Below are 62,321 nucleotides of genomic sequence, written 5' to 3' on the forward strand. Positions count from 1 at the left end.
TTAGGTTTTTTTCGGTAAAGTCACGTAGGTAAGAAAATAATAGAAATACAATAATAATAAGACGTAACATAAGACGTAACATTAAATGGATGTAAATGCACCATGCACATCAGCCATAACACACGAATAATTGACTGCGTTACATTCATAACAAACAAACAAAAAACCCTCAAGAATGCCTTTTGACATACAACGGCCGTCTCAACATCTCGCCCAGTGGCTACGCTCCCGTTTGTTCCCCTTGCCGGGCACGCGCCTCTGATGGTGACAGAGAGGTCCTTGTGCTGCTGCTGCTGGTGGTGCTGTTGCCTCCTCCATCTCCGTCAGAGGTCGCGTGCCTCAAAGCTGCGGCTCATCAAGTCACGGCACTCGTGTCGCACAATTGCAGGAAGCGAGTTGCGTTCAAATTTCGAAGAGAACCATTGTAATGCTTTCTGTATAATATATATAAAAATATATACGAGAGCAAAAAGAAGAGAGAGAGAGATGAGATTCGGAGTACAAGGCTGCGTTTTACACCGATGAATAGCCAGGGCAATTGTCCATCGTCCTATTAAGTTCCAAGCGACTTGTTCAATGCCATCATCTCTGTGACTCACGGAGCGCATGACGGCGTAATTAGCCGTCACCCTCGTGAGCGCTTCGCTCGGAGAGCTTTCAAACAATCCCTTACTTATTATCACGGGCACGTAAACTACTACTGCTACTACGACACTTGTGTGTGTTATAGTGAGAGACAACGCTATGGATTGTTTGAAGGCGTTCTGATAACGAGCTCATGGAATTTGGGCCAAGACAAGAGAACGACTCTGAAATTTCACAGTTTGAGTGCCCTCCCAAGCCACGGTTGGCTACTACGTACGGTGCGAAAGAAGTTCAACATACTTACAATGCAACATGTGTTCCTTCGTCATCGCGGGCTCACGAGCACATACTCCCATACATATGCAACTCATGTACAAAGACAAAGATCCCCCCGTGTGGCCCTGATATACTGTTGGGGCAAGTGCTGTTTGCGAGTAGCGCCCATTAACGCCGGCAAGGCACACGAGGGAGTGGGTGCCCGCCTTGGTCTCGCCAGTGCTGATGTGTACAACAACAACAACCGCGATTCGCCACTAAGTGGCGGTGACGTCACCACGACGCTTGTGCCAGGCTATGTGCACCTTGAGGCCACGTGAAGTGTCGAACGCCCGCTGGCAGGAGGTCACGGGGCAGACCCAGCAGGTGCCACGGGTCGACTGACTGAGATGACTGGTTGATGCATGATTTGTACACACGCTGCACCAGGTACTCATTTAAGTCGAATTAAGGGAGGCCCAGGACTGGTTCAAATATTCGCCACTGTTGTTGGTCGTGAGCGCGAATTGAACTCGGATCACCGGGGTCGTAGCGCAGTGTGCTGCGCACTACACTACCATAACTCGTGTACAAAGACAAAGATACACAAACGTGTACAGCACACGTATGAATAAATGCATACATACATAGATAGAGACATACTGAATAACACATATACATGCATACGAGGGCCGGAACGATTCCAACCCTGGGCGACTCGTTTAATCGTTTCCACGAAAACAGACAATGATAGTCTTTAATGTACCTGTTGTTATTACTGTTGGCCAATTTTATTGCTGACGATTTTTTTTACTATGTTTCATTGCACTATTAATTATGGAAATCAATAATGCAAAACAAAATAATGTTGCTTGGATGTTGTTAGTGTCTCCCGGCCCCCGCCTTGTCTGGATTGAGAGGTGAGTACAGCCCTGGTGTGTGCGGCTGTTTCTCTCTAGCCACTCTTACACCGCATGTTTGTATTTTAAACTTCTTGCGCACCGTACGTAGTACATCGTGGCAATGTGTCTCTCTCGTCTGCATTTAATATGTTTGGCTTTTTATACCGCACTGGGCACTATTCCCTCTTTGCACTGTCTCATTTTTAACTTCCTTTTCATCTCGTTCATGGTGCTTTATTTTTACTATTTGTATTATACTTCTTCATACCGCCTCGTCTAATAGTAAAGGATTTTTTGCAATTTAGTCGTGACTTTACTCCTCCGGTACGGTCATATATGAAGCTATATTTCAGCTTGCTCAGTGACCATACATCTTCGTGTCTGTGTAAGAGAGAGAGAGAGAAAGGCTCATAAATTCTGCATTTTACCCGAGTATGATAAGCCATGAAATATGACAATGAATTATTCTTCCTTGACCTTAGAACAGGGTTGCAGATCTGGACAGCATCTTGCTCTCAAAGTCCCGAGTCAGGCAACGCTGGGGAATAATCACCCCCTTAAGTAGTACTGATGTAATTTAATACCCAGGGCATGCCACACGACCCTCGGAAAACTTTGACAAATGACGTTTGAAAGTGTCCATGAACACCACGTGGTACAACTCGAATCCCTTCACTCTGCAGAGACCGCTTCACATTTACACAATGATCGTGACATTCTGCCAAAGCAGTTTATTTGAACTAAATTGTGCGCGGTTCATTATAATTCTGCAAATACTGTATCTTTTGTCAGGAAGGGTTTTTTTTGTTGGCATTATGTAAATGGAAGGTTTGTGTGAATGTCATCGCGGTGGCAGACGAGAGAGAGAGAGAAGAAGGAGGAGGAAGGGAGAAAAGAGAATATTTATTTTAGACTTTACAAAAGGCTTTCAATAAGACACAGAGAGCGGGATATTCATGCAAAGGATCAACGTGCATTTGCTTTCTACCGTGCCAGTGGAACACGTAAAAGAGAAATGTGTTTAAAGCAGGCGGAGTATTACGGCTGTTAAACGTGGCAGGATTTTTAGTTCGTGACAAGGGGCCCGTGTAGAGCTGCTGCTGTGGAGCCCCAATAAACAATTCACTGGCCCTTTTGTCATTCCCACCGTTCGTGCAGCTCTCGAGTGTGCAGGCGGTGCAACTGCACTGGGCACCCACGGGCCCACAGGAGCCCAGGCACGAGGCTATGAAGAGGCGGAACATTCGAGAGGGGGCCCCATTTCATGCCAACTACGCAATGCTACGGATATTCCTGTTTCGGTATAGGACTTTCCGCGCCGTGTCAGTCATGAGGACTGCTTGACCATACTTCACCAATGTACGTTGGTCACTGCAGGATAGTGAATGGGGAGTGGCTAAGATCAGTTCAAATATCACTGGATGTTAGCTTTGATCAGGCATCTAACTCAGGTTGCTGGGTTCGTAACGTGAGTGTAATCATCTGTGCACCGCTCCTCTCTGCAGTGCATTGCATTTAATTATTTAAATGTTTAAAAAAATTGGTTAATTTTAATCCCTGTCTAATTTTACTGACGATGCGAATGATTTTTTTTTATCTTCAGTGGCTCTTTCAGAAGTGCCAGCAATGGACAGTTTGAAAACGGGGAAAAAGCTGACGAAGGTGAATGTCACAACATCTGTGCTTTATTTTTGTTACTAATATACAACGAGAGCGCACGACCACCTGCATCATTTAAATGAAGTTGCCTTGGGGCAGAAACGCATTGCTAGAAGGGAGTATAGCCGGTGGTCAAGACGAATGATGGAGTGACACAGTCAAAGAAAGAGACATTCCCAAGTGAATATCATTTCAACGTGAGACCTTGAGGGACGGCAATGGCTGGAAGAGGCCTCCATTCAGCAGTGGATAGATCATGGCTGATGATGATGAAGATCTTCTTGGTTCTTTCGGTAAAGTCACGTAGAAGGAAAATAATAAAATAATAAAAATTAAACATCATAAAATAATTCTCACGACGTTTCGGCCACAACGCAAGCAGCCGTCTTCAGGTGGAGAACAGGTCTGTCTGAATGGCACGCCCCAGGCTCTGTCTCCTCGACAGACCTGTTCTCCACCTGAAGACGGCTGCTTGCGTTGTGGCCGAAACGTCGTGAGAATTATTTTATGATGTTTTATTTTTATTATTTTATTACTTCCCATCTACGTGACATTACCGAAAGAACCAAGAAGATGAATCCCTGCAGTCACGAAAGCTTTAAATCGAGATGATGAAGATGTAAACCTTTTCTGTTATCGACAACCATTACTTTTTGTATAACGACACATGATTTAACATTTTTCCAACTGGGGAATACTGCAACAACAGCGCTCATTGAAGAATTTGAGCCTTGAGCATTTTCGAGTCAATGCGATAGCACAATGCTCGACCCAGTGGCTCATAAGCGGACTAAGTCTGCTCTTGGTGGAATCCGCAAGGCCAACTGATCGAATGCAGTACCCTGCATTGGCACAGTGACTTTGTTTGAAGGCATAGGTCACCGTGTTAGAGATTGCCCCATGGTGGTTGTGGGGGGTTTGGAATAAAATGGATTTCAAGGACATTAGTTGACGGTTCACTAGAAACGTCTGGACAGCCAAGGTAGCAGTTACCACAGCAAATTTAATTCCGTGAAGCGTGACTTAAAATTCAAGGTTTCCAAACCGAAATCAAGATCAAAATCACAGAACGTGCACCGCAGCTCCCTGCAGCGCGTTCGCTTGGCGTCTTCTCGCACACGAAGCTTTACTCTGAGCTTCGATTAAAAAAAAACACAAAGAGGTTTTTTTTTGTTAAGAAAAATACAAATAGGACAAAACCGGCAGTGTTCCCGTGAATTGAAATCCGAGTTTCACAGAGGCGCGAGAAAGTGAAGTCTCTGCATGGCAGTTAAAAAGCTTGGGGAGGCAAATTCATATTTCCTTAAAACCTTAAACCTTTTTCATTCGAAGTTACAATCACGAGGATATTCAATCGGACGCACAACCGGTCGGATTGCGGGGGCACGTTCTAATTTAACGGGAGAGTGGAAAAAAGTAGCAGGAAGGAATTTAAGAGGTCGTTATATTCTTAAGTGTGAAGTCTGGCTCAGAGTTGTGTGTTAGTTCATCTGAAGGGCTATTTTAAAGAGCAGTTGGGGAGTATGTTGGTAAATAAATTGTTAAAATGTGTATCGCTTCGGAAGGCGGATGTTGGAGGAAAGGCTCACATTGTTAAACCTTAAAGCAGCAGGGAGAGAGACGACTTCATGACAGGATGAGTCGGACGAGGCAGCACAAACCTCATCATGTTTATAAAATACAATACTAGTTGGATTCATATTGTAGCGTCGAACTGTGCCCAATTCTCAAGACGGTGGACGGAAAATCAGTGGGTGCAGTTACTTTGTCGGGGCAGTGAGTCTTAAACAGAAGAAGAAAATTAACAATCTACTGTCCAAGTCTTTTCCTGTGTTTGTCTTTATACGTCGCTCTCCCCATGATTAGTTTTTAGAATTTCACAAATAATATCGTGGTTTACGCTTTACGTGCACATTCCAGAGCGTGTGCGGTGTTGTTGTTGTTGTTGTCACTTAATGCACATTATCAAAGGGTGTTGTTCAACGTTGACTAAAAGCTACATTGGCTTACGCCCTCGAGTTTACGGTTTTTAATATCAATGGAGATGCAACACAAGGCAGCACAGTACCCCAACTATCACACGGGGGGACATTAGGCCACTTGTCCCGTTGGCTCGCGCATGGATGAAAAGGGTGGTCCTCTGGATGACCACCCTTCGCTATAATGAACCGCTGTGTTTCAGTGTCATGACCAAATAAATCATAAAACAATGACGGATATTTTGCTCCGAAACTTGAAAAGGTTACTCAGATGTGTTTTTCTCCCCATTGCAATGTGAATGAGTAATCGTGTACAATAAACACAACTATCATCGGCATCAAAACGTCCCAAGTGGGCGATGATAATCGCCATTGAGCGCTACATTCTCTTTTAAACAGTGCTCTGTAAAGGAAGCAGGCCCGTTTCACCTCAACCGTTAAGTTTGTTTGACATCGACTGTCATCTGTCACTGGGACCTGTTTGGCCGGGACAGCGCAGATTGAGGGCATGCTGCTGGAAAGGCGCCTGGGATTGGGTCGACAGCCAAGAAGCAAGCAGATGGTACCTTCCCGTGCTCACTCATACTCACTCAGGTATATAACAAACACACAAAGACAAAGATCCCCCCATATAGCCTCAACAGACTGTTGGGGCAAGTGCTGTTAGCGAGCACCTATGAAGGCTGCCACGACACACGAGGGGGTGGGTGGCCAGCACCACGCCCGGGCCACCTCAGTCTCCTAAGTAGCGATGTTTACACATCGCACCAGGTTCTTATTTGAGGATAAGTCGACCTAAGGGAGGACCAGGACCAGTTCGGATAATCGTCACTGGTGTTGGCCGTGAGCGGGATTCGAATTCGGGTCGCCCGCACACGGAGACAGACTCACTCACGGACATACAGAGACATTCGCACCGAGAGACACTCCTTCACTCACACTCGCTCACACACACACATTTACATTCCGTCAATGAACCATCAGGGCACAAGTCGAGTCTAGAATGCGCACCGGGTTTTACGAACGCCACAAACGCTGGGGACATCCACAAATCAAGAACCCGGACACCCCCCCCCCCCCGCTGACTTCTTAAAGAAAGAAAAAGTTAAAAAAAATAAACCTGGATACAAAATAAATGCTTCCAAGGCAGCAGAGCCCCCCTCGGTGATTGGTAAATCAAAGCTCATTGTGCAAGCTACAGGTATCTTCAAGGCTATCTCCGCACGATCGTTTGTGGAGGCATGCGGATGTGGCCACGATTGGATCCGCAGCTGGGGTTTGTGTGTGTGTTTTTGAGGGGGGAGGGAGGGAAGGGAGCTGCAATGCCAACACCCCACCACCGTTCCATCATATGGGCTCCATAACTCATGCACTCAAACAGGAACACGTGCAACAAACAAGCACAGAGTGGTGCGTTTAATACGTAAACACCGTGACTCAACAGAGAGCACCGTCATTGAGAATTGTGTCCACAATGTTGTTGTTAATGTAGTGTGTCAATACACAGGCAGATGTCTGTGTGTGTGGGGGACGATTATCTGAACCAGTCCTGGGCCTCCCCGAGGTCGACTCAGCTTTAATTGAGTACCTAGTGCGATGTGTAAAAACATTGCTACTAGGGAGACAAAAGCGGCCGGGGGTGGTGCTGGCCACCCACCCCCTCGTGTGCCATTTCGGTCTTCATAGGTGCTGTTCACTAACAGCACTTGCCCCAACAGTCTGTTAAGGCTATACAGATTATGTTTGTCTTTGTTGTATTTTAGGAACTAATACTGGCCATTTCATTTAGAGTACAGATAGGGGGTGGCCGGGTGGCTCACAGGTCAGAGCTGAGCTCCTAGGATCGAATCCAAGCGTCCACCGGTGAATAAACTGGGTTTTCAAGTGTAGTGAATTGATGGGCTCAGCCTGATCACCGTCATCATCATCATCATCACATTCAATGTGGTTTTGCATTTGATTTAGCTGAACTCCAGTTTTGGGAATTAAAATATCGGTTTGCTTGTAAAGCGACGAACATGATTTTTAGTGGAAGAGCTGGTGGGAACGCGATCTCCCCTCCCTACTGTGTGGATCAAAGGTCACCTGAAGGAACCTCAGGAGTTAGCGCTGTGATATTTGGTTCTGCGGGCCATCGTGAAATACGAAGCGGTTGGTTACACTGCTCTGCGAGAAATCCAAAAGCACACTTGGTCTGGTGACGTGACGCCTAGAGCACAGTCGAGATAAAATTGGGTAAACGTAGAAACTAAAACGTGAAAATATACACATGCCCATGCCTAGACCCCACTCTCACATATCAATAATAAAAAACAACAACTTGCATTGTGTAATGCGCCTATAATGTAACACACGGGAGAGACGGAGCAAGGGAAAGAGATAAGGGATACATAATTCAGGCCGTCTGAAGTCTCCACGCCAATCCACATCTGCCTGGCACTCAGCGATCATCTTCTGTCCTAAGAAAACAACTAGAATTTCAGTTTAACGTATAGGCTTTCGCCACCAATATCATTCATAATATAGGGGCTTTTTTGTTAGATCGCGTAAATATAAATGTGAAGCTAGTTGGAATTACTGGCGAAACGTCGTACTCAGATTATAAATGTTGTGGATTTGCTCTCCAACACACCGGTGTGCTGTACTAGTGACGAATTGGCATGTTCTGTTTGCGTAACAAACCTTACTAATTGGCTGTGTCGGGTGGTGGTGGGTTTAACGACACATTTCTATATTTACGCGATCTAACAAAAAAACCCCCTAAAATTTCACATTCAGGCGTCCAAGCCGGATAACCGCGTCAGGAGCAGCGGAATAGTGTATCGCTGTGATGATGTCTCCTTCGTATTTGTGGATCGGGATAAGAGAGGGCAATTGAGAGGACGAGTCGGAGAGCGGTCGGAGAGCCGGGCATGAAAGGAGTGAGCGGGTTGTGTGCGGAAGGGCGCGGCACGTCACGTTGCCCTCACTCCAGCCCCCAAGACTGAGCACACAAAGGCAACACACGAGGGCAGGCTTTCATATCCCGAGGCCTTTATAATTCCGCGGGAGCAACAGCAACAACAAAAACCCACACAACTCCGCATGAACGTCTTACACGTGGCGGCAGGAGAGAGGGGAGCACTTGAAGGCACATGTGTCCACTGTGACTGACCTGCGTGTGGCCATTTGTGAAAAGTGTCCTCCGCTCGATACAACAAGACCAGTGATGAGGCCAATGGCACTGTGGGGTACACGTGGTGTGTACATGCTCGTGGTAAAAGTGGTGCCCTTTGGTAGCGGTGGAATGACGCATAGATGAATCGCTTAATGTAGATCCTTAAGCTTAAGATACATGCATTAAATCACGCGAAACATGATAACAACATCACGGTGAAATTTCGATTTAAATCTTTCGTGACTGCAGGGATTCATCTTCTTGGTTCTTTCGGAAAAGGCACGTAGAAGGGAAGTAATAAAATAATAATAATAAAAATAATAAAATAATTCTCACAACGCAAGCAGCCGTCCTCAGGTGAAGACCAGGTCTGTCGGGGAGACAGCGTCTGAATGGTTCAGACGCTGTCTCCTCGACAGACCTTGTCTTCACCTGAGGACGGCTGCTTGCGTTGTGGCCGAAACGTCGTGAGAATTATTTTATTATGTTTTATTTGTATTATTTTATTACTTCCCTTCTACGTGACTTTACCGAAAGAACCAAGAAGATGAACAACACGGTGGTGCAATGGTTCGCAATATGTGCTTATGATCCTAGTGACCTGAGTTCGATTCCCTGCAACGTCAGTTGGTGAGTGACATTGAAATGGTCCTGGGCACCCCGTAAGCCACCCGCATTCACATGAGTGGTGAAGTATGGTCAAACAATCCCCATGACTGACATGGCATGGAGAGGCCTTCATCAGGCACTGCATTAAATCTGAAGGGAACATTTACGAGTGAAATAAGCTGTGGTCTGCTAAATTGCTTTACTTCTGGTGAACTGTTCTTTTTCACATGAAACATATCAGTGACAAAATATGGAGAATACATAGCATAACACATATACACACTCGTGAAGCACTACATGAGTGCATGTCGACAGTGATCCAGTAACCAATGCTTAGTCCGATGTAAGAAATGTTACCAACCCAAGTTTGTTAAAATCGCCACTGCATTCACAAGTACGTTTAAAAGTTCAAGCCGGATTTTGTAGCAATTTGATATTTTAATTCATCCCTTTTGTATCCTATTCTATTTCAACACTTCATACCAAAAACATTTAAAAATAAGAAAAATACTGTATAGACTACAGAGTATACATAAAACGAGCACAAAACCTCAACATCTGCACACAAACACAGATCATTGATCTGCCCTGCCAAATGAATAAAGGAATTCAACTTCAGTGAAATTAATCCCATCTGGGAACCATAACTCAAAGCACCGCGGTCTCCCTGGGGGTGAATGCCAGTGGCAGGATCAGAGACACACGGGGACGCGAGCTGACAATGGCAGACGGTGTTTGTGTCAGTACTGCAAAGGAGGGGAGAGAATCGGAGAGATCACAGGCTGCCCACACTCCAAACCGAGCGGCTTTATTTTTTTACAGATTAAATGTGTGGGCTCAATTTGCAAGTGTAAACTGGTTCGTGTTTAAAAACATTTAAAACCATAGTGAGCACATGAGTCAGTAGAGACAACACGTTTAACGATCCGATAGGCACGCAGCATACCATCTTCAACCTCTCCATTCAACCTCAAGAAATGAATGAAAGTTTATTGGAAGGGGGCTGGCTTTTTAACATTTTTTATAAACCATATATATCTGAACAACAGCATGTTCATGTCAATTTCGATCACGGCGTTTAATGTGCGTGTGCACGCATGCAGGAGCGGAAACGATGCTTTTAAAAATCAACAACCGCATGCCGCGCAACATGCGCTCGAAACTTGTGACATTTACAGCCGAACGTTCTGGTGCCGGGGGGATGCCCTTGATGTGTAACCACAGGTGCACAATGCCACGGGAGGCCATCTGGGAAAGCCAGCGGTGCCCCCGTCTCTGCGTGTCGCGCAGCAAGAGCGGCAGCGGCCAGAGGCACAGAAGGCAGGAAGCCTCGTTCGCGTGCAACCGTGAAAGCAAAACCCCTGGTGGGGGGTTGGAGGGGCGTAGCAGCTGACACCTCCGTGGCGTGGAGTGTCAAATAACAGTGGCAGGAAACGACACTTGGCGAGGAATATGCGCGACGTTCTTACTTGACGAGGGAAATGTCCAAGTGTCGTGGATAACTTTAGTTGAAGGAAAACGGCAATGCCATCACGCCGTGTATATTGCACAAATAAATACAGCTTACAAGAAACACCCTTTGTCAATTGTTTGTTGGATGAAGGGGTCTCCAGGACAGTCATGCGGGTTGCTTGACCATACTTTGCCACGCTGGCCAATGCGGGTTGGTAAAGGGGTGAGATCAGCAACGGTTCAGATCTAATTTGTCATTCAGTTAATACAAACAATATCCACATCTGCAATGTATTGATAAACACAAGCATTCAAGCACTGTGGGTCCAATTAGGTTCTCTTCCGCATTCTAGCCTGTGGTTGAATTATTCTGGTCTTTAAGAATGTCTTGAAATAATTAAATGTATTTCATCAATTGGAACGTGGCTTAGTTTCAGAGAATAATAAAAAAAATAGTAATTTAAGTAAAAAAATTCTTACAAATGCACTACTGCGGCCATTTGGAAGGCATTTGAAACCACCGAAAATTACATCCAACGATGAAATCGGATGCCTCTGTCGTCATTTTAGTGAAGCTCCCGGTGACAATGAGTTTGAGCTAACGCGGGCGCATCTCATCATCTGACAACCACGTAGTACGGTAACTGTCGGCTTACACGGCGCGACGGGCGGCAGACAGCGAAAGCAAAAGTGCAATCTTCGTAAAAAAACACACAACGTTCATTCAAATAATTTCCACACAACTTCGCCAAAGGCAGCGTCCATTTGAGCACTCGATCCGCTTGGCTGTTCGCCTCGCGACCACGCTGTCGTTTTAAAGGTCCCATTTGATTAAATTGCTTGCCCTCTCCCCCGTTTTTTTCCCCCTGCATCTTCTCAAATCACCCGTGCGTGGTCATTTCCTCTTGATGTTGTAAAGCCTTGCCATATGGACAGCGACAGCACGCATCCCGGGCAGGCTGCTGATCCACTCTCAAATCACCATTTCACACTCGTTTATTTTGCATATTTCTGGAAGTATTTTTTTTACTTAACTTGGTTGATCAAGTTACACAAGGACAGCTCGGCAGCGCTAATGCATAAACAGTTACCCACCCTTCGCTGCTTAGTAGGTTATGCCCTCTTCTTGGTTCTTATTTTATTACTTCCCTTCTACGTGACTTTAACGAAAGAACCAAGAAGATGAATCCCTGCAGTCACGAAAGCTTTAAATCGAAGGTTATGCCCTGTTGCGCTGCACAGCTCTCTGATGCGTTTACAGAACTAAAACCCCTTTTCGTGACGACGATCGCTTGTGCTGCGATCGAAACGTCGTAGTTTTTTGTTACTTTCTTTGAACCTATCTACGTGACTTTTACCGAAAGACCCAAAGAATAGGAACTAAATCAGTTCCTGCATAAGCTCCCAGCAAACGGGGCGAAACGTCAGACACTCAGCGCAGCCCAAAAAACACAATAAAGTGCTTCCCACTTTTGGATTTGGATTGGAACATGTAGGACCCGAGGGTAAATGATTTGCTATATTGGCTCACAGTGGCCAGGCTGTAGGGTTTTATAGGATGTATGTGTGCTTGGACTAACAGATGTGGGCAATCTGCCATTAATGGCCCTCTGGGGACAGCGCGCGGCTTGACGACTCTCCGGCAGCAATGGGTCTCGAACTCCCGAACCCCTTGACTATCTCGAGAGGCATCACGTCGTCACCCAGGGAGTCATAACGTGATAAGAGGCCAATTCGTTTTGCGGCACTTTTCAGCTTCCAAACTAATCTAATGCAAAGAGATGATGTTGACTGAGCGACTGGTTAAAATATAATCATATTGTAGAATGGCTAGAAAGCTGATATGGGTCTATGCTTAAAAACTAGAAAGTTGCAAATAACCACATGTTCTAATTTGGTCATCAATTGGAGTGTGCTTTATTTTTTGTCATCAAGCGTCGATTGGTTTAATTCATAGTGCGGGCTCAGCCTAAGGCGATATATTGCTTTAAGTCGCGTGCTACACACCGACGAAACGACACGATCGCCGTCAATGCACCAAGCAAGCCGCCTCTCTTGGAGCGCGACGTCAAAGCCAAGAGTGAACGCGGCTGCGAGTAGCTGCACGGTGGAAGGCGACCACCCCAACACCGCCGACCCAGCTCGTTTGTGACATTCGACCTGAGCGGCAACGCGTCTCTGGGCGTGCACATTTAGAGCGGCTCCCGGCCAGCCGTGAGCGCTGCTATTGAGCGCCGTTCGGACCTCGGACTTTTGCGCGCGGGCGGCTCTGGACGCGTGGACTCACACAGGGGTCGAGAGGCACCCGCGTGGACACACACACACAAGCGAGGCGCAACGCACCGTGTGCGTGCGTGTGTGTGTCCACGCGGGCGGCTTTCGACGCGTGGACTTGCATCCCACTGGGATTGTTGCACACAGCATTGATGTACGGTGCTTTTTCTGGAAGACTTTGCTGTTTTTTTCCTGGATTTTTCTGTTGCGCGTAGTCACTTTAAGATGTTTCTTGTTCGTGTTTTTGTTTGTTTCGGTTGCACCCGAGTCAAGAGCCGAGTGGCTCACAGGGCTGTACCTAATACATGAACTGAACTGAACACGCGCGGTACAACTGGCAGCGCCTCGCTTGTTTCCCCTGCTCGCTCCTTCAGCGCTCGAGTTGCGTGGACAGATTGAGCCAAGCCCAAATGCTTGTGCTTCTGAACCCCCCCGCCGACCCCATTCATTGCAAGTCTCGGTGAGGGATCACCCCACCCACCCACCCACTCCTCCCCCGCCCTTCTGCACCACCTCAACGTCCGTGTGAAAAGCCCTCCGTGAGCATTATTACGCACGGCTTGGCAGCCTCCACCCTCTGCCCGGAGCGCTAAGGGAAGGGACATCCTGCTGTTTCTGAGAAGGGGTGAGGAGTAAGGCTACAGCGGCACTGTGGAACGGGGGTAGGGGGGGGGTCCTTAGTGGTTACATTAAACGGAGGGTCCAATAAAAAGTAAGCCCCCCCCCACCTCCACAGCTTTCGTCACGGATAAGAGGAGTACGACTGCACTCGTTTCTTTATTCTCTAGGTTGTAAGATGCTCCACAAAGTAAGACGCTAAAAACGTGTGCGTCAAAAAAACGTTACCGAAATCTGGTCTCACACACACAGGCACGCCTACCATATTATTCTTCGGATATCCGAAGAATCGGGTATATTAGATCTACGTGACCACTGGCTCAGTGTTCAGCCGCCCGTTCGTGTACTCAGGTGTTTGTAAAGGTTCGCTAATCGGCATCATCAGCACATACGGCGCTTTTTTTGGGGGGGGGGAAGGGAGAAAAACGCGGACTCAAAAAACAACACCACGGATTTTTTTGTCCCAAAATGTTGTCGGTGTATTCGCCCCCCCCCCCCGCCGTACGTGGTGGTGGTGGTGGTGGTGTGCGCTCGTCCACGACACCCAACAGCTGTCCACCGCTGGCAAGGAGTGCGAGTGGCGAGTTCACCCCTGGGGGTTGTGTGAGCGGTACGTACCGCCTGTCCTGGCAATTCAACGTGTCACTTGGCAGCGCGTAGCCCTATAATTTGGGGGCAATTTAACCATCTCCTCTATAACCGGTATTTCCTTTAAACGCCTTACAACACCTGATAACGTTTTCTTAGACGGATACTGCATCACAAGAGCAGTTTCAGTGCATTATCCCCGATCTGTTAAACATGAAGGTGTGCCGCTTTAGTGTTGTTTAAAGTATATATATATAAAATCTAGCTGCTTGAAGTGAGTTGATTACCATTAAAACACAATCAAGTAGCACAATTGTATCAGAACAATGCGCACGCGTATGCAAACATCGACATCTGGCTGTGTTATTAGATGTTTGCGATATCTTGCAGAGTAGGTGGGTCCTTGAACTACACGGCAAGGGACACGTCCCTAGGCTCTGATTAAAGTGACGGACGTGGGCCAAGGCACTTTGAGAGGAATGCGTTTCTCCTTAAACGTTAACGTGAAGATGTCCTCCAAGCTCGCACTACGAGAGCTCATCTTTTGTCATGCAATTTGTTTCTGGAGTGCATTGCTTTCCACCACCACCCCCCTCACCTCCCACCACCGCCACCACCTCCGTACACCTCCCCCTTCTTTTGGAGTGACGGTCATAAAACTTCAGGATGGGTCTTGTTCTTCTTTTGTCTTGCAGGAGGGGAGGTGGGGGTGCTTGTCGTCCCGGTGGGGTCCCTTTGATTACAGCTGGCGAGAGCCCCCCCTGGGAAAACCAGCGGAGCACGGACGCCGGTTTATAGCCTCCACAGACCACCCCGCCTCCCAGCAACCGCTGTAAAAATTACGTGTAATTAACAGTTTTCACGGGAAGGGGATCACAGCACCTGCGGGCACGGCCTGTGGCCCCAAAAAAAAATGCCCTCCGACCACTCCTCCTCTCTTTGACCGGCCCCGCTTGCTTGCACAAAACACTTTGATGTGGTGCAATGACCCCGTGCAACTCCTATATCAACACCATGAATCAGGAATGTGTCTCAAGCCAAGATAAGCAGAATGTCACGTTAAATATTTGATGTTAAACCATACCTTTCTGCAAAAGTGGAAGCTAAGGTCACCTCTGTACGGTATTTTTTCCTGCACATTTACTGGGCGTGGACCTTGGAAAGGGGAACATTTCCTTCAGCAAAAACACAATTTTCACGCCGCAAAGGGAGGAACGTGATTCTAAAAATAAATGGCATTGCATGAAATGCATTCATAATTAAAGCACGCCACACACTGTCAGAAATCTAACAGGATTGTACCAAATCTCAGGTGACTCAGGGGTAAAGAGAGCAGTTCGCGATCGGAAGGTTGCGAGTTTAAACTCTGGTTGGGATTATGCCTCAGCCCAACATCCGTGGGTTACTATAATAAGTACCATTTTGTGCTGTAGTCAACAGTATTTGTTCTATTGACAACCACGCTCCTGCCATATTAATGTGGAATTTCCACTATTAACTTGGGACTGTAAATAGATGAGCACCACACAACGCTCAATTGAGTAGGAATTAACTTTCGACTAATACTGTATAACGACTAAAGCTTATTCTCAACGAGGACTACTGCGAGTAAACTCTGGAGACGAACTCACTCAGAGGGTTTCATATTCGTATTGTATCGTTTGTGGTTACTGCCACAAATCGACATCAGAAGCAAAACTAGGAGGCTCTTAACAAAGCATCCACATCAACCACACGATCGCACGGGTACAGGATCCCTTTGTAGATGCTTCTCGCCGCGTATTATTAATGTGCACAGGAAGCAAGCAAGCCCTAATGAGGGGCTGATGGAAAAGCACTTCCAGGTGAGACTGCAGGTTTTACGGGGATACATATGCAGGTCTACGCCGACAACTGATGGGGTAAACTTAAAGCATTCCACGGCGAAATCCGCCCCTTAATATTTCTTGCGGACAGCTTCACGATTACTGTGCGCGCTTGCTCCGAGAGCGACATCTGCGCAACTCTTTTCATGCTGCGCAGATGGAGGGCAGAAAATAGCAAAGCAAGTTTCCAGATTTCATACCTCGTGTTTCTTGGTTCCATATCCAACGTTTCTCTCCAATGCACGAGGGTGAGCGGTCTCCAGTTTCACCACGTATGCACAATGAGTTCGTATGCACAAGCAATGAAACTGATAATCAGCAAATGGCCAGCCAACATAAAACACCAGTAGCAAGTCGGCGACTTCATAGTCAAGGAAGACACCTGAGCTGCTCCACTCAGTTCCTGATAAGACATCCAGAGATGTGAAAGAACATAGGATATCCTGGTGACCGCACTACAAGCCGAAAAACACATTTGAGAGATTACATACTACTTTGCAATTTATCGCACTTCGAAGGTGGGGGGGCAATTTGCTTACGAAAGAAAAGTGCCGCGGCCCAGCAAGCCGTGGACTGCGCGTGTAAACAAAAGTGGAATGACCATCAGATAAACCGGCACTTAACTGCGGAGACAAGGGACACTGGCACACAACAGTGGTCACGAAAGCCAGGCAACAGTCGCAAACATGAAAACACTTTTAGATAAAAAGAAAAAAGCCGTCAAAGGGTAACTCACCACGAACCATGTGCCCCATCTGCAAATCTGGAAAATGGCCAACCTGCCAACCACACAACTCTGGCGGTTGAGATGTTAACTCCCTCGCCTGGTATCCAGGTCGTAGTTTCAATCCCGATCCGGACTCCTGTATATTTGTAGTTTGCATGTTATCCCCATGTCGGCGTGGATTTTTCTTCGTTGCGTTTAGAGTATTTGGCTGCTATAAATTTCCGCATCATAAGCCAGTTCATTGGACTATCATTTGCGGCCGGGTCACTTCTGAAAAAAAACTACATAGCTCATTGGGCCATACCTGGGGTAAAATACTGTTTTTCTTTTTTTTTGGTGAAAAGTTGGGTTGATTGACCCGACTGAGGATATGCAATTTCGGCGCTTCACCACGGCAAGTGAGTTTGCACGTGTGCAATTGTAGTGGCGTACAATGTAACCTATACAAAAGCGTGCAAATGTTATTGAAATGTTTATGTGATGCAAATTGCAAAGTACCAAATGTTTGAAATTCTTCCTGATGTTTTATTTTTTTGTCTTTCATATTTGATTCAAAACACACACGCACACACATTCAATTTGTTAAACGTATGTTTCATGTAATAATAATATATATCTTCTGTGAAAACTGGACAAATTTCAAAACGTAATTATCAAGTCAAACAAATCACCTTATTCCTCTTTAAACACAGAATTTAGTTTAACACATAGGCTTTTGCGATCAATATTGTTTTGGGTCAGGTTGCATAAATAAAGTGTCATAAACCTTCCTCCACCCAACACAGCCAATTCATACAATTGTCACGTGAACGTACAAATGTATTACTGCTTCAACACACCGAGTGTTGGAGAGCAATCTGACATTTAAATGAGAATCGGTATTAAATTGGCATGTTTGTTCACACGCGACAACTGTATTGACTTCTCAGGTGGAGGTTTTTACGACATTTTACTTACGCGACAGGACCCAAAATAAATCAATTACAAATAACATAAATTTGTAGTTCACAAAATTTGTGGCCAGACAGTGGACACAAGTGAATATTTTTCAGTTAGCTGTCATCAAGCATGGAATGCCATTTTCTTTCTTCAATCAAAACTCAACGTGCTCATCCATCCACCAATAACAATCCAAACTCCCATCCACCACAAGGTGCCAAACAACCGGCCATAACGCTGCATCTTCAAAAGAAAGTGGACATGCAAATCGTTGCAATTAGACATATTGACTCAACGCTCATCTCATTTTATACGAAGGCTTTCATGGCCAATATTATGACTCCGGGTTTATTTATTTTGGGTTACATCATGTGTAGATATGATTTTCTTTTCATGTTAATCCTGATCTGAGCCAATCACCCGAAAGAGCCAATCAAAATAAAATTGTCACGTGGGCAGACATGCCAAATGAATATGGTTTTCTCAGCAAACCGAAAAAATTGAAAAGCAAGCAAAATTTACAATGTTCTACATTTCATTGGAATAAATCCAACATCAAGCGTAAAAACAACCATCTCTCACATCTTTTAGGGTCTAACATTTTCCAAATTTCAGTACCATTTGATGTTGTCGAATTGTTTCCTGTGGTAGCACCCATTTATGATTTGACAAATGAAAATGTATTGAAATAAAAAAAATCACCATGCACTCCAAACACTCGCAAAGGTAGTCGTTATTCTTATGCCACATTTCCACAACGTTATTAGTAAGCGTGCTGGACATTGTCCAGTAACAGTCCATTCACCTGCTCTGGGATTAACAGCACGACACAGATTAGGGTTCTCCACGTTATCAGCTGTGAAACTCCACAAATGCGGCCCTGCAAGCCAGGTATGCCTCATCCCCCTCTCGGCCTCCTGCAACTGGATCTGATCTTTAAACAAAAAATGCTAAACTGCATTAAGTCTGTCCCAAGCCAATATGTATTTTCGAACATTTCTGCCAGGCTGTTTTTAACAAAAACACAGCCCTAAAGTTGAAGGTATGCCATTGAATGCAAGTCTCACTGTCACGTTGGCCTCTTATGTGCTGCTTTCTAATCAACGTTGACTCGCGAACCCACTCACTAAGCCTTCTTGGCGTTGTGTTGGCTCAGTTGGGCTGCCGCAAGAATTGGGGCCGAACCAGCGAGCCCAGTTTGCAAACTGAGCCAGCAACTCTTCCCAGTGGTTGTGGAAACGTGGCATTACACACTCCTGCCTGGCTCCGATTTGAGGTCCCCACTTCCCAGATTCAATACGATACACTGGGCTATTAAGACAGAGCCCCAGACCTTTTATTTAAATCTTATTACATCAAGGTTTTGTACAAATCACAGGCCAGTTGAAAAATAATATTACAATCCATTACAAAAACACCTAACAGTTCCTCTTTTTCAGCACCAAGTCTAAGCAGGATTAACCAGTAAAATAACTTACATGAATTTTACTTCCCAAACAAAAATGCCAAGGAATGTGTTTATATGTTTGCACAAATTACTGAGTTAAAATGCTTCCTAAGTTTAAAACTTGTAGATCTTAAATAAAATCTCATGGATACCTGATTGAATTAAAATTATTTTTCTCAGTCACGCCATATATACGGATGCATCAGAATTATACTACAAGCGTCATGTGATGGTTAAGCCTGCCAAAGCGGGTACGTTACGGCCTATGAATTTACAAAAAAATGTGCGCATTGAAATCCAAAAATTTCCTTCAACACACTATTTAGTGTTTCGTGGAAATGATCTTAATTGACACATGGTTCTGTTATCTGTACACTTATCCACCCCCTGTAATTAACAATACTCTCCGTAAGCTACACGCTGCAGGCGAATGGGAACAGTGCCTATGAAGAAATCCTTTAAGGACACAGTGTAATACTGAGGAGCCCCCTATATCCAATCCCAGGCAAGCACCACAAACGGACAGGTGTGGTTTTGCCGTACGCTGACCGGACACGTACGGACTTCTCGTTACCGACACGCCGCCGTCGTGCTCGCTGCGTGCTAGTTTACAGTAAAAAGGATTCTTTTTAGAAATCCAAGGATATAATTTGTAAAAATATTTTTCTTATTACAAACCAGATGTTAAAATTGCATTTATTTTACAGCGTATGTGCAAGGGCTTCCTATCTACAGTTACAATGCTGCTGCTTGGGACTTGCACCTGTACACAATGTACATTAACCCTGTAAAAAAAAAAGGAATTGACATGAAGAAACCTCAAGTTAAAACCCTTGCGCACATAGTGATTAAAAGAGTATGGGGAAAATGAATTGCTCTTCACTATCCAACCAAACCCTACTGACAACCAGTTGATATTGTTGAAAAATGAGAGCGCGCTATCACTCAGGGTCAGCAGGTTCATCCTTCGGCTTGTACACGGCCCCAAACTTGGTCATGTACTTCTTGATGTACTCCTTTGTCTTGTGTTTCACGTTCTCATTGCACTCCAAGTCCTCTGGGTTTTGACACAACTTCATCTCCTTGCTCATGACACCATGGGTGAGCTGTCCACACACAAGCACACACACAATTTGAATGTGCCTGAACTGAAAGCTAGTCATTGTGACTACGACTATGGCAGAATACAATATTTGCTTGTAATTACTGATATTTTATTTACTTTACTGTTACATGTATATTCCCATGTGCAACATATAAAGAAGAATGATATGAAAGTCATCAGCAGGGTGAGAGAGAAGGGCTGGATTGGACATTCTACAAGGAGATGATTTGATAAATAATAACATTCGAAATAATTAAAGTGAAGTTAATAAGAAAAAATCTTGACTTAAAGCTTTCTTGACTGCAGGAACACATTCTATGGGTCTTTCGGTAAAGCCACAGATAGAAAAATAATAATAAAAATATCACAACGTTTCGATCGCAACAAAAGCAATCGTCTTCAGGTGAGAGAAAAAATTTGAGGATCCGGATGCTGGGGGAAGCTGAAGGGATGGATTGTAGAAATGAAGAGGGCAGAGAACAGAGGACTGAGGAGATGGCAGCAAATGACTATTTAAGACCAGAAGCAGGTGGATTGCTTCACTATTATGAAAAATCGCCTGATGATGCTGGATGTAATTACCAGCAAAACATTGCACTACTTAAATTGTAAATGTTGTGGATTTACTCTCCAACACACCGGTGGGCTGAAGTAGTAATTAATTGGCAGGTTTTGTTTATGTGACAAACCTTACTGGCTGTATCGGGTGATGGAGGGTTACCACACATTTATACTTACGTGATCTAACTAAAAAAACCTTTATTATGAAAAATTTTGGACGAGAAAGCCTACATCACCAAACAAGGGGTTTATTAGCCTTGGAATAACTGAGAATATGCAATAGATTTTGAAGGCATGGAAAGTGGACTAAAGCAGAAAATTACCCAAACAGATTTGATTTAATCTATGTATTGAAAATTAATGCATCAAATAGAAAACATTGAAATGTAGTCATACACGGATTTCCCTTGTTGAGAAGTAACTGCAAACAAAATTATATTTATTCATATTAATGTAAGATGTCGTACCTTGCGGGCCAGATACTTGAAATCTTCGGTATTTGTGATTTTTCCTATTTTACAGTCCGGCTTGCGGAATGCATTGAGGCAGTGCACGATAAGTTGAGACAGCTGCCAAAATGCACAAAAAAAACATGAGAAAAAAACGAGTTAAGGCCCCAGCATTTCAGATCTTATATATATATTTTCCGTTTTAAGTGGTGCTAGCACATCTCTCCAGGGAAGTGTGGTCAACACATGGGGATATGGCCCAAAACTGTGGAAAAGGTATTTCTGGCCTAATCTGGTGAAAAATTGGACTGTCATTAAGCCACATGTGCAAAAAGGACTGCAAGCCATGTCATGGTTCAATGGAAGCGTTTGCTCGCTTATTATCAGCGCACCAAGTGGGGAAACTAAAAGCATCATAAGGGTAGGAACCTCCTGGTTACAGCAGCCCACAGGGAATTATTGTGTCCGTCTGTCCTGCATCGAAAAATGGGAGGGGTGGGGCTGGGTGGAGAGGGGAGGGTGGGGAGGGGCTGGGTGGGGAGGGTGGGGAGGGGCTGGGTGGGAAGGGGCTGGGTGGGGAGGGGAGGGTGGGGAGGGGCTGGGTGGGGAGGGGCTGGTCACCCCGTGGTGCCCTTATAAAACTCAACGTTTAACCTACTCACGCCGGCTTGCGCCCACCCTCACAGTCGGGCATATTTGCGGAATACACCACGCCGCCGTTGACCCTGGCCATTGACCGAGCAACCCAACACGTTCCTACCAGCTCCCTCCGCAGGAGGAATGTGTTTAAAATAGGACTGGAAAATAGGACACAGCTCAGGCTCTCTTGATGTTGCTGTGAAAACAAGAAGTTAATTTCTGGGGCCACATGATGGCAGCGTGACAGCCAGGTGGACAGGTAAGCATCGTTGCATTGATGCGGCTGGGGAACATCATTAGATAATGGACTACTCTAAAGTTGTTAACGGTGCAGCCCTGAAATGTGCTCGCCCACGCCCCTTTTTGGAAGGGCCTCAAGCTCGAAGACGAGTCTACCATGGTGGCCAGATGTCGTGGAAAAGGCACCAGGACCCACACTTTACCATGCCACACACGACCTGTCGATTGACTGTGGTGTACACCCATGTATACTACTGGGTTGACAGAAGAAGGGAGGGGGTTCAAGACATTTGTTTCTACTACCACGCTGGGAGATCGAACCGGCAACTTCTAGATTGTTCTTCCACAATAAGCAACGCTCATAAACACTGCAATAATAGCACCTTCATACGAAGGCTCCAAGGGCCAAGAGAGTTACACAAGAGGTGCTAATATGACACAACCCTTGTGCATTCACCTCCTTCCTGAAAGTCTCCTTGTTTTTCTTGGCCAGCTCGCTGGACGTATCTGCTTCTGCAGTCTTGGGCTTCTTTGATGCCTGGCACGAACACAAACAATGAAAGATTAGCAAACATCAGCGGAGGCTCAAAAATACCTTCACCAAAATGAGAGCCAGATTAGATATTTTATAAAAGAGCATGTGACCCCAGGACGATTGCAGTTGTGGAAAAACATGAAATTCAGCGTATTGCTCTCAACAAACTCCATGCACGCATTGCACTTAACGTGTCTCATTCACTTTCTCATTTCCAGAATGTCTTGTCAGATGGAATTTTTCATATTGAAAACTCCAGCGAGCTCTTCCGAATACATGTTGTGAAATGTCGTTTTGGAAGTATACATTAGGGTGAGCCGCCTTGGTCAATATGTGGCTGCTGTAGTGAGAAGATGTGGGGGTAGGTTGCGGAGTGGGTCTGGGGAGCAAGCGCTGCAGCATGGTGGGTTAAGTTCTTTAAACATGTGCTGTAAGCTATGTATTTTTATCTCTTCGGATTACATCTTTCTCCGTTCTCTCGCTTATAACTCTCTGTTGAATACATCTCTCTACTTATTCGTGGCATATTTCACTTTCATGCGGGTTTTCCTTATTAATCCTCTCTCAATTTATTCCTGACCTGGGCCATCTTCTCCATGTCTATCCCAGAGTCAATTCACATACTGGTTCATCACTTGCAACCAACTTTGCGAGGGCTGCCTCTTGGTCTCCAACCCTTGTGCTCCCATGTGCACCACAATTTTTTTGAGGTGGATTCCCTCTCTTTTTACGACATGTTCTAGTGATCCAGGTTGTTGTTCAGCTTGTCTGAGATGGTGACATCTCTTTTCTCTCGACATTGTTAATTTTGCTATCTATGCCAGTGGCCCATAGCTCTACGCATCTTAATCCAATAGATCCACGATGCTTACTTTCTGACACCCTTGCTTTAATTTAAACAAATACACATTGAAAAAGTTGCCTATTAATTTTTTTTATACTGCTTTGCACCTGGGGCTTTTGTGCAGAATGCTTTTCTCGAGAATACCAAAAGACCAACAACCCAAATAAGCACGACAGGCCGTAAAAATGTAAAAATTACCACCCCCCCCCCCCCCATTTTGAACCACATGTCTGCCAAGGGGTTCAGCGAGTGCTCTCAGTAACTCGCAGCAGGGAAACAAGCAGCCTGTGGGCTCCCACACTGCACAGCTGCACCACCACCACTGCCGGTGACATGTTGTGCCTAGTCTTGGCAGGTCAAAAAATTATACGCTCAAATGTGAAGGCAAAACAGATGGAAAGTCCTAGAAACCGCTGTTGCTGATGCATATTTAAAGGGAAAACATCACCATTGAGGCTTTTTACAACAACAATCGAAGTTTGATGTTGTCCCCCTTATTCCCTTGTGCTCCGCTTAACTGGTGGGAAGACGTCTTGGGCAATATCAATGTGGCATGCAGATGCTCAGAGTGGAGCATGCATATTTCATTAAAAGCCTCGTTTTAGAACACCAGCAGAGAGCGGGCCGGACATTTTACCAATACAGATCGGCCAGATTTGCTGAGCTCTACCCCAGTATGAAATGTCTGGGAATGTAGACGGGGGTGCCACTCAGTGCTGTTTGCTGCAATTATTCTCACTTGATAAATGTGTTTTCGATTTAAGGTCACAAAAAACCCCAAATAAAGCCTTTATTGGCATTTAGCACTCCCGTAACATAAGCACAATGCAAATCACATGGCTAGTGCATCAGCCCTTGCAGGAATTTCCAAAAGAAGTGGGGAATTTAAATAATATAAACCCTGTTGAAAATTAGAAACTCAAAGACGCAAAACGAATGCTCCCAAAAATGTAAAAAAAAATACATACTAAAAGTTGTACAAAGTTTTACGAATATGAATAATGACCCAAGATAAAAAAAACTACTGTAATTTAAAAAATCATCTTTAAGTCATAAGGAAACAGGAGTAAAATATAAAATTAAAATAAAGTAAAATACATATGCTCAGTCCACATACAGATTGCATCTATTGGGTCTGCTGTGAATTGAATGTGTGAACCTTTGAGTGTTATCCCCTATTATGGATGGGATTTCTCCAGCTTATCCAGTCCCCCCCCCCCCACATGATAAATAACCATTATTAGCTAAACATCGCAATTCAGGGACCCTCCTTCAAAGAGTCTTGAGACTCAGAAAGAATTTTTTGGGGTAAATAATTGACAAAATGAATATTAACACAGGTAATTCTCTGGGGGTTTCCTGACTGAGCCTCTAAAGTTGCGTTGCGATTGGGGCCTAACCCTCTTGAAAAGTAGCCAAATTGATTTTAAAAAATCCCAAAACTTGAAAAAACAATCCAGTGGGGGGGGAAAAAAAGACAATTTGCAAATATATAAATCTTTCCATAATCCATGTGGGTGCATGGAGGAGGGAGGAGTGGGAGGCGGTCCTTGCCTTGGTGGGTGTCTCGTCGTACGTGGGCGTCCCCAAGTCCATCTCCGACTCGCGGTCACCGCCCACCTCGTCCGAGTCGCCCTCCCACGCCGGCGGGTCCCACTGAGTCACCCTGGAGCAAGGGGCACGGCACAGCGTCAGCACGCGAATGCGATGCAGGCATCCACACGCACCGGGCATTACGGCCAATCCCCAGCAACGTCGCGATTGCACAATTCACCTTTGTTCTAGATTTGAAGCTTTCGTGACTGCAAGGATTCATACTCTTAGGTTTTTTCGGTAAAGTCACGTAGGTAAAAATAAAGAATAATAAATAATAAAAATAATAGAAAAATTAATATAAATAAAATAAATATTTTATTTATATTATAAAAAATAATAGAAAAGATATTAAAAAATAAAATAATTATTTTATTTATAGTATTTTTATATTCTTCTTATTATTATTTTTTTTACCTACGTGACTTTACTGAAAAAACCTAAGAGTACCTTTGACCGCATGAGCCGGAGATCCCTCTTCACGTCACACCGACAGTTCCACAATACGTGCTGAATTACGCCAGGTAGGACACTGGTGGCTTGTTGGAAATGTGCACGCCGCGATCTTAGATGAATGAAGATGCAACCCAAAATACAACAAGCTCTGATCTAGATTTCGGAGGTGTGCCGACACGCGATTTAAACTGTCAGTGAGAAATAACATTAAAAAATTACGGTTAGGCATGCTGTCATATAGCCCTCAAGCGATGTCATTGTGGTGACATTTTAAAAAGGTGTGGGAGTCACTGTGCAATAATTTATTTGACCATAAAATATTCACCTGACCACAAAAACACTTGCCCGTGTAAAAAAAGTTTTTTTTTTTAAATGAAGCTTCTCAATGGTTTCACTCTAATACACAGCCCAGGTAGTTATCCTGATTTTTTTTTTTCTACAATCTCACAAATAACACGGTTGAAAGGTGCACTACTTCTTTTTGAATCTTGACTTAAAGCTTTCGTGACTGCAGGAATTCATTATCTTTAGTTCTTTTGGTAAAGTCACGTAGACAGGTTCAAAGAAAAACAAAAACTACGACGTTTCGATCGTTTTCCTGAAGACGACCGCTTGTGTTGTGATCGAAACGTCGTAGTTTTTGTTTTCAGTGAACCTATCTACGCGACTTTACCAAAAGACCCAAAGAACATGTACTTCTTTTTGCTTGAACAAAATCCAGTTCGATAAAGCTGGAATACTTACGTTCAGCTTAACACAACTGTGGTACAATAAAAGCGCCCTCTCTATCTAAAGCACACGGCCAAGCGTGGCGTAACGACCGGCGACACTCACCGCGACACCACGTGGTAGTAGTAGATCTTGCCCTCCTGGTCGGTGGCCGTCCTCCAGTTTGGCGGCAGGCTGATGACCTTGGGCTTGGGCGGGGACGGCGGCGGCAGCTCCATGACGTTGCACGTGGCTATCATCGCTGTCTGGGTCGGCTGCGACAACAACAGGTGGAGACACTCCCAAGTCACCGCAGGCGACACTCGCGCCACGCACAGCAGGCACGACAGCGTTCAAGGCGTGATCACAAGTCACGGCGATGGTGATCCATCATAAGTGCCCAGCGACGCGTAACCTCCTTGCTACTTCGGTCTACTGGGGGCAGATATAAAAATGAGGATGTGTCATTGCCTGAAAGTACCTATTGCTTTTTAGTTGCGTGTGTCCATATATTTACACGGCCCTTTGTAAATTCACTGCTAGATGAAGGCTTCTCTTCGCTGTCGGTCGTTGGGTTTGGCTGGTCAGTGTGAGTTGAAGGTGGGGAAGGGGCCCAGGACTGGTTCAGATTTCAGATATCACTTGCCGCTGTTGGCCATGGCCAAGAATCGAACTTGGGTTCCCGGGTCCAGAATGCAGTGTGCTTTACAAATAGTAATGTGCACACTTTAGCGCGCTTCGAGTTAAACCGAAGAAATCCCCATAAAAACACATTACCTCAATGAGCTCGCGCCTGACTGATACCATATATTTCAAGGTCCATCTTTTGATGCTTTGTTAACACGTACAAACGTTTAACTAGCAACCGGCAGTGAAATGACAAAGAACAAAACATAAAAAAACGCGTTGCCGCAAGCAATCGTTGGGGATGGAATGCAACAACTGCTCGCAGCACGCAAGGCCCACCACCAGCACTACCTGCTGAACGGTCTCCATGACGACGGGCTGCTGGTAAGCCACGGCGACGGCTGGCGCCCCCGGGGCAGCCTGCACCACAGGCTGGGCCGTGGCGGGGTAGTATTGCTGGCCTTGCTGCACGTAGCCTGCTCCCGTCTGCACATACGTGGCCTGTGCAGGACAGAGGGGTGGCTGTGTGAGTGCTGAGGAATCGTACAACTTACACGGGCAACCGCATCTTGGCATTGGCAAGTCCCAGGCTGGACGCACACAGGGGTATGCAAATAGCACTCAACGTGAGATGCGCGCAACTATGTTCTAAGGATAAAAAAACACTGCACTGTGCCCTCCCAGCCAGTGTGTGTGCCTTGAATGGCAGTGCAGTGGTTGATCGCACTTCGCTACGAACCCAGCGACCCGAGTTCGATTCTCGCTTAGATAACACTGGTCAACAAAAAAAAGCATTTTTTTCTGGCCTGGACTTTTGCAGCTGTTTTAGACTAATTTGAGGGTGCCAATTCTAATCTGATCTCAGATTTGCTCTATCACATCTAATTTTTATGCTATCGGCATACCCCATTTTCATTGATTTTACCCGAAATTAACTCTGTCACTTATGATTGCAAGTTGTTGCGAGTCAGCGACTGCTTTAGTGTTAAAATATGGTGCTGTATTTTTAGGATAGTGTGTTTATAATATCATTTTATGTAGATATCCACATTCATTTATTTTTCTTCTGCAGTTTTTATTGAAAATGCAATATTTGATATCTTTTATAGACAAAAACTGATGCCAGATTTGGAATCAGCACCCCAAAATTACATTAAAACCGTTGGAATACCTTATGCCAGAAAAAGTGTGTTGACCAGTGTAATACGTGCCGTAAACTTGAACCAATCCTGGGCCTCCCCTAGATCGACTCGGCCTTAATACAGACCCGGTGCGTAAACATCAAGACTGGGGAAACAAAGGTGGTGGGGGCGTGATAATGGCCACCCACCAACTTGGGTGCTGTACTGGCCTTCATAGGTGCCCTCTAGTCACATTTGCGCCAACAGTTTGCTAAAGGCTATACAGGGGATCTTTGTGAAAATGATAATTGTTGGCAACACAAAGCTTATCGAACTGCCATCTGCTGCAGAGAATAAGTAGTGTTGCGAGTGTATACTCGTACCCAAGCCAGTGGAACAATTTGACATCCACATGCTGTAATTGCATCAATTACCCATTGGGACAATTTTTGGGCATATCACATTGCACAGCATGACCAGCAGGCGTGAGATTACTGTTAAAACCCAGGACCGAGGCCAACATAAGCACCCGACACCCACGTGGGTTTAGGAGGGGAACTACATTTTCAGGCAACGTTTGTTCCTGCGAATTACACACGCATTAAAAGCACATGCTTTTACGCCATTTTAATGGCCGCATTTAGAATTTACAGCAGTAGTGCTCATTTCTATGCTCCCTAAAAGTTTCATTCAGATATTGAATCACTGCATTGTTAGAAACAGAAACAAATATTTTATTCCAAGATCAAGAACGACACCCATTACAATGTATGCCTTTTTTTGGCACCGCTAGGTGTTGAACGAACAAGCCCCTCTCTCTATTTTTCCCTCACTTCACAACCAGGGTTGGTGTTTAAGCAGGGCTCGCACGTGACACCCACGTGGCCAAGGCAACAAGCATATAAAAGCAGTATTGACTAAATTGGCAATATATCTGTGCGAAAGTTTGAGCATTTGATTCTCTCATATATACGTGGGTTTCCCGAGGCACTTAAGCTTTCTCACAAGCAAACAAGTTGAAAATATCTAACTGCAATTTGTTCACGCGACTGCTGCAACCACTAGAGGTCCCACATGCACCACTACCGGCAAAATAATCAGTTCCTGAACTGCAAATCCAAATCAGGACAATTAATTAAAATGGCCAGACGGAAAATCAGTTGCACGCTTCCCAAGTAGGTACACGGAGGGCCCCGTTTGTAAAGACACCAAAAGAGGGCATCAACACTCCGTGCGGGTCATGGGGGTTATTTGACCATACTTAATCACACAATCATCACAAACAGCTGCCCATGTTTACCTGTACAGCCTGCTGCTGAGCAAACTGCGTAGCGGCGGTGTACGCCGGCTGCTGCTGCGGAACGGCTTGTGCCTGGTACACGATGGTTTGCTGTGGCTGTCCGGCCGCCACATACTGCTGCGGGATGGCGGCATACGCGGCGTCCCACCCTGCCGCCGTCGCCTGCACCTGCACGCCGCCCGCCATCGCCGCCGGTAGGATGGCGGGATCCATGGCCAGCAACGTGGCCGTGTCCTGCGCGTTCGGGTATTGCTGCTGTTGAAGTTGTTGTTGCAGGAGCTGCTGCTGCAGTTGCTGTTGCTGCAGCTGCTGAAGCTGCTGCTGCTGAATCTGCTGCATGACAACGGGGAGAGGCTGGGCCAGGGCTTCCACTCGAGTGAGGTCCATAGGATCTTGAGCCACCTGCATCACCGAGGGGTCCTGCTCGTAGCACACAAGGACCTGCACGCAAAGACAAGCAGGAAGGCATTACCTGGCTGGTTCTATTTCACCGCATGCATCCTGATATTCAACATCGCGGTGTTTGAAGTGGTTTGAAAAATGTGCTGGTATACACAGAATAAAAAGGCATTCGATATACACATTCTAATACAAATATTTTAGTCACACTAAAGATACATTATGTATTATAGTGCACTAGACATACTCATTGTGTTTTTGTTCTTTTGCCAGTATGTCATCCCATCCGTGTTTTTGTTATCTTACCGCTATACATACCGGTGCATACCAATGTATAAAATTGCAATGTGGCAAAGTAACCATTACAACCACAACAATGAGAAAACCATTACAAGCAGCTGAAGTACATTGCATTCGAAGTAGAGCAACACCAGTCCATGTGGAAATGAAACACAACACAGCATATATCTGCCATGGAGTGCACTTCAATGCTCCCGTATCTATGCTCCCTGCCTTCACCAAATCGCTCTGACCAACGCAGTGAGGCAGAGCCGAATAACTCCAATTACTCAGACAGCATTGAGGCCCTTATGCAGCAGTGGACTGCCATTAATAGGCAGCTATTTATGTTCTTAGAATATCGTGCGCATTATAAATTACATCAATAATTGCCCGAGTATCTCAAATACATCACATCCACTGAATTACCCTGAGGCAGTGTAGTCTAGGGGATCCCAGAGGCAAGCATCCCTACAGGGCACAAGACACACGCAGCACTGTCCTTAATTTTGTTTTAATTGACCACCATGGGGGCCTGTGTACATGACCACCATGGAGGGCTGTACATGAAGTTTGTGCCCTCACTGGAACAGATTATAGCTAGTAATAGGTTTTTACCCTTTCAACTGGTACAAAAACTGACACCTTTATACAAAGCATCATGTTTGCAATAACCACAACACAAGCAGTCAAAATGCAAACAAAAAGAAACAACTCTGGATAGTGCATATCATTATCATTATCAGAGTTGTTTCTTTGTTTGCATTTTGACTGCTTGTGTTGTGGTTATTGCAAACATGATGCCTTGTATAAAGGTGTCAGTTTTTGTACCAGTTGAAAGGGTAAAAACCTATTACTCTATTTTGCCACTGGTAAAGGAGATGTCTCATAGACTATAGCTACATTATGGGCAGTGGAGGGCCCAGCCCAGCAAAATAGGGCTCTACATCTACTCGATGAATTCATAGGACATCATCGGTGAGCTCACCGGATTGCCCGCAGAGTCCACCTGCATGGGGCTGGGCGTGGGGAGGAGCACCTTGCGAGCGTTGACGTGCTGGCTTTGCTCCAGATGAGGGTGCACCGGGTAGCCGTGAGCGTAGCCGGGCTGGAACGCCTGCTGCTGCTGCAGCACTTGGGGCGAGTACGAGGTCATGAAGTTGGTGTCGCACGGCTGGAAGAGGCCCGCGGCAGCCATGGCCGCTGCGGCCGCCTGCTGCTGCTGCTGCATGAAGACCACTTGCTTCTGGGCCTCCTCCTCGGCGGCCCGCTGCTCAAACAGCCGGCGCCGCTCTTCCGTCGTGAGCTTGGGCCCGTTCGGAGGTGGCGGCGGCTTCCGCTTGGCAGGGGTTCCAAGGTCGGGGTCGTACCTGTTTATATATATAAAACAAAAAAAACAAATGCCTACCTCTTTGGAAAGGGTGCTCAGATACACGCATTTTCAACCCACTAAAGTGCCGAGTGTTGTAATTGCATCAATTCAGATTATAAAATGTATTCTTGTGCTTACAATACTTGCATCGAACCATTCGCGTGAGAATTAATTTAATATTACGCATAATGTGCAAATGACATGCACATATTACATTTAGGCAGATGGAGGGAACAAAATAATAACAGGAAAAATCGGAAATAATAGACAAAATAGATTCTTGGATCAAACAACAATTCTATATATTTGTATATAGGGAATTGTTGTCATAAACCTACCTTATTCAATCTGAACCACATCAGACTTTTGCCAAATTAAGCAATTGAAGAGCATACATGCAACAAGACAACGCAACAAGGTCCGATGTCCAAGAAAGCCACAAGTGACGCCAATGATGACATCAACTATACCTCTCTGCGGAGTGCTGCCTCTTGACCCCGAGTTTGTCGTAGGAAGAGGAGGGTGTCTGAACCTTGCGCTTCTCCCTTTCCCTCTCTCTTGGAGTCGATCTCTTGTCACCTGAATCTCGGGATGTGCTTTCTCGGTCCCGGCTGCTGGTTCCATCTCTCCCATGCGCTGCAGACAATTCACACGATTAACATTCGCTAACAATGCTAAGTGGAGGACAACAGAAGTCAGTGCAGCAAGATTAAATTGTTGTATTCTACTTCTACGCTCCCATGTAGTCTCCCCACCCTCACAAATCTGCACTTAGTAAAAGTGTCGCGAGATCAAATAATGTCCCACGGCATAGGAAGGCCTTCACTCAGCAGCGAAATGTCAAAAGGCTGTACAATAATGCACTCAAATTTACAATTTAATGGATTACAATCAGCACCTCAAAGCATATGAATGCAACGGTTTACCAAAATTCACGTTACCTTTTCTTCCATGGTCCGACTTCGGTCTGCTCTTTTTGGGAATCCTATACACTTCCTACCAAAACATGAAAAGCAACAATCACGTACACATTACGTTGGTTATATACACGAACTGCAAAATTAAACGAATGAAAGACAAGAGCATTATGAAGCAATAAGATTACATTTATTGATACCTTAAGGTCCTTCCAACTGTGCAGCAGCTTGGCGGCCAGCTGGGCGATGGTAACGGGGCTGTGGTGGTCGGGCTCTTGACTCCTCTCGCTCTCGACATCCGAGCCAGCTTCCTCCTCATCGTGCGAGCCAATCTCCCTGAGTGGCGCTATCGCCAGAGCGTCCACGTTCTCTGCACCGTCTTCCTTCTCCGACGGCTGTTCCGGTGCTGCAGTTGATTCGGGGTTCTCGACGGCTGCGAGTTCCTTCTCCTGGCAGGGAGTAACTGTCTGAGGTGGAGTTTCCTCACCAACCTCCACCTCCATCTTGACAACCTCCCCTTGATCCTTCATCTCTTCCTTCTTGACAGGATTTTTTTCTTCATCTTCTTTTTCAGTCTCTTCTTCTGGAACAGGCACAACCTCCTCCTTCACTTCTTTCACTTCTGTCTGTTCTTCTGGCTGCAATGTTTCAGTCTCCTCTTTCTCTTCTTTGACTTTTGTTTCTTCATTCTCAACTTTCTCAACTTCCGCAACTTTTTGCTCAAGTTCTTCTTTAGGTTCCTTTTCATCTGACTCAATCTTCTCTTCCTTTGGCTCTCCTCCCACAGCTTCTTGGCCTTTCACCTCCACCTCTGCCACGTCTTTCGGCTCCTCCTCTCCGTCAGACACTTTGCTCACGTCGGATGCCACGCTGTCTGTGCTGCTCTCGTTGAACAGCTTCAGCCTCCGGTACAGCCGCGTCTTGAGGCTGCCGTCCATCGCCTTGCTGCCGTCGGGTGCCTTGCCCTGGCCTTGGTCCGTCGGCTTGGCCACGTCGGCTGCCCTGCCGGCCTCTGACTGCACGGGGCTGCCAGCGATGCTCGTGGCGTCGAGTGTCTTGCGCAGCTCTTGCGAGCGACTCAGTTCGAGCGGTGCCGGGCTGTTGCGCGCGCTCATGGCCTGAGACGCGTTCTCGCTTGAGTAGCCGTCCACTTCTGCCGCAGGTGCCAGGCCCGGGCTGCAGCTGGCCCAACGCTCGATGACTCCCAGCACTTTGCTCTTCTCCAGGATAGTGCGGTTTGGAATGGGAAGGTGTTGCAACGTCTTGATGATCTGCAAAGTGCCACGACATGCCCAGAACAGCTTCTTTATTTGTTGTATGTAGATTAAACATGCAAGAGAGACACCGTTGAACCATTGTGATTAAGGAATAAATATGTTATAGGTTTCCCTCGCTTTATGGAGTCGACGCGTTCCAACAAATGTGCACACAAAGCGAAAGCGCATGAGACAGCTGCCTGCAAAGTAGCGCATACAATCCACAGAATGATGTCCCACGTCCGACCCCATATAAGTGTGAAATTTGGGTAGAAATAGGTTAGCCGCATCTAGGCGAACCCGCAGAAAGCGAGGGAAGCCTGTATTGACCCAAATGATCAAATTACCCAGAATGTGCCCAACCCTGTCTGATCTCAGATGCTAAGTATGGTTGAGCCTGGATTGTGCTGAATGGTGTAGGCTTACTGGTGGGCAGTAAACAGCAGTGCAACATAATTTATTATAGTACTGTATATCTATGCTCCCCACCTTCACCAACCCAAATTGCCCAGCGTGGGGAAATATGCTCAGATAATTTCCTTAGGTTTTTTCGGCAAAGTCACGTAGGTAAAAAATTAAAATTAATAAAAGTTAAATAAAAATAAATAAAAAATCACGACGTTTCGGAGGCAACACAAGCTTCCGTCTTCAGGTGGAACCGTCACAGCACGATTGCTGCATCAAGTAAGATGCAACAATCGAAACGTCGTGTTTTTTATTTTTATTTTACTTTTATTAATTAAAATTTTTTACCTACGTGAATTAACCAAAAAAACCTAAGAATATGGTTCCTTGCAGTCACGAAAGCTTCAAATCTAGAATTAATGCTCAGATAAGCCCAATTCCCACACGGCGGTGAGAGGTCCTCAATTCAGCATTGAATTGTTAAAAGGGCTGGTATATGCAAAGATGACATGCACCAATTAATAAATTACAATCAGTGTATAAAACTAAGATATAGTACAGGTACCCCCCGACTTGCGACACAGCTCGACTTGAGAACGTCATCCAGGAGCCAATTAGATCACAGGTGCGGGGGCCAGCTTTACTTCAATTGTAATGCCATTAACATCACGTACTTTCAATTAACATTCACTATTGATCAAATATGAGACTGTATGTACACTAATACAAGTACCATAGTGCCTCCTTCTGGAATTTTTTTTAATGCAACACTGTTCAGCTGCGCTCATTTAACTACACTGTGTTATTGGCAATACCTTCGAAGTAGAGGTGCTACAATCTACCCCCCTCACCATTCAATTAATTTGCACAGTTCGGTATTTTGATTCAAAGATTTTTTTTTTTACATTGTAGTGAAAGTAGTGGTCTCTAGCCGAGGTCGCAATCGGGTACCCGATACCCGTACCCTACCCGATACCCGGCCGGGTACGGGTACCCGTTTGCGACCCTTGTGCGGCCGGGTATGGGTAGGCTTGAGTCACTGGTGAGTAATCGTTTATCACTCATTTCGGGAAGGGTACGGGTACCCATTTGTGACCCTGGTATGGGTAAGGAATCAAAACCTGTTTGCGACCTCTGGTCTCTAGTAACTGGAAGGGCCATGTGCACCAACTATATACAACATAAATGAAGAGTGAACAGAGACAGATGTTTGCACACACGGCTTGACGCATGTCGTGAGTGTAAAAATAGATTTTAATTGAGTAATTGACCCATCATAATATCCCTACATTACACCGTTACTGTGATGTAATGCAGCACTGCAGTCAACTACCCCGCAGTAGTAACCAGGTCACTATAGCAAATGAGATTATCCTTGTCTCTTGAGTTCTTATCTGGTTAAACTAATCCAACTTGAACATTACTGATCATGTGAAATTATACCACTCTGCTTTGTAAAAAAAAAACTCCCTCTCAGTGCAGTGTATAATTACACCAATATGGATGATATGTTGCAGCTTTTCTGATATCACCCCCTGTGTGAGTGATACCATGTTAATACACTCCTCTGGGTAAGCATACTGAATCTTGCTGGGAAATTGAAAAATACCATCACGTAATTGCAATCAATGCTAAACGAATAACTCTCAATTATCCGTGGGCTGGTTACTCAGGTTTGTGTATTAACTGTGCTTGGAAAACAGAAGTAAAATATTTTTACACATGCTAACGTTTAATTATGTTCTGCTCCTCACTCATGACTCAGTGCCCACATGACCACAAACATGTCGGCAAATCCACGGATTAAGAAACAACAAGACGACACGGCTTTACCCCCATCTCCGTAGGCAAGCAGTATTTTGCCTAATTTACATATGGTTTACATGATCTGCGTTTTTGCTTTATCCAGGCCTCCCCTCTCCCACAATACCCAGAGGTAATTGAGAGTCAAGTGTAATGGCAAGTAAAGTCATAAACAGGAAGGGAGCGTGGAGTTGGGGCGCACCTCAATCTGTAGCTTGGCGATGGTGCTGGAAATGCCTCGGATGTCCCCTGCCTCCGCCATCCAGCTCCACAGAAGCGGCAGCCCGTGGTATTCCAGGAAGTGCTTTAGGCAAGCTTGTGACTGTGTGTTCTGCGCGCACAAAGCCACGCATTCGCGTCAAAGTTCAATACCTGTCTGGCGAAGCGGCAGGTAATCACACAGCCTGGCACGCTAGTTTACAAGATGTCCAGCCATTGCACCAAGTTGTTGCAGCTGTTTGGTGGCCCTAAAGCAAGTAACAGAACATGTGTTGTACAGTAAAACCTTGGATTGCGAGTAACTTGGTCTGCGAGTGTTTTGCAAGACGAGCAGCACGTGTATACGTTTAGTCTGCCGAGCGTCACGTGATCACAACTGATATACAAGTGCTTTGATATACGAGTGCTTTGGATGACAAACACGTTTCCAGAACGAATTATGCTCGCAATCCAAGGTTTGACTGTATTTGTAAAATTCTCATTTTATTTTCTCACAGAGTTAGACTGCAAGGTGCACGGTGCCACATGGTATTTAGCCAGGCATGGTGGCGCATGCCGGTAATTCAATATTTAATATGGAAAGGTTGGTGCATCCCAATAGCGAGACCCTCTGGCGTGCAAGGTAACCAGATGTTGAAACTAGAGCAGGTAGCCCCATTAACCCATCTGTATGGTCCTTACAGTGTTCTCCCCTCATGTGTGGGTTCTCCTGGCACTGCAGTTTCCTTCCACATCAAAAACATTGTAAAATGTATTGGCCAGCTAGGCTTTTTTAAACATTATAATTGAATCTTAGCAACTCCCAATAACAATTGCCCTCGCAATGGTGGAAACGATAGATACACTGCCAGGGCTTAATTTCTCGCCGAATATTTTCCAGACTGCTGGTAGACTGGAGTAGGTGGGGTATGTGACTAGTAGCCACAGCCTCATAGTTCAAGGTATACTGTAAGTGTTGTACTAGGTGCCAAAATATATTCCAGGTTCCTGACCCAGACACGTTTGAATCAATCTCCGTGTTACCACTAAACTAGGAGTTCGTGAAGAGCACCTCACCTGCAGGATCTGTAAACAGGTGTGGCGTTGCTCCATGGTTTCTGTGCGCACCATGAGCCGCAAGAGGCACAACACATCCCGCTGGTGAGTCAGGCCCTCTCCGCTCTCCTGCAGGCTCTCCAGCTCCTCGTCCAGCTGTGCAAAAGCATCCAACAATTAGCAATTCATTGAATCCCCACATCGGTGTCATACAATCACCAACATTACAGCTTTTGCACATGAACGTTCGGGTAGCACGACATTAACCCAATGTGACAGTTAAAAATGTATCTCACCTTAATCATTGAAATGCTCAATATCAGTTAGCTTAGGTGAAGACATCCAGATGTTAGAAACACCCATGTGGTCACAGTGCCATAAACATGCCCTAGTGGTTTTCTGTTGCAAGGCAAGTGCTTTATATAGCCATTGAAATAAAATGTATGTCATGTTATGCAACAGACACGCAGTGGGGGGGTACATGCTCACATCATTTCAGTACCAATAATGTAAAGCTCACTTGGACAAAATGTGTGTAATTTTAGTATTCACTTTTTTCTGGAATACCATTGTAGTTTCCAGTATATATATTAAGTTTCCAGTGCATATATTAACCTCTGTAATTAATTTGTTGCCTTTCAATTTTGAGAATTACCTTTAAAAGCACAGATTCACAAAATTCATATAAAATTTTAAGTGGCAAATATCAATTAAAGCCAGTTCACGAGGGCAACTTCTTAACGTTTTATTACGTATATGCAGTACATTTGAAGGTATTCCCAAATTGGCAACATACTATTTCAAGCAAGATCTTAATCACAAACCAATACGAATCATTTTGCACATTTCATTTGGTATATTTAGCCAATGACACAGTTTGGTTTAATTGTGTATTTATTGTGTGTACTGAGCATCAATATTGAATAAAACACTCCAATGACTGCAATAGGACACAGCTGCATATTCAGACATCTTCATTATGCACAGGCAAAAGATTCTGCATATTTAATGACGCGTCTAGACCATTCACCGTGCCAGATAAAATGTCCGACATCACTTCATTGTAATGCATTAACACGCAACTGGACCCATTGTAAAACAACATGCTAAAATACTGTGCAGTTAACTGGACCACATTCAACAAATACAAATGACCAATGTTACGTACTAATATAAGTCTTATGGTCCACTTGCATAATTGCACTAAAACAAACACATCATTTCGTAAACACAATACACATCCATCTACACCCTATGCAAAAAGGGGAAAATCCATCATCATCTCTGATTCAAATGACTATAGCAATGATCAATAAGCTACTAGCAATTGATTGATAAGCAGTTTTATACAGCTTGGACTGCACAATGTACAATCGTCAAGTGCAAAAATTCCAACTGGCATAAATTAAATAAAGAAAATGTAGATATGAAATGAGGAAGTTGCTTACACCACTTCTTATTGGCGGCAAACCGAAATAAAACGTAAAGAAGTTGCAAGGTTGCAAAACATAACTTCTAAACGGTTAACGGTAACTCAATGCACAAACACAAAATCGCCTTCATTACATTGCCAGTGGTTGGTTATGGCATTTTCATAAGAATTTAAATACACGTATATAAATATGTTAAATAAAAAATGTTTGTGCGTGGCAGCAGCAGGACATATAATCAGTGTTGTGATGTGCAAGAGGAAGTTGATGAACGTATTAAAATGCCACCTCTGCAAACATGTGCACACGTTTAACAACGGCAAACACCTTTCTCCTTCACACCATTGGAACAGTGCACATACATTATCAGAGTTGTGTTTTTTGTTTGCATTATGGCTGCAGGTATTGTGGTCTATGCAAACATGACTCCTTGTACAAAAGGTGTCAGTTTTGTTGCCAGATAGAAGGGTAAAAAAACAATTATCATAATTTTTACTGGCAAATGAGGTTCCAATGGTGTAAATGCTTACCCCGAGCTCTCATACTCTGATGGTGCATTGTCTTTGAGTTGTGCGCCTTTTGGCGTCATCTGGTCCAACCCATGTGAGACTAGGCTCTAAGGAAAGCTGTCTCGGGTGTGGACCAATCAACTTCAAGAACAGTGCATATATTATCAGAGTTATGTTTTTTGTTTGCATTATGGCTGCAGGTATTGTGGTCTATGCAAACATGACTCCTTGTGTAAAAAAGGTGTCAGTTTTGTTGCCAGAGAGAAGGGTAAAAAAACAATTATCACCTTCCTCCCTTTTCCTTCACACTGCAACTTCTGACACTAGAACGTGCGAGTACTTAGAAAAGTTCCTCTCGGCATCGACGTTGTTCAGTGGAATGGACAGGCACGCCAAGGCAACACGCGAAAGTTCAGGGAACGTGTTGGACAGATTCCTCCAAAACAAAACTGGAGCGGTCGGCACAAAGTTGCTTAGGTTATCCAGGTACAAGCGGAGCTGAGTGTGACCTGCCACGCTATCCTCCAGCAAAGGGATAGAATTACAGATTTCTCTCAAATCAATTGGCAGGACCCTGGCTTTGGCCGGGTCAAACACACGGCAGGCAGACAGGAAGCGAGCGGCGGGCTGACTAAAACAGCAAGGGCTTTCAAAGTCCAGGTACTGCCGAAGCCGAGTGGCCGAATCGAAGAGGGCATCGGCAGCCGTCGTGGGTGCCAGCTCTGCGACAGTCTGTGCCCACAGTGCGAGATCACGCAGCTCGTCAAACACGCACGCCGACATGCTCCGAGTGCTCTCGCACTTTGCGAGCGTCTGTCTCAGCCTGGTGGTGTATGTGTCCAGCATTTCAAGTTGCTCTTGCACGGTATGGCTCTGAGCCAACTTGATAATTCCCTCCATAACAAGGCTTCCGCTTGTCTTCTGCTCGCACTTGAAAAACTCGATGCAATCGTGAAGGTGTTCGCGAAGGTAATCGGCGGAATCGAACAAGGTGTTCCACCGAGTCATAACAAAGACTGGTGGAGTTGTTGGAATCACACCTTTACCTTTTAGGAAATTTCTGAAGCGGAACTTGCGTGCCGGACAAACCGTAAACGTGTTGTTTAAAGCGACAATCAGCTGATGGACCTCTTCAAACTTGTTCTGCCAAATCTCACTAACGAGGCTCAATATGTGGGCTGTGCATGTCACATGAACGGCATTGGGAAAGATTGCCTTCAGACTCCTCTCCCACGCTTTGTAAATATAAGTGGCGTGATCCGTCACAAACGCAGACACCTTATCAAAGTCGATGCTCGCTTTCTGTGTCGCCCTGAGCACAGCTTCACTAACGGTTTTGAAGTTGGTTCGTTCTAATACACGAGACTCGATCAAGTAGGCCTTCAACTCGGTCTCGTCAACAAGGCTGGTACCTTCACTCAATAAGCTAGGCACTGCAATTATGTTTAATACGTAGCGATCATCGATGTCTGTTGTCTCGTCGGTGACAATGGCAATGTGACGGTACTGGCCGAGTTTCTCCTTGAGTTCCCTCATGTGAAATTCATACACTTTTGGTAGATACATGCTCCTCAACGCGGAGGCTTGCGGAATAATGCCAACAATCTTTAGGTTCTGCTCCAAAAATTTGTGCAAAACCGGATGGTCCATTTTGTTTAGAGGAATGTTCGCCGCGGCAAACGCCTGGACGAGCTGCAACACTCGTTCCAGCCGATGCGTTTCCTTTTCCCTCCGCTTTGCCAATTCCACCTCCGAAATGTGCTGCGCGCTTATCATCGCGGGGCCCTCGACCTGCTCGCACTGGTCCAACTTGTACTTGGGTACGGTAGTCTCCCAGTGCTTCTCGAGCGTGCTTTTCCTCATGTGCTCCGCAGGCACAATGTATAAAGGCATCTTGCCGTGAGCGTTCTGCAACACGTGCAAGCCAAGACACAGACGGCGCACGCTCAGCCTAAACGAACGATGGAATTGGCTCCACCCGTTACCACATGCTTTGCTTTCATGAGGTCAAGGGTCCGAAACAATGTGGGGGAAATGAAATGTTGTTGACGCCAATGAAAATGCAACAACAAAAAAACACGAGATAATCATAGCAAGGAGGAAGGGTTATGGCAAGTCACCTTGTACTAAAATTAACTTAGGTGGTAATGGTTTGGTTTGGCATGTTATAACAAGCTGATTTAGTTACCTAACAAAACACTGAAGTATCATAATCTGTGTGTGTTAATGTAAGCTAAACGTTACTGTATTGTTTATAAGTAAGTCACTTTTGCCTTGTGCTTATTTTTAAGGTTTGAATCGTACACAAAAAGATGGGTAACATGAAAAACACCGCAGAAAAAACGCCTAAATTCTGATCATCAGCGCCACATGATCACAAGGCTTAACAGCGCTGCTTATACAAATCCACCACCTGCAGAACGTCAAATACTCGGTGCAGCCCGGCAGTGTGCAACCTTGGGTTCTACTAGTTGGAAAGGGTCTGAGAGGCAAGGTTTTAATCAGTTTGCGAACGAGGGTAAACGAACGCTAGGCAACAACTCGGTTAACGGTTTGCCACGTACACGCTACCATGCCATCTTTTGCTCCCAAACAACGTCGTGTTCACGAATACGACGCAATACTTGCAAGAACGTTGGTGTCACTTCGGCTAAAGTGACGTCACGTTCGCCAAGCTTCCACGTGACCGTCTCAATGTGGCCCATACTAAAACAAGGTTGCACACCCCTTGTGTAGCCAAACAAAATTACCTTCATGTCAGCGATACTTACCGAGTCCTTTTTCCTCGTGCGATCCTTCTCCTTTGTCCGCTGACCCTTCCCCACGGATGAACGCACGCTTGTGCGGTTCTCCCCGCCAAGCACCCCTCGGCAGTTGGCGGAGCCACAGAAGCATTTCTGGGCCTCTTTCCTGGATGGTGATAAATGGCCTCATGAGTCGTGTGCGTCCTACACCTTCCCAATAATTAACTGACTGCCATTTGGATGAAGGACTCCCCATGCCGTGTTCGTCAAATGAATTGTTTGACCACACAGGTTTCTGAATGAGTCCTCAAAAAGTTTCAGATATCACTCCCAATTGATGTTAGTTGTAGTTACGAATTCAGGGGTGGGTTATTCTGATATTTTCTTAACAAAAACCTGTTATTTCCATGAAGATCAACTTGAACTCTTTTACATTTTTTTTCTATTCTTATAATCGGTTAAAATACCCAAATTAAGCCACAAAGGACACTTCTGGATTGCACAATCCAAGATTCCAGAAGTTACTGTATAGTACTACACTGAAAGTACCCGGCATGTGATGTTCCTGTGCAGCATCGAGACAGCTAACAGGTCAGCAATGTTTTCAATGTGGTTCAATCTTTGGAGATTTGGGAATTGGATTAAAAATATTTTATATAAATCAATTCGTAAGCATCCCCCAAAAAAACACATTATATGCAGAAGGTATAACCACACACATTAATTCAGGGATACACTGTACAAAGCAAATATACGTACCCGTATCGCTGGAACTGGTAGTCGAAGGTCAACTCCGTGCCAGCAGGGACTAACCTCCTGCTAAAGAAGCCAACTCTCAGCTGACCGTTCACCGTCCACTGCAATATGGCAACAACAGAGCATCCATCAAACATCTGCTCGCTCATTCACTGCAATCGTTATTTCTAAATACAGCGATACCTTGACTTTCGTCGCTTCACTCTTTCAGCCGTTTTCAATTATACCCACATTTCAAATTTCGACCACGTGCTTTCCTCTTTAGTCCGATTTCATCCCTAAACTTTCCACGACGTTCGCGCCACGCGCCATCTTTCTTATTCAGTCTTTGAATATAAGTCGTTCAGTGAGCATCTCTTATATTTACGTTTATTCATATATTTATACTGTACTTATTTCTGTGATTATACTGTAAACAATTCATAGTTATTTTTGTGATAACAGTATCATACTACAGCGTTCCTAGTTATTTTGGTTATTAGAAAACACGTGTACAGTATTCATACTGTGCTTATTTTTGTGATTACTGTAAAATACTTATTTTTGTCCACAAGAGGTTTTTTGGGTTAGATCACATAAATGTGTTGTTAAAACCCGCTACCACCCGACACAGCCAACTAGTAAGGGTTGTCACGTAAATAGAACGTGCCAATTAATCAATAGTACAGCACGCCAGTGTGTTGGAGAGCCAAGCCACAATATTTACCATCTGATTGTTGGCTGTGTCAGATGGTGGAGGTTTAATGACACATATTTAAGCGATCTAACCCAAAAAAACTCTATTATGGATATTGGTCGCGAAAGCCTACGTGTTAAACTAACACATTTTTGTGCTTTAATATATTCATAATGGGTCCTAAGTGTGGTGATAGTAAAGCTAAAAGAACCCATAAGGTTTTCAATTTGCAGGAAAAGCTTGACATAATCAAGCTTCCAGAGCAAGGCTAAATAAAGGTGCTGCTTTCACATTCGTCCATTTATTACATTTGTCCTTGTTCTGGTCCCTAACCATACGAAAGTGCAAGATATTCCTGTAGAACCATTTGGACCCAACCCTGCTGACCTTCACATCAAGGTCATGCAAATCATCTTATCACAATCATCTTGGGTGGGGGCTTAAAAGCAAGGCACGAAATGTATAAAGTTACTATGTAATTGCATGCCTGCTTTTTGTTCTCTACCAGTATTATGAAAGACTGACTCTTTACAAAGATCCCCCATATAGCCATTAACAAACTGTTGGGGCAACTGCTGTTAAGCGATCACTTATGAAGGCCAGTACAGCTAGCACAAGGTGGTGGGTGGCCAGCACCACACCCAGCCACATTTCCCCAGTTTTGATGTTTACACACCGCACCAGGTACTTATTTAAGGCTGGGTCAACCTAGGGGAGGCCCAGTAACGGTTCAGATATTCCTCAACAATGGTGGCTGGAGAGAGAATTGAACTCGGGTCGCAAGTGCGCGATAAACAAAACTACCACTCCCCAAGCTTAATATAGCACACACAAGCATTCAAATTTCTTAAAGTTATGAAAGTCGTTAGTTTCATGTACACACCGTGTAACATCTTATGTAATAATACGCAAAGACGCTTTTCTTCTGTAACATTCTGCTGCTTGGTCGCGGTGACGTCACACACTGCAACCAATCAGGGAGCCCGACTGGATTAATTAACATAATTTAATACTTAGCACAATCCCACACCGCTTGGAGTGTGTATGCGTGCGTGTCACGAGCAGCAGTGCAGCGGTTAGCGCTACGCTGCGCAACAAACCCGGCAACCAGAGTTCGATTCCCTGCGCCTCCCTGAGGTCGACTCGGCTTAAAGCGAGTACCCAGTGCAGTGTGTGAACATCACCACTGGGGAGACAAAGGCAGCTGGGCGTGGTGCTGGCCACCCACCCCCTTCGTGTGCCGTGCCGGCCTTCATAGGGGCTCGCTAACAGCACTTACCCCAACAGTCTGTTAAGGCTATACAGGGGATCTTTGACTGTGTCTTCAGAACAAACCCCCTTCGTAAATCAAGGACTGCCCAAACCCTCGCAGAACTTCCGTGGGTACCTGCTAGTGGATATGTAGTGAGTTCAACTGAGTCGCAGACATAATCTTGGAAGCAACACATTTATTAACACCAACACACGGGGTAACTGCCCCTTAAGAGAATAACTTATGGTAGTGACCACCAGGCTAACTATACTAATTACACCATAACTAGCTACAACAGACCGGACCACAGCTTGGGTCCAGGTCCACGTGTTGGAGACTCTGTAGGATGTAGAACGTAGACGAAGGTTTCTTCAGGATGAACAACTGCGCCGGTCCCTCTGGGGGACCCCGCTTATATCCTCTGCGGCGTAGCTGGCTCCACCCTTGGCCACGACCACCTTCCAGAATCCTCGAGCAGGATCTCAACCCTGACACGTGACCACCCCTAGCCCCCACTTGGGGCCCCTGTGTAGACTTAACCGGTCACGTGTCCTCTGGGGTAAACCAGAGTGCCACGGCCCTTAGTAACCCCATTTCAATTGATGGCACTCCCACACCCTATCCTGTAGGGGCCGGCACTGCACGCCAAGCGTGGTGCCATCCAGCGCTATCGATCAGCGCCCACCGAGCCCCTCTAGGGCCGGTACTGCACCCACATCCTAGTGGTGTCTGCGATGTCAATAAACCACACAGTGCCTCTCTAGGGCCGGCATTAGTGACATCCCGCGATGTCACTAGATATATCATGACAAATTGGCAGGAAACAATTTTGTATGCAAAAAAACATAACATATTGTAAAACATCATCATAGCTGGCTTATAAAAAATAAGTATTACACAATTCAAACATATGCATACCTTTTGTGTTTCACAGTTGGGATCACAGCTGTGATTCATAAACCTTGAACAATTTCCCTTCAGCGTAGCGTCTATGATCTGTGAACATGATACACACGAGTAAAGATACAAGGTATCACTGTAACACTTTGTATTTGCTCACAATTGCCTTGAATTTTCTTAACTGTGTGCAACATTCTGTATTGGCGCACACCAGAACCGACAGTGTTACCTCCTCATTCTTCAAGGCCATGAAGTAGAAGTGAATGTTCTTGTTGCGCGCATACTCTTTGGCCCTCGTTTTGAACTCCTTGTAGTCAAGCACTTCACCGCAGTACTCGAGAACAAAGGTGCCTCTGCACGTTACAACACAAAACGACCATTGGTGAATATCGGGGGGGGGGGGGGGTCTTCATAGCCTTTTGACACTATTCACGCGGTGAGCAAAATACGCCATATATATCAGCTTACCAACACAAACCTGAATTATACACAGGATAAATGTAATTGTGTTTGTTTCATTAAGTTATTGAACCACTTGTTATTTTAATTCACAACAGATATTGGAATTAGGTCACGAAAAGATCTAAACACATTTCCTCTATTTCATTCTGACTTCCTGGACCTGAAAATGCTTGAAGTAGTTTCAAGAGAAATTACGTAACTAATTGCTACATTTGTTTGCAAGAAATGTTCTTCAACTGGTGAGCTGAAATAACAATAGTGGGCTCATTAACCGTTTGTACAGATGACCATGTAATGTTACGTATATTTCGTGTAGTAGAGAGTCTCAAGGTTGAAATGCAACAAGATTGCTACATGTCCTAACTATAAGAACATCAATACTGGCTGTGAAAACCTACGTCTTAGGGTCACCCAATACCAGTTCACCACGAAAGCATCTGATTGCTTATGGACTACTCACGCTTGTAGGTCTACGGAGGTGCGAAGGCCCCAGCCTTTCTTGTCCGTCTTGAAGACCTCCACCTTGGCATACTCGCGCTTCTGAAACCTCCGGTTGGTGCACAACTCTCCCGTTGGACAACGTGATGAGCTGCACCAGAGACAAGACACCATGACAACATATTCAACAATTTAATCCTCCAGATGAACACCAATGTGCAAGAGGCTTTTCGGAACTTTGGCTTACATTACTAAATTATTTACAGCTTGTCAAAAGCGGCGCAGCAGTTAGCATACTTTGCTATATGAAGCCACTAACTATAGTTCCGATGCCCAAGCACAGCTATCAGGAGGGGGGGGATGATACATGAACTTGGCAGCCCCTTCACCAATCCACACTGACCGTCATGGAAAACTATGGTCAATCACCATAACCAACAGGAGGCATTCATCTAACGGTGGATTAATAGGCCATAAAAATAGGGTATATAGAAATACAAAACGTGAATTTATTAAAGCCACAATTCTCAAAACAGTCAAGATAAATATTCAGAGCACTCATTTAAATAGAAAATTTTGTGTCTGAGTGTCAATAAGATAAAATAAATGTCCTCACCATTCAATCATGAGCAGGCGATTCAGACAGTCCTCTCCGCACGCAACCAGTCCCTGTTCTCGCTCCTCCTCCGACATGGAACATTCACACTTCATTTTCTTGATGTCTCGATGAGATTTTGATTTTTTCCTGGTTTTAAAATATTAATTACAATTAGAGACACATGGACATCGTGCTATTCTAGGGAAAAAATAAGACTGCCAGGACTTTCCAAAAAGCCCACATTAAGTGTAAATAAAAGCAATGCTGTTATCACAGGAGAAATAACTTTTAAAATTAAATCGTCAAACATTACTGTATAAAAAGCAGGTCAGAGCTAATCACGTACTTAACTGGGAAATATTAATTCCAGTATATAAAAGCGAAAATATGCAGTGATATATTTACAACTCTAGTATAATGAGTCCAAATAAACCGAAGCCAAAAGATAAATAATTTTCAATACCTTTCCGACAGATAATGGTTCTCTCCAAGAATGTCGAAATATGAAGGCATTCTTCCTTCAGCTGCCATCGCCTTCCACTTGGCAGCATCTTCAAAATTCTCCATTGGCCAATTGAGCTCCTCAAAAACCTCCGTCTGCTTATTGATCTCCCCATCCGTGGTGCCGTCTAGTTTCGCATCTCCAGAGTCTGTTTCGCTGTCAGATTCAGAATCCGAGATAACTCTTCTCCGGCGTGATTTTGGAGTTTTGCCCTGCTGCAATTTTGACTCATCTTTCACCTCTTTTTTTGCTGTGTCACGAGACAAATTATTTTCATTTTCCTTTTTGTTGGAGTCCTGCTCATTTTCATTACATTTGTCTCTTTTGGAAGACAACTCCAAGTCACTGTTGGGTTTCTCGGTCTTAATTAAAGAAGGAACTTCCTTAATTAAGGACGGAACTTCTAAATTGTTACCCCGAGGGTTTGGGAGCAATGTCTTGTGTGAAAAGTTATTTGATGGTGTGCTGTGCAACATTTGTTGATTAAAAGGCATGGGTCCTTGATGGGGATGAGCCTGACCAGCAAGTAAAGCATTACCTCCAGCCATTCCAGGTCCATGCTGGAAATGCATGTTAATCATGTTCAACCCCAACTGTTGGTTGTAATACAACTCATCTTGGGAAATGTGATTTACAGGAAAATCTGTCTGACAATAAGGTGTGTTAAATTGATAGGCTACCTCTGAGTACTGACACACATTCTGAGAATTTAGAAAGAAATCCTGATTTGGTTTGGTTGTACTCCACCTATCTGGCTGCATTAGCATGTTGCCAGCTTGTTGTGTTGGGTTATTTATCTGTTGATGGCTGCTTTCATGGCTTTTCAATAAACCCGACTGAGAGTCAAAAGCTGGCCCAGAATTAGTTTTGGCACCGGTTTGTTCTTGGTGTGGAGCATGTCTACTCTCTGGAACCCAAGACTGAGTTTTATAACTGCCTTCTTGTTTTGTCGTCATGTGACTGCTTGATTTTTCTTCCATTGATTTTCTATCACTTACACCACTTGCTGAATGTTGCTTAGAACTTGAACTCTCCGAAGCCTTATGACTACTGTGACGATTTTCTGCATTGGAATTAGAACATGAGGATGACGTTGGGTGTCCTGATTTATCTCCCGAGTCGCGTTTTTCAGGGGCATCTCTTGCATGATTCTGTGAAGATTGGCTTGATGTTTTACTAGGCTCATGATGTGTGGGACTTTGCCTTCTTTCGGATCTGAAGCTGGTGTGCCTATCACCTCGGTCCCTCGATCGGCTTCTGCCTCCTCCCCCTCCTCGTTCTTTCGAGTGTGCCCTGGGATTACGATCACGAGAATGACTTCTTCTGTCAGTGCGATCTCTAGAACGTCCTCTTGTCCGCTCAATAAACCGACCCCGCCTGTCAGTACGATCTCGAGAACGGCTTCTTTTGTCCAAGCGCTCAGTTCGGTCTCTTGAGCGGCTTCGGCGATCTGAACGGTCTCGAGATCGGCTACGTCTTTCCACGCGCTCCCGACTTCTCCTGGCACGGCCTCTGGATCTACTTCTCCTGTCCACCACATCCCTGACTTTGTCCGACCGATTCCTGGACCTGCTTCTTCGATCCAAACGGTCTCTGGACCTGCTTCGTCTGTCTGAACGATCCCTTGACCGGCTCCGCCTGTCAGGCCAATCCCTCAATCTGTCAGATCGATTCTTTGATCGGCTGCGCCTCTCTGGACGGTCTTTGGAACGACTGCGTCGCTCTTGCCGATCTCTGGATCTGTCCGAGCGGTTCCTCGATCTACTGCGTCTGCTAGCTCGCTCCCTGGATCTACTTCTTTTTTCCATTCGATTTCGAGATCTGCTGCGCCGGCTTGCATGCTCTCTTGATCGGCTAGGTCTGCGTACGCGATCTCTACTCCGCTCCGTGCAGTCTCTCGATCGACTGCGGTCTGACCTTCGATGTGCATCAGACTTCTCTTTTGAGCTACCTCGTTGGCTTACACTTTCTTGGGCCTTGCTTTGTCCAGATGAACGTTCCTGTGATTTTCGCTGCCTATCAAGTGAGTTGCGTTGCCTGCTGGAAACGTCTCTGGACCCTTGTTTTCCATCGCCACTTCTTTCTGACCTTTCCTTTGAGCTACCCTGCACATTTGTTTTTTCTACAGTTCCTAACACTTTACAGGATGTCTCTTGTTTTTCAGACTTCGTGTCAGATTTTGACACAGACTTGTGCTGCATTTCCAGGCCGTCTTTACTACGAACTTCTTGCGTTTGTGATTTTACAATTTTGGAATCATCTTTATTTTCCTGACATTTTTCACTAATAGGATGACTCAAGGTACCAATATTAGACGTTTGCAAAGGGTCAATTTGTGCTTCATCTACAATATCAATGGATTCGCTTTTAACAACAGAAGGATCATTTCCAGATGTATCAATGCTTCCAATTACAACCTCCGTACTTTGCCCAACATGTTTTTCATCTGCTGCTGGAGTCAAACAATCATTTTCACCTGATGTTGAAATGTACACTTCTAGCGTAGCCAGCTCCTTATTTTCCACATCTAAGGTCTGTTTGGTAACACATGGAGGTGGTGAAATTTCATTAACATGAACAGTCTCTTTATCCGGTATGGATTTCGTTTTTTCATCATCAATTACGGAAGTATGTTCAACATTTGAAACGTCATCAGATGCGTCAGGCATCTCTGTATCTTCCAAATCATCTGCATTTATCTCTTTCTCTAACTCAACATGATCCTGTTCTTGAGACTTCTCGACGGTGTCATTATTTTTATCGGGTTTACACGTCCCCTTGTCTTGCTTATTCTGAGGTTCCTCAACATCAACACCGTGTATTTCTTTGTTTTCACTAGTCTGCACAGTGTCTGCCTTGCTGCTATCCAAGTGATGTTCAGCAACCTCATCGTTTGTGGGTTGGCATTCAGGACTCTCGCCTCCATCTGTAGAGTCACTTTCGGTCACCTTATCGGACGTCTTGTGCATTTCATCCACGTCACTGCTGTCTTTGGAACTGCTATCACTCTGATGCACAATGGAAGGTGTGCGACTGTCACCTTCGGCAGCAGCTGCTAGGGAGGTTGCAGGAACGACGACAACTGACTGCAGCTTCACTCTGGGGTACCTGTACTCCCCATCGCTTTCATCTTCTGAATCGGACTCTGTATCAGATTTGTGCGTGCTTTCGTCATCCATGCTGCAAGCCAAAGGAAGCGTGGGGTCAGCTTGAGCAGAACGTGTAGGGCTGGACGTTCTACTGGCCGAGAGAGAATGGCTTGAGCAAGACTCTGTCATATCTTTCTCATCATCGGCCTGTTCATTGCATTTTGTACTCTCGGTTACACTAACGTGCGGCTCAGGAGGAACATCATTTTCTGTACTGATCTGAAATTGCACAGGTTGATTTAGTGAAGTGTCATTATTTTCCTCAATCGAAAGACACATTTCTTCTGAAATTACATCATCCTGCGTAGGCTGTTCAAATTGCGATGAAGAAATCACATCCGAGCATGCAGAAGCTACACTGGCTGTCTTGTGTTCGGGCGCAGAATCAAGCACTGCTTCTTTACTTTCGTCAATAATGCTCGCGTCTACAACAGTGGTGGGCAAACAAGACTGCATAGTTCCCACTAAACTGTCAGATGTTTTTGGTGCCAAAACGTTTGAGCTCAAAGCATCTTTATTTAAGGGACTGTCTATGGTCTGTTCTCCAGGCTTTTCAGCATCTTTTGGTATGTCCCATCGACTGGCCTTCCGTTTCACCTTTTGTGATTGTACATCAACCTTGATGTTCCTATAAGAAACAATTTTGCACCTTTCACTGTTTTGTAAAACCTCTATTATTTGACCGCTTTTCTGAGCATTTCCAGTCTGTTGAGAATTACTTTCCTTCGTGGTTAATGTTAATTCTGTAGCATCTGGAGGGTCCTTAACTATAATCTCGGCTGCTATGACGACACTGGACACTGGCTGCACTGGAGTCAATTCAGAATCTGAAGATATTTCAGCCAGCACAAGTTTATCACCCGTTTCGGCTGCTTCAGTGTTAACGACAGCTTTGGAAGTCTCATCGTCACCACCACTCACATCCACGCCACCAGCGTTCGCACCATCAGGTTTCTGATCAACCGATCTGGCAACATTTCCAATCAGGTGCGCCTTCTTGTAATGCATTTTGTTCCATTCAATTTTGAACTCTTTTGGAGGTGTAAAACTTTGGCTCAACTGAGCATCAGGACTCGGGAGGTCCCCTTCGCTCCCCACCGCGGGCGCTTGCGATGAAGTGCTTGGTGCGTTCATGTCAGAACCCTCTTGAGTCGAGAGGCTCAGATTTTTCTCCTCCCACAGATTCTCAGCTTCATTGGCGATGGCGAGAGGTCGCAGCTTCAGGATCTTGTTTGGCGCGATGCTGAAGCAGATCTTTTGTCGGCTCTTGTTTTTCAAGTCAATTTTGGAGTTCCGCACTGCACCCGTCCTTTGAGGTGCTTGAAGGCCGGCTGACTGAAGCCCGGGTGTCGGTCTGCTCTGTACAGGCACACTTGGCGTCGGCTCAGGAGATAGCTGGTAGGTTCGCAATGGTGCAGAGGGGCAGGATACAATAAAACCATATGATTACAGAGCAGTAATTTATCACCAAAAAAATACAATCATTAAAAATCATCAAGCCTGCAGTGTCATGTTAAGCGAATTTTTGAAGAGTGTGTATGGATGTGAAAAGTGACAGTTGAGTTTGTGGTTACCTCTATATCGTCTTCTCTAAACCACATCCAGCAACCAGGAAGGAGCGAGGGAAAGGGAGACAAATATGAGCAGATCAACTATACAGGCAGTTACAGCTCAAGGGCAATCCAACGTCATACACGTATGACAAAAAGAATAGCAACAGATATTTTATACAGAAGCAGGTAAAATCACATTATAAACTCGTATACAGTCTAGTATAGGGTACACCAGTACAGCATACAGTTTAGTATCAAATGGGAATTCTCTCCACCTTCATCAACTCACACTGACCAGCGTGGGTGAAGTATGGTCAAAGCACTTATAGAACCCGCACAGCATGGGGAGGTCATCATCTAGTAGTGGATTAACAGAGCAGTACATGTAAACATGGGGTACACAACCACATTCACATGTACATCTTAACACCCATCATACACAGTACACAGTGCATGCAGTATATCTGCAATCACATTTATTTTATATTTCCGGTACGCAGAACGTACTGTACATACCATGAAAAACACCAAATCTTAACCTAGAGAACATACACAATAACCGCATCCCAGGGCAACCACATTTAGGCATGTACAAATTAGCAAGCTCCTACTAACAGCGATGCAACAACAAACACACAAGGTGTGGCCACGACCACGCCCAGCCCCCTTTGTCTTCCCAGTGCTGGTGTTGACCATGCACCATGCACACGTTTTTAGGCTGTGTCAACCCAAGTGAGGGGCCCTTACGGGCTCAGGATAAAATGCATCAGCGGGCAGTGATACAAATTGGCTTCTAACCCGGATGAGCAGGTTCAAGGCAGTAACCGACTCTGACCATACGTATACTGTACACACACGTGGCCATAAGTGCGTGTATACATATATACGGTACTGGTTTAAACGCAGAATGCGTAATCAGTTAATTAAAACGTGTACACACATTACACGATGTATGCCATAGTAACTGTACTTACGAATTTCTGGCCTCGGTTTAAAAAAAAAATCGTTCCGTACGAGCGAGGAGGGAGCGACGGTCATAATGAGCCATAAAGTCACGGAACCACGCGGACAACACGAGCGAGGCAGATCGTGCGAGCGTAGCTCCAGCACAACAGCAAGGACGACCAACACCCGCACAAACAACAAAGACTTACACGAGTGCAATGACCACATACACGCACACTGCGACGACGTCGTTCCAGAGGCCCGCGCTAGTGGCAGGGCAACGACGACGATCACACCGTGATGATCACCACCATCACCACCACCGCTACCACCACACCACCATCACCACCACCGCTACCACACCGTGATCGACACCATCGTAAATACCGGGTGGACGACACTGGCGAGGGCGTCCGTGGCGTGCGCCGCCATGCCGAGCAGCAACTATGGAGTCTGTCCGCCCCACGTGATCACATCGGGATTTAAACAGCGAGGGGATCAACGGGGAGGGAGGGGGTCGAGGGTGAAGGGGGGAGGGGGGTAGAGGGTGAAGGGGGGAGGCTGGGACAGCGAAGGGGATCAACGGGGAGGGAGGGGGGTCGAGGGTGAAGGGGGTCGAGGGTGAAGGGGGGAGGCTGGAACAGCGAGGGGATCAACGGGGAGGGAGGGGGTCGAGGGTGAAGGGGGGAGGGGGGTAGAGGGTGAAGGGGGGAGGCTGGGACAGCGAAGGGGATCAACGGGAGGGAGGGGGTCGAGGGTGAAGGGGGTCGAGGGTGAAGGGGGGAGGCTGGAACAGCGAGGGGATCAACGGGAGGGAGGGGGTCGAGGGGGGAGGGGGTAGAGGGTGAAGGGGGGAGGCTGGAACAGCGAGGGGATCAACAGGGAGGGCAGTTTAACCTCGAGGTGTGCTAGAGGGGTACCTGCATGAGAGCAGGAGACGAACACGCAGGTCCGACTGCGAAGGGGAATGATTGAGAAGGATTAACAGCGGAGCAGGAGGAGGGAGGGGATGAAGAGGAGACGGGGTCCAAGATAGGATACACACCGAGGGGATGAAGAGAGCGTGGGGGGGGGGGATAACCGCGAGGTTAAGGGGAAGACGAAGAGGTGAACACGCAGGTCGAACGGCCTTTGGGCAAAGGGGACGGACAGAAAAAACAACAAATTACCAGAGGTCACGATGTGCGCGGTGATAATTATACCGGGGGACTTAACGAGGAGAATGAACGGCGAGCAGCAGGTTGGGCGGGCAGCAGCAGCGAGAAGAGGAGCGAGGGGATGAACAGGGGACGCGTGTGGAGGCGAGGGGGAGGAGGAGGGGGGGTAGGAGGAGGAGGGGGGAGGAGGGGGAGTAGGAGGAGGGGGGTAGGAGGAGGGGGGGGGTAGGAGGAGGGAGGGGGTAGGAGGAGGGAGGGGGTAGGAGGAGGGAGGGGGGTAGGAGGAGGGAGGGGGGTAGGAGGAGGGGGGGGTAGGAGGGGGGGGGGTAGGAGGAGGGGTAGGAGGAGGGGGGGGAGGAGGGGGGGTAGGAGGAGGGGGGGAGGAGGGGGGGTAGGAGGTAGTAGGAGGAGGGGGGTGTAGGAGGTAGTAGGAGGAGGGGGGTAGGAGGAGGAGGGGGGTAGGAGGAGGGGGGGGGGGTAGGAGGAGGGGGGGGGGGTAGGAGGAGGGGGGGGGGGTAGGAGGAGGGGGGGGTAGGAGGAGGGGGGGGTAGGAGGAGGGGGGGGGTAGGAGGAGGGGGGGGTAGGAGGAGGGGGGGGGTAGGAGGAGGGGGGGGGTAGGAGGAGGGGGGGGTAGGAGGAGGGGGGGGGTAGGAGGAGGGGGGGGGTAGGAGGAGGGGGGGGGGTAGGAGGAGGGGGGGGGTAGGAGGAGGGGGGGGGTAGGAGGAGGGGGGGGGTAGGAGGAGGGGGGGGGTAGGAGGAGGGGGGGGTAGGAGGAGGGGGGGGGTAGGAGGAGGGGGGGCATGGCCGACAGGGAACAGCAGCGGGCGCGCTGCCTTTTGTTTGTTTTCTCGGCCCGCAAGTCTCCAGGCCCACGCGGCAGCTTTACGACAGCAGCAGCGGCATCGGCGACAACAGCTATCGTCGCAACAGCGACTCCACCACACATCAGTTCCCTACAGATGCCATCGGCAGCAATAACAGCTGCAGAAGTACCAGTTGTAAGTGGCAGCAGCAGCAGTAGCAGCAGCGCGTAATGGCCACGCAAGCGCCATGTTGGCTGCGCCGCCGCCGGTGGTGGTGGAGGTGGTGGTGGGGGGTGAGAGGCGCAAGGGAGGACGGGGAGAGACTTGGCCGACATGCCGAGCAGGGGACACACAGGCGGGCAGCAGCAGCAGCAGCCTCCCCCCACCCCCAGCCATCCCATCCCGAGCACGGCTGCTGCTGCTGTGTCCCCCGTGTCCGCCGCGGTAGAGTCAGGCGCCGGACTGGTGGGAGAGTTGGTGAGGAGGGCTCTGGACACACTCACCACCAACCACGGCCGCCACCACCAACCACCAACCACCACGACCACCACCAACCACGACCACCAACCACCACCCAGCCACCAACCACCACGGCCTTCGTCAGCAGGAGACGGATCGCCTCTTTGCTTGGGAGGTTGTGGGGGGCCCTTCTCTAGGAACCCCCCTCCAGTTCTGCGCGGTGACCCCAGCGCATCAATTTGTTTTTGCTGATCAATGGCATGGGGGGTAGATAGGGGGGGTGAGCTTCGTTGTCTCATCCTTAGCGAGTGGCACACGATAATCGTCGTTGTTGTTGTTGAGACGTAAATACCAACAATGTGTTGATAACATCAGGCTCATGATCCTGATGTAATGGTCGTATGACACGCAGTACCAGACGGAATGGTAGATGCAGAGATGTTGGTGGTGTAGATGCAGAGATGCTAGTGGAAGAACTATATAAAGTTGAAAAGATAAAGTTGTTCTAGAGAAGACACGACCCTGACGAAGCCTATTTCCGAACACTCATTACGAAGATCCCCCTCCTATAGTCGCAGATTGTAGGGGAAAGTGGTGTTAGCGAGCACCTATTAAGGGCGGAACAGTGCGCTTAGGGGATGGTGTGGCCAGCACTCCAGTTGAGGTTTAAACATCGCACTTGCTACTAATTTACGGCTGTGTCCACCTAAGGGAGGCCCAGGACCGCTGCAGTTATCAGCCGCCACTGATATTAAGTGGCCTGAAAAACAAACTCAGCTTTCCGAATTGGCAACACACTAATACTCAGTCGTATGCACCTAGACTCACACCCTCAAGCAAACCTATATGCATACCCCATTCACAAACATACACACGCAATCTACGCACATTTACACTCGTACATACATCACATTCGCACTCATTTACACTACAACACTCCCTTGGTAATGCAACACAACTCGGCCAGCCCAGCTTCTCCACGTGCAAAGACTCACATGGAGTCTTTAAGGTCCCATTAAAAAATCCGTTCCCGAAGCCGAGCTCAGGGGTAGCATCAATCTGTTAAGAAAGGGAACGCTAAGTTAATGTGGTGAGCAACATGACTGTCGTGGTGGCCGTGATAAGATGCGATGACGTACAGCTTAAGAGAGACACGTGGAGAGGCCTCAGTCCTCAAGACATGTTCTAGACGACACGTGAAGACTTAGCTCCTCAAAAAGGTGCCGATTGCTGCTAACATGACTGCAACACAAAGGTGCACATCTTCTTTCTATACAGCAGCTGCCACCGCTACTGCTGAAGATACTGAGGCCACGACTGGAATTGCTGCGATTGCTACTTCTCCTGCCCCTAGCTGCTTTTTCTCATGCAACTGCTGGAATTGGCATTGTGCTGTTGCATTGCTGGTGCTGTTGAGCTGCTGCTGAACATGCCACAGCTGCTGTCGACAGTGCCACGGCTGACAGTGCCACTGCTGCCGAACATGCCACAGCTGTTGCAGACAGTGCCACAGCTGACGGTGCCACAGCTGCTGCCGAACATGCCACAGCTTCCACTGCTGTTGTACCTGCAAGGAAGTCCCCGTGAGCGCGCCCACCACCCCAGCGCACTACTTACTCCGTGGGATTCAGGGGGTCGTAGATGTCCCCCATGTTGCTGCCCCCGCGCCTCCTACTGCTCGGATCTCGGGGTTGGGCTCCTCCTCTCCCCGTGGCTGTGGCGGCACGAAGGGTTCCCGGCCCGGCTCCGTGGCATCTCCCGGACGCAAATGACTCGGGCCGGGTTGGCTCACATGCTGCGCCGTCTCATGATGGACCGACCAATCCCCGTATCTCCAGCAAACGCGCGCGCGAGCCTCCTCGCTCTCTCCTGCCGATTTCCTCGAGCGCAACGCCGGGGAGGAATTTAGGCAAGACCGTAGGCTCACGGGCAGGAACTAGGCCGCGGCACACAAAGCCCGGACTCCGAATGGCAATGAGCGCCACGCGTATATTTCTGACGATTTAATAAAAAAACAAAAAGAGGGCGTCGATATATTCCAGTCTGTTTAAAATGGTAATTAAGGATCTGAATGATTTCGAGGGAATTTTATTTTAATCTAAAAGCACACACACGCGCGCTCGCCCTGAATCGCTTAAGGGCCCTCTCTTCAACCAAGGAACTATTACACCCCCCCCCTTCCCCCCCCCCCCAACTAGAAACAAACGCGGCTGAGATGTCGAGGTCAATTGCGGTGAAGTATGGTGGAAACTACACGGCGAGCGAGAGATTCGAGGTGGTGGAGGTGGTGGTGGTGAGCGGGGGGCTGCGGCGCCACACGAGGCCCCGGCGGTCGCCAGCTGCTCGCACGCTGCATCCGGGACCCTGTGGTGACGTCACGGGAATTCCTCTCCGCACGTCACAGGCGACCACCAAACTCCCAACACTCTTTTGGGATTCATCTTCTTCTTGGTTCTTTCGGTAAAGTCACGTAGAATATAATAATAAAACATAGTAAAATATTATTTTATTATGTTTTATTTTTATTATTTTATTATTTCCATTCTACGTGACTTTACCGAAAGAACCAAGAAGATGAATCCCTGCAGTCACGAAAGCTTTAAATCGGGATTCATATTCTTGGTTCTTTCGGTAAAGTCACGTAGAAGGGAAATAATAAAATAATGTAAATATAAACAATAAAAATTCTCACGACGTTTCGACTGCAACTCAAGAAATCATCATCAGGTGTGAAATCAACAGCAAAAAAAGCTTTAAATCAAAATCTATTGGGATGGTTCAATTAAAACTTCGACGGAGCTGTATTATTATTGTTCACCGATGGAAAGGCTCACCCACCGCCTCAATATACACACACACGGCTGGTCATCGATTATCCCGCTTCTAACGTTAATCCGGCAAGACCGCTCCAAAATGCGATCGGGCACCATGTGGCGTGACCAACAAAAAGGTAGCTACTTTTGATTTGGGTGTTAAATATCATGCGCAGTACATTATACACTACATACAACTTAAACAATTAAAATACTGCACGTATGTATACATTTACCCCATGCAGTCTTCGAGATTGGAGTGGTAAGTACGATACAGTAAATACACTTTGTACGGTAGGATTTTTTTGTGTATCTTTATGCCAATTTCATATAGTAACCACATTTTCAAAACATATACAACACATAAAAACAATGTTATTCAAGAATGTGCAAAAGTAAGCTATTTTAAAATAATGATGCGATATCCGGCGTTTTACTGGTAGGAAGCTCCTGGTTACACCAGCCCACAGGGGATTATTGTGTCCGTCGTGCAGGGAGGAGCTTGGTGGGGAGGGGAGGGTGGTGCTGGGTGGGGAGGGGAGGGTGGGTCTGGGTTGGGAGGGTGGGGAGGGGCTGGGTGGGGAGGGTGGGGGCTGGGTGGGGAGGGTGGGGCTGGGGGGGGTCACCCCGTGGTGCCCTCATAAAACTCAACGTTTAACCCACTCACGCTGGCTTGTGCCCGCCCTCACAGTCGAGCATATTTGCGGAATACACCACGCCGCTGTTGACCCTGGCCATTGACCGAGCAACCCAACGTTCCTACCAGCTCCCTCCGCAGGAATGTCTTAAAATAATCCGGCCCCCCCCCCCCCCCCCGAAATATTAGATAATTATCTAATGTAGCTCTTTTTCTGACGCGTCCTGGCTATCACATATGATAGCTCAACGAAGTGGCTTATCGTTTGGAAAGGTATAGCAGCCAAAATGCTCTTAAGCGCATGGTTCTGATGTGACGTCACATTTCTCACCCCCCCCCCCCCTTGTCACACATCGTCACAAATGTCTGACCCCCCCCCCCCACCCAGGTGCGTGACGTCTTCTATGGACGGCCCCTTATCTGTTCTTTTCCATTAAAAACGACAGTCACATATAAGTGTTAACATTTTTAGAAGCACCCTGTAAATATGCTTTCCCCAAAACGTTGCCTTAATGCCTCTTATTCTTTGGGTCTTTCGGTAAAGTCTCGTAGATAGGTTTAAAGAAAATAACAAAAAACTACGACGAAGCTTCTAGTCAAGAATTAATGCCTCTTTTAAGGCAGTGTTATTAGCGAATTTTTGTTTTAATATAAAGGGAGGCAGCCCGTGGCTTCCTACGGGATTCAATTCGCATTTTCTCCAACCGTGACTCTGCTCCCTCTCTGATCTATCCCCTACAACCCATTCCCTTGGACCCGAATAGCCTTTTCCTGTGATTAGACACAATTCCCAGCGTATATATTCTTAATTGTAGTGTAATTGGCTTCCCCGTGTCATATGACTAAAATACAACCTCCAAAGACGTGTAATTCGACTTTAAACCTCATGTTCACGAGGAAGATAAATTGACAATGAAAATGTTGTTATAAATAACCTCGTCCAAACCATAACTGCACCGCGAGGTATATTTGGTCATGTGACCAGGTTGCCTCGAGCATCCATGTGCTGTTTGCTCTCGTTCACATTTACTCTGTCACATTTATTTTACAGATACAATGTATCTAAATTCTTCAACATCAGAAAAATATATTCAGCCTTCTGCAGTGGTAAACACAATGTAGTGTTTTAATTGATTATAGTGTACTGATCTTTAAAGGTACATTGACATTTTTTGATACTCCTGCTGTTATGGAGTGACTCATGCATGCCAGCTATGGCTGCAAAGTTTGGTCGTACTTGTTATGTATATAGTTTTTTTTGTTAAATTTGAATCACAGTTCCTATGATCACTGTTACATTGTTTTTATAGATTTATATTGGTGATTTCGAAAACGTATGGTTTCGCCATGTTTGTTTGTTGAAATACAGAATTAGCCTGATAATCTAAATTGTCTTATGGTTATTGTTTGACTTGCATCCCACTGGGATTTTTGTATACAGCGTTGATATACGGTGTTTTTTTTCTTTAAGACTTTGCTGTTTTTTCCTGGATTTTTCTATTGCGCATAGTCACTTTTTGTTTGTTGCGGTTGCACCCGAGTCAAGAGCCGCACGGCTCACAGGGCTATACCTAATAAATTAAAGTGAAAATGAAACTGAAATTACGTGTACTGTAAATGCAATAAAGGTGTACTTAAAAAAAGATGTACAAAATCTTATTGCAAGTGGGGTAAACAGACAGTTGATCAGTCCGGTCGGGGGTACATAACCACAATGTTGAGTCACTGAACTATAATGATTGAAATAGTATTCTTGTAAGACGTTATGGGATATTTATTAACCCTACATCCCACTCATTATCCAGCACGTGTAGCAAAAAACAAATCACCTGTACAAAATTCCAAACGGCATTCATAATACACTGCAAATCATTACAACACAATACAAATAGTATTACATTTTTTCCTTAGTTGTATTTATTTGGACCACTTTGAAACGTGTATGTTATGTTCCTTTAAAAGTAAGCCAATCACTGACAGAACAGTTACATATTTAAAATCTAAAACAACGAGAACATTAAAGTGCAAGTCCACAGGCACGGCTAAACAAGCGGAATAAAATGTCAAACCACTGGAAAGTGCATTTGTCACTTTACTTCCCAAAATGCAACTTACAAACACGATGTACTGCACATGGCCATGTATTTTGTTGGATACGTACATGCATCTTTTCTATGAAAAGAATAATAATACACTTGTTTGTTTGTCTGCAGCGCACCAAAAACACTGTGAAATCAGACAAAAAAGTTTGGCCGGGTGATGAACAGGGGGGGAGGAACGGGGGTATCCACGCTGGTGTGGTGGAGGGGAGGGGTTGGATTGGGCTGGGGTGGAGGGGAGGGGCTGAGGTGGAGGGGAGGGCCGATGACCTCAGAGACACTCGGCTCTTGGGGGGATGAGTATTGACGTCAACGCAAGATTGGGGTGAATTTGTGAAGGGGGGGGGCGTTGATGACGTCAAGGAACAAGAGGGAAGATGACGTCACGAAACACTGGTGAGAAGCATAGGCGTGATGACGCCACGATCAGCATTGTTGGCTACGTGCGGTGCGAAAGAAGTTCAACATACATGTGCATTGGTGAAGGGGGGGGGTTAGACGTCACGCGACATTGGTGAGGTGTAGAGGAGGGAGTGCTATTACAACACACACACATTCGCCTTCCTTTTACCGCCCAAGTTTTACCGGGTTCCTGCTCGTGCATTACAAGATAACTCCCCTGCTAATAGTCACACATACCGTGTCAACCCACACGGGGTAACCGGTATTCTTGTGCAGGGAAATTGAGTTTTCATGTCCATACGGCGTACAGCCGTTTCAATAGGGGGCAAACTATTTTTTTGTCAATTAGTTTTTCTCCTTTGGTATGGGACTTTGTAGGATGAATGTTACTGGTAGGAACCATTTGGTTCCACCAGCCCACAGGGGATTATTGTGTCCGTCCGTCTTGCATCCAAAAATGGGAGGGGTGGGGCTGGGTGGGGAGGGTGGGGCTGAGTGGGGTGGGAGGGGCTGGGTGGGGGGTGGGAGGGGTGGGGCTGGGTGGGGAGGGGCTGGTCACCCCGTTGTGCCCTTATAAAACTCAACGTTTAACCTACTCATGCAGGCTTATCCAACGTTTCTACCAGCTCCCTCCGCAGGAATGTGTTAAGATTTATAAGGGCACAATAAGGTCTGAATTGTTCTGTAACATGGTAGGCACTGATAAGGTGTTGACAGGTATGGACGACCAGGATGCAAACATGTTTGTAAGTTACCAGATGCGCAAGTGGTTGGTTTGGAAAGCGTGGTTTTTATTATTACACGCTTTTACTAAACTCACGGTCTGTTGTCGTATCCTCAAATCTTGTAACTCAATTTTAACCCACTTCCCAATGTGCTATCGACTGCAAATTTGGTATACTTACGTCATACTGATGTCAATACTATATTCTATCATTAAAAAAAATTCAACCACCTTTTTTTATATGTTATGTTCCGGCTTGGGTATGATTGTCCACGCTCAACTAATGTTGGCTGTAAATCACCACGGTCCCTTACGTTATGGTAAGCTTCGGGGCCACTTCCTGGAGTCGTGGAGTTTTGCAATTACGAGTACGGTACATTTCATTAAAGCGTGT

The 62,321-nt window shown here is 46.0% G+C and overlaps 1 protein-coding gene across 4 annotated transcripts; it reads right to left on the reverse strand.

Annotated features, from left to right (window-relative positions):
- Window positions 1-17,174: 17,174 nt before the first annotated feature.
- On the reverse strand, window positions 17,175-57,623 carry SETD2 (SET domain containing 2, histone lysine methyltransferase). 4 transcript variants are annotated; one of them, XM_078598073.1, is made up of 22 exons: window positions 56,870-57,619; window positions 51,910-51,925; window positions 47,148-51,730; window positions 46,703-46,831; window positions 46,109-46,237; window positions 45,416-45,539; window positions 45,205-45,282; window positions 42,362-42,459; window positions 41,630-41,768; window positions 36,941-37,075; window positions 35,868-35,996; window positions 32,402-33,472; window positions 32,226-32,280; window positions 31,755-31,920; window positions 30,952-31,282; window positions 29,235-29,675; window positions 27,165-27,314; window positions 26,313-26,461; window positions 24,984-25,095; window positions 22,508-22,588; window positions 21,190-21,291; window positions 17,175-20,162 (listed from the first exon to the last, which is right to left on the reverse strand). In XM_078598073.1, the coding sequence occupies exons 1-22, from the start codon at window positions 56,902-56,904 to the stop codon at window positions 19,998-20,000; spliced, it is 8,418 nt and encodes a 2,805-aa protein (XP_078454199.1). In that variant the 5' UTR covers window positions 56,905-57,619; the 3' UTR covers window positions 17,175-19,997. The 4 variants fall into 4 exon arrangements, with proteins under 4 accessions (XP_078454199.1, XP_078454198.1, XP_078454200.1 ...); XM_078598072.1 differs by having other exon boundaries at window positions 30,901-31,282; XM_078598074.1 differs by lacking the exon at window positions 56,870-57,619 and adding an exon at window positions 53,221-53,319 and having other exon boundaries at window positions 30,901-31,282.
- Window positions 57,624-62,321: the final 4,698 nt, after the last annotated feature.

Source organism: Lampetra planeri, chromosome 10 (genome assembly GCF_965212315.1).
Source record: "Lampetra planeri chromosome 10, kcLamPlan1.2.h2, whole genome shotgun sequence".
In the NCBI taxonomy this organism is placed as follows: domain Eukaryota; kingdom Metazoa; phylum Chordata; class Hyperoartia; order Petromyzontiformes; family Petromyzontidae; genus Lampetra; species Lampetra planeri.

Excerpts from the sequence above, each read along its gene's own strand:
- SETD2 (XM_078598072.1), bottom strand. The coding sequence starts at position 56,904 with ATGGGGGACATCTACGACCCCCTGAATCCCACGGA. Across the intron at positions 21,292-22,507 it reads AGGAGACTTTCAGGAAGGAG|CTGTCTCAACTTATCGTGCA; the intron begins GTGAATGCACAA and ends GCATTTTGGCAG. Across the intron at positions 20,163-21,189 it reads TCAAGTATCTGGCCCGCAAG|CTCACCCATGGTGTCATGAG; the intron begins GTACGACATCTT and ends GTGTGTGGACAG.